This window comes from Anser anser, assembly GCF_964211835.1.
Source record: "Anser anser genome assembly, chromosome: 3".
NCBI lineage: Eukaryota > Metazoa > Chordata > Aves > Anseriformes > Anatidae > Anser > Anser anser.
The window spans coordinates 11119725-11191813 of record NC_139722.1 but is presented as its reverse complement, the minus strand read 5'-3'; the positions used below and the strand labels follow the sequence as shown (position 1 = coordinate 11191813).

Here is a 72089-nt window from a genome sequence, read left to right as displayed (position 1 = left end):
ATGGGACTCTGGGCAACCTGCTCTACGGGGTGGCATCCATGCCCATGGTGGCGGGGTGGGGGTGGGGGGTGGGGGGGTGGAACTAAATGATCTTTAAGGTCCCTTCCAACCCAAGCCATTCTGTGATTTATGATTCTATGATTCTATGATCTGATCTCAAATGTGAACTAGTATATAGTGTACAAAATGAAAGACTGGAAGAAGGACATAACATATAAAGGGCTTCTGCAAACAAAACGGGAATAATATACTCTTCCTTTCCAAGCTGGACAAAAAAAAAAAAAAGTATAATGCCACTAAAGCATGGAAGAGTCATGTCTGGCCTCAGGAAATCACATTCACACAAAAGCAGAATAACTGTATTAGTCCATTTAGTTTCTTTCACTGTAGTACACCACACTGCTCCATGTTGAAATCCATTTTGGGAGATAAGGACAGGGGTGAAATGATGGTCTAGATCTCATTCTTTTTTCACAGGAACTGAGCATTTTCAATGGCAGTAGGATACCTAACTGTTGTAGGCTATCTCTTATTGCATGTTCAACACTTTCTATATTAAGGCCCTGAGGCCCTGGATCTCTTTATTTCCTTACGTGGGGTGGGAAGCCTTAAGATATGTCTTAATTCAACAGTTCATCTTCTAAAGAAACACCTAGAAACAGTTCTGTTCTAAAGGAACACATAGACAGTGAGGAGGACTATTTCCAACCTTATGAAGCCCATAAATCAAATGCCATATTTTAGACCATATTTTTACAAATGCCATATTTTTACTAATGCCAAATGCCATATTTTTACAAAAACATTAAACTTCTAGTAGTTTACAGCAGAAAAGACAAATAGCTTCTTGTAATTTGGTTGATATAGTTACAGTTCACACACAATCTATCCAGACTTACACTGACTGGAAATAACATTTTAAAAAAATCACCTCCCACATCAACTGTATTTTCCCAACAATTTCTCCTGTAGACCTGATTTCAGCACACTGAGACTAAAAGCGCTGAGCAACCTGGGCTGAACTCAACTCCAGCGAAAATGTGTTTGTGCTAATTCAAGAGCTTATGAACTTGCACAGTCTCACTAAGCTTTTTAGTTCATCCATTTACATGTCTGAGTTTCAAAGAATTTTAACTTTCAGAAACCTCACACTACAAACTCAGAGCTTAACCAAATGCACAAGCTGAATATCATGTTTATGCATTTATTTATGTATGCTTTATTGATTTATTTATTGGTCCTAGAATAGAAGCAGTATGAAATCCTTTTCTTACTACTGGATTTTGTTAATAATCATCTGCCTGAGCCAGGCTAACTGAAAGAATTGCTGAGGTTCACAGTCTATCCAATGAACCTTCCTCTGTTCATTTCAGCAAAAGCCAATAGCCATTTATTTCTTTTCTCTGCTTTCTCTCCCCAGCCTTGTTACACTATGGTGAACTTAAAAGTGTCTCCCTCTGCCCATGATCTGTGCATGCTCATGAAGTTTTTTAGTTCTCAAATTCCTAAAGAAAATTCTGATTTGGCATAGCCTCAAGTTCTTTTAAACACAAACACTATCTCCCTTGCTTTGGCACTCTCCTTGTTTTTTCTGTCCGCCTTTTCCCCTCCCTTCTTCCTTGCTATGTCTACCTTCGTCTCTCCCTCGCTCAATTCCTCAGTGAAGAAAGCTAACACTCAAAAAAAGTCATGTTTATATGGTGATTATCTTAGCTTAGAGCAATGCTACTGGGCAACATCATAAATAAAACACTTTTCTAGGGCATTGTTAGATAAACTCTACCTTACAATTTCCAAAATTTTCATGTGCTTCACTCTTTTGGAAAATTCTTTTCCTTCATGTCAACAATACCATCTGTTCTAGTTTTGTAGGTTAGTAATAATGCTGCTGCTTAAGGCTTTGCCTCACTTTTGCATTGACTTTAGGAAAATTAGAACTTGAGCATGAGAGTTGTGATCTCCAGCATGTAGCAAGTACTTTGGAATGACCTAAATCTTTCTGCAGTAACTAGGTACTCAGAAGAAACATCTGTATCAACATCAGGTACACCACCACAGACAGACTATGAGCTCCTGAATGATACTTCAGGCAGCACCACTCCAAAATGAGATAAGGCTGTGAAATTTTTTATTACTGCTGAATATAGCTCTTGGATCTTCAAGCCTCCAGATGTAAGGGAGATGAAAAAATGATGTAAATGGATTTTGCCAACCTATTACACAAAGGTCATGACAGAAAGAGACTGTTTTGCTCTTTCCCAGTCTTTCTTATGTGTATATGGCCATGCATAATAACCTCTCATTTAGTGAAAAAAAGAGAATGTTGTAGTCCTTACAGAAGAGAATCTCTGCCTGATAAAAATAACTGGTTGAAATTGCTGCTTTGCTGATATCCATAGCAGTTTTGCCACTGACCTCAACAGCATGGGTGTTTTCCTCTTTGGTTATGATAAATGAGGCCAGCAGAAAGTTCTCTGAAGGTAACAGTTGTTTATGGACAAAAAAGAACTTGCAGAACATATTTGGTCTTTTCACTAATTTTTCTGATCTGCATATTCATTTACTAAATTAAGCTGCGTTAAAAACAAATCTGCACTTATGCATATTAACGTTAGTTTTTAATAGAGAATTTCCATATATTAAATTAAAAACTTCTCTCTCTTGATTTTTGTTTTTGTTTTCATTTTTCCATAGGGATTACATCAAAAATTTATTATGGTTTCTTTACAGTTTTCAGCATTTCATTTATGTTTGTGTTCAGTGATTTTCATAGGAGCAACTGACAGATACATTCATAATGATTTATGTGGAAAGGGAAGCATAGTCATATTAAGCATATAATGAGGGACCTGGAACATTAATTTACATTTTTCTGGCAGTCACAGTGGCTTTGGCAGTGGATTTTAGATTACCTTAGCATTCACGTCTAAAACATGTGATAACTAGCCTCAGCCTTCATCTTACTGTTGATCTTCTAAAACAGTGAACATAAGATAAAGATCTGTTGTGGTTCTCTTCTCAGCTCTCCGTAACATTTCATAAATAGGTCAGTTTTAGCATGTTTATATAAATTGATTCCCCTTCTGGGAATGCTGGGCTGTGATAAACAGTTCTTTCCAATTAGTTTGTTTTTATAAAAATAGTTGCGGATTACTCTTACAGCTAAAAATATTTCAAATATAAGTATTTTCTAAGTCAAGAAAATGTTTTCTGTCTGTTACTGACAGATGAACTGCAAATGCACACTCCTATTCCCTTCAAAATTAATATTGCAGTCTGTATGCATACAGACTTCTTTTTGACATTGCATAGCAACATGAAGATCTAGACCTGCAACATGGTGCCCACTATCACAAGTCACTGTAACCATAAATGAAGAATGGCTAAGGCCAATGAAACTCTCTTGGTTTGTAATCTCTGCACTTAACAAACATCTACATGATCAGACTCTGTTTTGTCATATTTGCTTTAGAAGTCATTCTGTTGGCTTGCAGATTTGTACATTCCTTTAGATGCCAGCTGTCCTTTTAATTCTCATTAATAATTCATTTTATTTGATTTTGTTATCAGGCCCTTTCCTAGAAACAATTTGTTTTTTAAGTCAGGTCAACCGGTGAATCAGTTGCCCTGTAAACTCCTTCAGCAATGAGTAGCATTGGATATATCAGAAAAAGATGTAAGAAATGATAAGAAACCATTACTTGGGACACACGGAACTTCTATTGTTTGACCATTACTACCCATCATGATGACCATATCTTTCTTCAGAATAGTTAACAGAATTGTGGTGATAAATTCTGTGCCTTGACCCCTCCTTTTTCATACCATTGCCCGCAGCTTTATGGGAGAGACTGAAGTTCTGAGTGGCCTAGCTCCCCTGCTCACTTTGTGGTAGGTTTGATCCAACAGCAGATGGAATTCCTGAGGCATGTCAATTTAATTTTAGGTTGTGCATGTAGTGCACATGTTGCCAATTACAGTGGTGTATGATGTCTTTCTAGGAAGGAGGTCTCTCTCTCACACTGGGTGAACATGCTAAGGATAAATTTTGCAAAAGTTATTAAATCTGGTCTCAGTCACGTCTTAACAGCCTGCATAAGGACAGGACCGTATTTCAATTATTTCTTACTGTCTAGAAATAAGAGATTCCTCTCCTGCTTCTCAGATACTCTCTTAGCAGTAATGCACTCAGATTCCTAGGGAATGGAATAAGATCTCTAGGTTTCAGATGGACTTCAGTGATGATGTTGTTATACAGCTCCATCCGAGCACAGAACTTTAGACTTCATTTGTTAGAGCCCTATGACCATGGTTCTGAGAAAATTAGGAAGCCCCAAAACAGGCTCTCAAAAAAGTATTCAGATGGATAGATATATAGCATCAGCTACCTAGAGTAGGGAAAAATACAGAGTAACTAGATAAGGAGCATTAGTGCACAAGTTAATCAAAAAACCCTGTTGAGTTCAGAACAGCTTCGGACAGCAAATTTGGGAAGAAGGAGAGGGCTAAGTTTTTCTAAACCAATTCTTCTAGCCATTAAGAGCAGTGGAAAGAACCTCTGCTTAACAGAGCAAGGCACAGTCTTTTCCACATAATCTGTTGTGTATTCTAACTGCTGGGCAAATTGGTCTTTCAGATAATTGTATACATTTCTTGTTATATATTTTATGTTCTAAAAAGACTTTCCCTGTTTTCCTCTATCCCAACAACTTTGGAAGTCTCCACTTCCCTGTACTTCATTGGCCTAGTCCCACAGCCTTGCCAGATCATTGGAGATGTGACTTCAAAACAAAACTGCCACCAGGCTTGCTTTTAGCATGAGGCTGAAAAGACAGTACGATTAACTTTCTGGGTAATATATTCAAGATACAACACCCATATATCCCAATTTAAAATAGTTTCCTACAGACATCACAAATGGTTGAAACAATTGCATACCTAACGCTGTCATTTCTTTATCAACATATGGGATAAGATCTTTATGGTATAAAAATAAGTTTTAATTGCTCAGTTTTAACTGTATATTCATAAATTCCAGTAGGTCTCATAGTTAGAGAGCAGTCCCTCGCCCACTTGAACTGCTGGCACAGATATAGCTTCAGAAGCATATTATCTAAAGATCTAATGGTTTATCACTCATGAGCAGTTCAAATGTTATGCTCAAACCATATATGATTCCCGCTGTCCTGGCCAATCCAAGACATTGAAGTTAGGCTCTTTGGAGTTCAAACTATAGCCTGAACTTTGCAGTAGGAAAAAGCAATAAATTCACATATGCAAAATGTAACCCGTAGTCCAGCCAGCTTACACAGAAATAGTAGCTACAGAACACTAACAAAAAGCAGAAAGGATTTTCATTTAGATATAATATGGGTGAACATATGAATATACATATATATAAATGTAAAAACTTATATTGAAAATTCCATCAACATTAATACATGTTATCTCTTCTTTTCAAACTGCTTTTTGGAACTACAGCTTTGATGTGGACATTGACTCAAAAACAAATTCTGAAACATCAGGCTTAACTGTAAACCCTTCAGCATAATCATGAATTTTGCTTCTGAATACATGTCTATTTATTTGACTCTTGCAAAACACTCACTGGCCTGTGTCTGGAAATAAAGAAAAATAATATGACAACTCTCTTCTGATTTGCTGACATGAGATGAGCAACCAAGTACCATATAGCAAGCATGTGAGTACGGTAAACTAAGCTTCACCACTGCAGCAAACTCTAACTCTAAAATCTACACTTTCTCCTGCCAAAAGACCCCTTTCCATAAATCCACAGTTTCACAAGAATAAGGGCAAGATACAAAATATGTTCAAGTCCAACTTGAACCTGACCCAGTTGGAATATGAGAAGAGAATAAACTGCCACCCACACACAGTTTGCAAGCAGGAAATAAGATCCAATTGTTTCATTTATGTATATTTATTTCTTTTTAAGTATCTGTATTGTCTATCACCAGAGAAAGGGTGTTTGTGTGTTACTCTGGGGAAAACGGTGCAATTAATTTTGAATACAAATATACTTTTGCTTTTTTCATTAATTAATCTTTGGGCCATGATTTCCATGAATTTTGCAGCACAATGTATTCAGAAACACCAGATTTGAAGGATGCATATGTGAGTATTTGTGAAACCCAGAACTGCAAAAATATTCATTGGAAGTACTACTCACACATCTAATCAAGAAAAAGGAATAGTGCCAGGCAGACAGTCCAACCAGTGATAGCTTGAAAAGCAAATATTGGCTGTCCACAAACTATTTACATAGCAAAGATCATCTAGATAATATAAACATTTTAATACTCTCAAACAGCATATTTCTTCATTAATTTGACTAATTTTGTATTATGTTTTAAACAAACATTCTGAATATATTCTTGATTTTATCAACTTTTGCCAAACTTTGGCTACAGATTGCTGTAGCTAAGTTACAGAAGTAAACATTGAGCCAAATAGTGTATGGCTGGATATGCTGTGAGCACATAAACATCAATAGTAAATGAAAACAGTGGACAACATAAATAAAAAGTTTTGATTCATTTTCTTATTCATCCTCAATCACAAGTGCTGTTGATTTTCATGTGTATCTTCAAGACACCGTATCTAGAACACTGTCTTCAAGTGGGAAGATATGTGACCATTAACACTGTGAGCTCTTTCCATGACACAGATATAGATTCACAGATTTCTCTAGGTTGGAAGAGACCTCAAGATCATCGAGTCCAACCTCCGACCTAACACTAAGTACTCCACTAAACCATATCCCTAAGCTCTACATCTAAACGTCTTTTAAAGACCTCCAGGGATGGTGACTCCACCACCTCCCTGGGCAGCCCGCTCCAATGCTTAATAACCCTTTCGGTAAAGAAGTACTTCCTAACATCCAACCTAAAACTCCCCTGTCGCAACTTTAGCCCATTCCCCCTCGTCCTGTCACTAGGCACGTGGGAGAATAGACCAACCCCCACCTCTCTACAGCCTCCTTTCAGGTAACTGTAGAGAGCGATGAGGTCGCCCCTGAGCCTCCTCTTCTCCAGGCTGAACAAGCCCAGCTCCCTCAGCCGCTCCTCGTAAGACTTGTTCTCCAGACCCCTCACCAGCTTGGTCGCCCTTCTCTGGACTCGCTCGAGCACGTCCATGTCCTTCCTGTAGCGAGGGGCCCAAAACTGAACACAGTACTCGAGGTGCGGCCTCACCAGAGCCGAGTACAGGGGCACAATCACTTCCCTCGACCTGCTGGCCACACTGCTTCTTATACAGGCCAGGATGCCGTTGGCCTTCTTGGCCACCTGAGCACACTGCTGGCTCATATTCAGCCGACTATCCACCAATACTCCCAGGTCCTTCTCGGCCAGGCAGCTTTCCAGCCACTCATCTCCCAGCCTGTAGCTCTGCTTGGGGTTGTTGCAGCCCAGGTGCAGGACCCGGCACTTGGCCTTGTTGAACTTCATGCAGTTGACCTCAGCCCATCGCTCCAGCCTATCCAGATCCTCCTGCAGAGCCTTCCTGCCCTCGAGCAGATCGACACACGCACTTAGCTTGGTGTCATCTGCAAACTTACTGAGGGTGCACTGGACGCCCTCATCCAGATCATCAATAAAGATATTAAAGAGGACCGGCCCCAGTACCGAGCCCTGGGGGACTCCACTAGTGACCGGCCTCCAACCAGATTTGACTCCATTCACCACAACTCTCTGGGCCCGGCCATCCAGCCAGTTTCTAACCCAGCGAAGCGTACGCCAGTCCAAGCCCCGAGCAGCCAGTTTCTTGAGGAGAATGTTGTGGGGAACGGTGTCAAAAGCCTTACTGAGGTCAAGGTAGACCACGTCCACAGCCTTTCCCTCATCCACCACGCGCGTCACTTGGTCATAGAAGGAGATCAGGTTCGTCAAGCAGGACCTGCCTTTCATAAACCCATGCTGACTGGGCCTGATCGCCTGCTTGCCCTGCAAGTGCCGCGTGATGACCCTCAAGATAATCTGCTCCATGAGCTTCCCCGGCACTGAGGTCAAACTGACAGGCCTATAGTTCCCCGGGTCTGCCCTCCGGCCCTTCTTATAGATGGGCGTCACATTGGCTAGCCGCCAGTCAACCGGGACCTCCCCCGATAGCCAGGACTGCCGATAAATGATGGAAAGCGGCTCGGCCAGCTCCTCCGCCAGTTCTCTCAGTACCCTTGGGTGGATCCCATCCGGCCCCATCGACTTGCGCACATCCAAGCTCCGTAGCAGGTCGCCAACCATTTCCTCATGGATAGCGAAGGCCACATCCTGCTCCCCATCCCCTTCCACCAGCTCAGGGCACTGGGTGTCCGGAGAACAATCGGTATTGCCGCTAAAGACTGAGGCAAAGGCGGCATTAAGCACCTCAGCCTTTTCCTCATCCTTAGTAACTAGGTTTCCCCTCGCATCCAGTAAAGGATGGAGATTCTCCCTAGTCCTCCGTTTCGCGTTGATGTATTTGTAAAAGGATTTTTTGTTGTCTTTAACGGCAGTGGCCAGATTGAGCTCCAGATGAGCTTTGGCCTTTCTAATTTTCTCCCTGCACAGCCTCGCTACATCCTTGTAGTCCTCCTCAGTGGCCCGCCCTTTTTTCCAAAGATTATAAACCCTCTTTTTTCTGCTAAGCTCCAGCCGCAACTCTCTGTTGAGCCAGGCCGGTCTTCTTCCACGCCGGCTCATCTTTGGGCACGTGGGGACGGACCGCTCCTGTGCCATCACGATTTCCTTCTTGAGGAGCGCCCAGCCTTCCTGGACTCCTCTGCCCTTCAGAACCGCCTCCCAAGGGACTCGGCCAACCAGCGTCCTGAGCAGCTCAAAGTCAGCCCTCCGGAAGTCCAAGACAGCAGTTTTACTGGTCCCCTTCCTGGCCTCGCCAAGAATAGAGAACTCTACCATTTCGTGGTCACTCTGCCCCAGACAGCTTCCGACCACCACATCTCCCACCAGTCCTTCTCTGTTTGTGAAGAGAAGGTCTAGCGGGGCACCACCCCTGGTAGGTTCACTGACCAGCTGCGTCAGGAAGCTATCTCCCACGCTCTCCAGAAACCTCCTAGACTGCTTTCTCTGTGCCGTGTTGTGTTTCCAGGATATGTCCAGGAAGTTGAAGTCCCCCACGAGGACAAGCGCCGACGATTTTGCAACTTCTGTCAGTTGCCTATAAAACTCCTCATCCGTCTCCTCATCCTGGTTCGGCGGTCTATAGCAGACCCCCACCAGGATGCTAGCCTTGCCGGCCTTCCCACGGATCCTAACCCACAGGGATTCAACCTTATCATTCCCAGCCTGGAGTTCCACAACATCAAAAGATTCTCTAATGTAGAGAGCCACGCCACCACCCCTTCTGTGCTGCCTGTCCCTCCTGAAGAGCCGATAGCCAGGCATTGCAGCACTCCAGTCGTGGGAGCGGTCCCACCACGTCTCCGTGATGGCAACCAAGTCGTAGCCTGCCTGCTGCACAATGGCTTCCAGCTCCTCCTGTTTGTTACCCATGCTGCGTGCATTAGTGTAGATGCACTTCAGCTGGGCCATCGCCTTCTTCCCCGGCCTAGCCATTGTTTCCCCCGGCACAGCTCCAACAAGCCTTGTTTGAGCCCCGTCCCCCTTCTTACCTAGTTTAAAGCTCTCTCTATGAGCCCCGCCAGCTCCTGGCCTAGGATCCGTTTTCCCCTTGGAGATAGAGACCCATCTGGGGCCATCAGGCCGGGTGCCGAGTAAAGCTCCCCATGGTGAAAAAACCCAAAATTTCTATGCTGGCACCAGCCTCTGAGCCACCTATTAACCACATGAGCTTTCCGTGTCCTCTCCGTGCCTCTCCCTTCCCCCGTAGGGATAGACGAAAACACCACCTGCACTCCCGCTCCCTCCACCAATCGTCCCAGTCCCCTATAGTCCTGTTTGATGGCCCTGAGGCTTCTCTTTTCAACATCATCGCTGCCAGCCTGGACTATCAAAAGTGGGTAATAGTCAGAGGGGCGAACCAGGTTTGGAAGCTTCCTGGTAACGTCTCTGACCCTGGCCCCAGGGAGGCAGCAGACTTCCCTATGTGTGGGGTCAGGCCGACAAATAGGGCCCTCCGTTCCCCTGAGGAGGGAGCCGCCCACAACAATCACCCTTCTTTCTTTCTTGGTGGAGGCAGTCCTGAGGCGTGGAGTCAACTTCCTCACCTCAGGCATCCTCCCGGGTAGGCTTCCTACCTCATCCTCACCCAGATATAAGAAACAAGAAAAGGTTTGCAATTTGAGATATTATGATATGACCCATACGATAAAGTAGTCCGACAAATCTGCAGTGCAATCAGCTCCCTATACTAGTTATTTTAAAGACAACTCACATTTTGCAGCAAATTCCCCTCCAACAAACCATTCCTCACTTCACATCAGCAGAAAAGGGGGAAGGGTTTAATCATAAATTACTTCCTTCAACTAGTCTGTCAGCATTTTGAAGGACTAATCCTTCCCAGGAATTCCACATAGGTCACAAAAAAAGATACATGAATGCAGCCAAGGAAATATGCATATACCTCTTCACATGTGCATATTCAGAAAGGAATTTCTGCCATCACCAATGCTGATTTCAAGGATGTCATGTATTCTCAACAGGACTTGGTAACTCTTGCTCCTGACAGCAGCAGTATAAAATAAAACAGAGATTGATGCATACAGTTTTGGAAAACAAAAGCCCCACTTAGCATGTCTTAACCACTTTTCTGTATGCTAACATGTTAACTCGTCAGACTACCTGACTTAAACCAAGCGAGAAAGAGTGATATGGCCAATAACTAGGTTCATTGTTAAGAGTCCCAAATTTTAATTAATTAATTAATTTAAAAAATTAAAGATTGCAATGAAATTCTAATTGATACTTTGCTTTTCCTTTTTCTTTAAAGAGAACCAATACTTCAGAAATCAATTAATTTAATCATTTATTAGAAATCCAATTGGGTGTCATTGTGCCATAGCCACATTGTTACACAGCTGTTTTCTTCTTTAATTATTTTCCTTGTATCTAAAAAACACATGCTTTCCTTCCAAGCTTGCAGAGTTCTGATAATCACAGCAGACCTGTCTTGTGCTCCCATAAAGACTAACATGATAATGCACAATGTTATGATTATCACCACCTGGTAAAGACAAAGAGTAAATAACAAGATTTAATGAGAAAAATTATTTATACTTTTTAATCAGGCACAGGTTATAAATTCAGGATATGTTGATTCATAAGTCTTTTGTATGTATGTAGGAAGAAATGCTACAGTATTTTACATACTATTCAAATCTCCAAATGTAGTGAATAATTTCACTATAAATAAATTTAAACTATATTTCTACATATACTACCCTTCAATTATGTGATGCCTTTGTTTCTATAAATATGCAAGTTTTTCATACAAGGGCATTTCAGACTTTGAACTTTATGCAAACTGTTCACTTTCAATCTGTTACATAAAATGTGTTACCTGTGTTCCAGTAAGTCATTCTGCAATGAGTTTTTGGCTATGATTCAGGAAAGCAACCTTTTTAAGGACCAAAATTAAGGCATTTGCAGCTATTTTAATTCAAATGGTTTTGATTTTGTGGCTTTCTGCTTTCATACCTAGATAACATACAAAAAAATAAATAATAATAATGTCCAGGAGAGGGGAGAATGTCCCCTGAAGATCCCCACTCACCACAAATGAGAAGTAAAATATTACTTATATTAAGTACTATTATTTTTGTTGGTCCACTGAGATTTTCAGTTACCAGTTCAAACAAATAATGAATAAGCTTTCTTTCCTCAAAGCAACCTTCCTCAAAGCAAGAGACCATATGTGAAGAAAACAGTATCTGTGATCTGAATTCTGCAACTGTTTTTATTTTTAATGATCTTCTTGGAGAGTACAACATAATATATCAGTATTGTAATGACTATAAAACTTTCCACATTTCAATCTAATCTCTGAATTTTATATTGGCATGAAAACCAAATACAGAAACCCAAAATGCAGTTGACATTACCTCTCTTACCCCTACTTGAAACTCAGGCTACTTGATCTTTTGTGATACTCCAGCTGTCTTTCTCTATAATTGTGTTTTCATTACAGCAGTTGTGTTACATTGACTCATAAGGCTGAATGTCTGAATTAGGATTAGAGCCAAATATAGAGCTGCTGTGCCACAGCTCCGTCAGCAGAGCAGTGAATGATGCTGACTGTATACTTTAATATTAGTGAATCTATGGCATTCATTTATTCATAACAAGACTGTGCTATTGACCTAGTTTGCTCATTAAATTAATGGAAGTTGGAGAACCTAAAAAGAAAATCCTAGAGAGGTTTCATTTCTGTGCCTACTTGGTTGGATCAGTAACTCCTTTTATTTTCATTTATTTTCTCCTGGCTCTATAACAGGATGAATTTGTTTTAGATTATTTTCCTATTAACTAAAATTTCCCAGAGGTTCCTGGTATTTGCATTCAGCTATTTCAGTAGCAGATATAACATTGTACTGAATACACCATCTACTGAAATGATGAAGTCGTAAGGAAATCAGACACATGTTCCTTACAGATGTTTGACCTAAGGCATACTGGAGTTGCCAAATCCACCTTTGGGTCACACTCTTCTCCATCTGGAGATCTACAAACATTGGGCCAAAGGAAAAGAGTGATTTATAAACTGGGTAGCCCTACTAAAGTCAACTAACAATCTTGAATTTAAATGCCAAAATCAGTGCTGTAAGTGCTAAGAACTTGCAGCCAACAAAGACTTCAGTTGGGACTTTCTGGCACTCTATCCCTGAAAACTGGGACACTGTGAGTTTGGTGCTTACATGTTAAGTTTAAAAGTGTGGTTTTGGAGTCCTGACTTCTAAATCCATATTCACACCTCCAGGTTTAGCCAGTCATCTTTTGATCTTTTGTCTTCCATATTCTCTTCATTGGCAGGAATAGGTCAGAGAAATATATGAGTGCTGCACAGACTTATAGCCAGTTTATCTGCTTGGCTGCTTGGTTATGGGATTGCATGCAAACAGGTATTCCTATCTGGGCTTTTTCTCTTGTTCATTGCTCAGTCTCTTCTGATGCGACTCACGACTCTCACAGGATTGCTACCAATAATGAGAGCTTTACCCTCATGATCAGCTCTATACATATTAATTTTACTTTATCAAGATCTCCACCCAAAGGAACCTATACACTGCATCCCAGGAGAAAAAAAAAAAAAAAAAAAAAAAAGCATGTGTCATTCACCTGTGTCTGAAAAGTCTGTCTCATTAAATTGGCAGACAACTCTATAATAGATGGTTCCCCTTTACGACCACACTCAGAAGCCACAAAATTCCTAATTTATGTAAGATTTCAGTAAAAAAGACAACATTCTTAAATTGTAATGTACCGGAGGAAAAATGCAGGAGACTTCAAAGGTCACAAGGGCTTTGAGTAAATGGTACCCAGCACCAAGTCCCCCCTGCTGACTGTTTTACAAAGGGTGTAAATCTTTGCAGAAAGTTAGTGTTGTTTTCATAATGTGATAATCAGGCTGATACCAGTTCAGTGGAAAGGTTGGGTTCAGGGATATAAAATTCTCTATCTAATTTCTCCTTCCATTTTCCTCAACTGATGCAGTTTATTTTATTAAGTTTTATAATTTATATATTTTATTAGGTACATTGGAAAGTTAAGGAAGCTCTGAGCCATTGATTTAAACATTTCCTTTACAGTGCAGGAAAAAGGGAGTTTGATGAAAACACTGTGTCACTGGATGTTCTTCCTTCCCCATTTCAAAAACCCAGTTTTCCTTTTTGCAGCACTTTGAAATAGGCTTATTAATCCACCGAGGGAAATAAACAGCTGGAAGTAAACATTTCCCAACTGCTGGAGAAACACTAACTGTTTCCTAAGCCATATCCAAGTGGTCACCAAATAAATGCATAAGGGAAAACCAGTTCTTGGCCTGGATCTATGCCTGTGATAATGAAGAAATAACAGTAGAGGGTTAGCTGAGTCATTCTTCTTTAGGAATCATCAAGTATCCAAATTCTTAATTATTTATTGGTTGCTAAGACCAGCAGCCAACACTGTGCTCAGTGCTGTACATGGCAGCCTTCACCACACAATCTAAATTTGACATACCAATGTTATCCAGCAACTCACTGAATGTTCAATAGACATCCAGAAATTCTCTTGGTGGGTGGCACAACCCAGAGCTCTTTTGTGAAGTGTTGAAGAAGATATTTTCCAAGATAAGTGCATTTTAAAGAAAAATCCAAAAAGGATAGGCACAATAGGCACCACAAAAATTAACCAGCAGTTCCAAGGAAGGTAATGAAGGGCATTCTTCAAGGTCTATGAATATGACGTTGCACACCCGTTCTGCTACAGATTATGTTATTTTTCATATGCTTTTCAACAATGCTCACATAAACCAACACAAACAGCTGTGTAAAGAAACAGATAAGAAGAACCTGTAAGCCCACAGCCAATATAGACTGAACATAAAAAAAAATTTTGCTCTAAGGGCAAATATGCATATATATATATTATTATGAGTGCAATAAGGAATTTCTGTAATATTCAAATCAAACAAATATGAAATAAAAATAAAAGTGTGTCCAGTTTAATTAGCTGTCCATGAAATGAAACCCAGCTCCCCCCCCCCCCCCAAAAAAAAAAAAAGTCCATCCTTCAGGCTTAATGACATTTTGGTCAGCCACATTAAACAATGAATACATCCCAGTCAGACCAGCTGAGTGTCAGACTGGACAAGTTACCAGCATAAGGCCACAGGTGATCTCTGTACACAGGTGAGACAACTAGCAGGGAAGAAAACCTGCAAGATAGAGCTGGCTGTGCCTTGACCTGAAACATTGAAGTGTCCTCAGCAGCCCAGGGAAGAAATGTGGGTGTATTATTTGTGAGGTCTGAGAATGAAATTAATAAGTGAGGGAAGTGTCTGGAAGAGACTTTTCCTGAGCAGAGAAAAAGTCCAATAGCCCTAGATAGTTAAGTATTGTTTACATCCTGGTTAGCTCTTTGAAATGTGGTACAGTCCTTCCTCTGGACATGTGCCTGACCAGCTTTGTGGCTGTGGTGGGTAAGGAAGGGCAGCAGGGTCATGAACACGCTGACCACCACTATGTACTTACTCCCTAAGAGTAGCATTTAGCACACAGACCTCTCCTACCTAGGATAACTGTATCTAAGATTTGCTTTTACCTATTTTAATGTTTACTTATTGGGAAGTTTTGTCCTATGTCCTCTGAAACTACACCTGAGACTTTTCTGTAGCCTGGTGCTGAACGCCTGGAGAATAAATAGATAAAGAAAAAAAAAAAAAAAGAATTTCTGAGACATATATAAACTGAAATGTCTTCACATATATTTGGAAGAAAGCCATGTTGTGTCTGGACAACTCTTGAATGGAAAAAAAAAAAGTTGTTACAAAAATTAATCATTCACCCAAAACATCTGATTTGAGCAGCCCCAGTTCAAATCCAAAAGGCCAGAAATGGAAAAGGTTTTGTTTTTCAGTAGCTATTCTGTCAGGAACAATAATGCTAGCATTTAAAATAATAAATAAATAAATAAAGTATATATTTGGTGCAATTATCACAGACTAGCAGACTATCACAGCCAAAAAATCCAGACAGGTTTTCTAAGCCATGAGCTTGACTGATAAAATGAAAGCATACTATCAATTAATATCTATCAGTTATATAATGCTTCTGTAATCAAGAAGCCTGTGAATAAGTGTTTATGTATATTTATATATTCACCTTTCAAATTCTAATACAATTCTTCAGACTCTATCAAGTCTTTCAGAGTATCCCTGTATATACCAACTGAACTAATTTCTGTGCACTTTCCAGTATTAACCCTGATTTCAAAACCACTGCAGAATAAAGCATTAGAAAGTTGTGGGGAATAATGAAAAAGAAAGAATGTACACAGATAAGTCCTCATGGAGATCATTTGAGTATGGATATGGAAAGATCTATCTGGGAAACAGGATACAATCTCTTAGTTTCATGACAGTAACCATGACTGAAATGCTTTAGTAACAGAAAATTTGTTTTCACATGGATTTTGTAAAACGGAAAAAAAGATCTCCACAAAAGTCTGCTCTGGTGCAACTGCAAATTCTATTTCGTTCAGAAGAGGAAAATCTAATGCCTCCCAATATACAAGAGGTCTTAAACAGCGTGTCTTGTCCAAAAGATAATGGATTTATATTTGAAAAGTGCCCAAAGGTCACCTACAGAAGAACTGGTCTTACCTCACTGAGTCATCTAAGGCTAAGGCTTAGGCAGAGAAATCTTCCTCCAGAGGAAGATTACCCAATACTAAAACCATGGCTACAGAGATCCTCTCATCTGTCTTGGTGGAGGAAGGAACACCCCTTTTGGTGATTACCATGGTCTCATCAGGTGTAACTGGCATTGGAATTACAGACCCAGAGAGCTGATACAGGGAGATGAGAGCTGGAAGTGGCAGAACTGTATGAGCATGATGTGGAATCTAGAATAACTATACCTAATGAAGAGCAGAGCCAAACAACGCCACCACAGCACCACGCTGAAGCCACTGTTCAGCTTGCAAGCCTCATGCCAATATTCCTGAAGAGTGCTGCCCTCTGTTGTGTAAAAATGTCTGCTAGGTACCCATGGCACAGCACTACATGTACCAGCATGGGCAAACACAGAATGCCATAGAAAACTAACAGTATTTTTTCAGTAGCTGAGGTTGATTGTATATACTGCTGGATGCTGAGTGTACTTCAGCTGATCCTTAAGTTTAAATAAGGTATACCTGAATGTACTAAACAGGTCAATGGTTTAGCTTGTATCTCCCAAACTCAGAAGTGTTTCTTTCTAAGACAAGGAAAGCTCCCCTCACTGCTGCAGGTCTCTGAGCAGTTAAATATGTATGGGGCCAAACTCAGTCCTCATAAAACCCAATTGACTTCATTCAAAAAGCTCCTATAAAGATGACTGATGTCATTGGAGTCCCACCAAGGATGAATTTGGCCCATGACATTCCTCCTGTTTAGTCATTGGATAGGAATGTAGGGAAGAAATGCATTCTGGGCTGTAGGACTCCATTTCTCAACAACACTGCCAGGGCTGAAAAGGAAATACATGTGAACATAAATTTGTCTTGCACGCTCTATTAGATCTCTCAGATCAGCCACTGCTTTCAGCTGTCCAGGTATAGGTTATACATGAATTGGAATAGCTCCTTTCACTACAGGAAGATTGAGCAGGAGTTTATACAAGAGTGTGCGAGGTCTCTCAGGAGCAAAAGTAGCAGCATTATCCCCATTTTACAGATGACAAAACCAAAACAGGGAGCTGATGTGATTTGCTTCAGCTCACAGGTGGTGACAGAGGTAGAAGAGGTATTGAAACTCAAGTACTTATGGCTCCTGGCCACTTAGGCCATGTATTCCTGTGATATACCTTCATAACTTCCCTCTTTCCTCATCTCCCTTCTCCCCTGTCCCCAGCCCCATCAGAATTATCTGTAGCCACACAACTAGGAAGTTGAGATTAATCCATCCCCAGAGAAACTGGGAGTAATATACAACTCATGCAGAACCTTTAAAAAAATATGATTTGCAGTCCCCTTTTCAGAGACATATGTAATCCAAAGCTGAAAAGTAAGCATTTGCTGTTCCAGTACATATTCTGAGAGATGCTTATGCTCTGTTTCATGAATGTGCACTGTGAAGACCCCATTTGACACAATTCCTTCCTGCATCCAGAAGAAAACCAGGCTGAGAAGGCTGTGCAGAATCAGGCTGTTGCAGAGTAGTAACAGTTTATGGGCAGAAAAAGAATGACTGGAATGCAAAAGAAAAGAGAGAGAGAGATGTGCCAAGACATCTCTACAATTTCTCCTGTAACTGGAAATGGTTAAAAAAAAAAAGACAAAAAAGTTTCCCTCGTAAATCTTGCAGGAATATACAACTCTAGAACTCTAGTCAGGTGCCCTGGTTTTTACTCTTGCAAACCATTCAGTGATATTTTTATGATGAAAAAGCAAAATTTAAAGCAACTGTGAAAACAGAATCAGCTCTCAGTTGGCAGACTGAGGCCTATGCAAGTTTTATTCACTGCATGAATGTCAAATTAAAACACATGCAAAGAAAGAAAAGAAAAAAAAAAGAAAAAAAAGAAAAAAAAAGAAAAAAGAAGAAAAGAAGAAGAAGGGGGAGGTAATTAATCATTTAAATTATTTGTGACCCTGATTCAAAAGGCACTTTTCCCGTATAATTCCCCTCATTTATTTTGGGGTTAGTACGACTTATCTCTTTTGACTGTCGTGATTTCATCTGTTCTTTGCTTTCCTTGGAATTACTGCACTGATACTGCCTAGCAAAATTCAAAACACTGGAAGGAATAGGCAAACTATTCACCAGTGAAGCTGAGAGCATGACCAGAGAGATAGCCTTTGTTTGCACAAGGAAGAAAAAAGCCTTCTGGGAAGAGGAAATGCTCACACATATACATTTAATATAAATGACATTAAGAGGCTGTGTGCATCCTGTGCTCGGTATGCCCATGTAATTTTAATACATCTGTACATCTGATTATGTCCATTCTTTTTTATTTATTTATTTTGTATTGCACATAAAAATGCGTGTCCAGGGAAAATCTTGGCAGGCAGATAAGCAGGCTTCAGCCATACAAATGAAACGCTTCTCATGCCCAGCTGGGAGGAGTGGTTTATCCACCTTCACGACCCCGCAGCTGTAATGGTTCCCATGAACCGATGACTGATGCGGTTTCTTACCTCTCTCCACGGGTGTTTCGCTATCCCGGTGTTAAGGAGGTGGTGGAGCGACCGTGGGAAAGCCTCAGTGTAGTGACCCTCCCTGCGTTCCTTCCTCCCTCCCTTTGGAGCCGACTCGGAGAGCTGCCTCGTAGTCACGACCCCTGAAAAACTATTGGCTCCAAACGACAGAGCCCTTCGTTTTCCCACTCTGGAAACTGCCACTGGACCCTGCGTGCATGCGGGTTCCTTTACTCCATGCCGTAAACGACGCGAGATTACAAAGCGGCCGTAGAAATTCATCGGAGACTTTCTCCGTGAATCTCCCTTAAGAAGAAGAGAGTGAGGAAAGGGGGAAGCGGGGGAGCGAACCACCCAGACCGTAGGCTGGCAGTTAACACCGTGCCAGCGCCCGGGGCTGCGTGTCCCTTCTCGGAGAGGCGCGGGGTGCGGTGCCTCTGACCCAGCAGCGCCGTACGCCGGCGGCAGCCGGGCTCGGCCCGGCGCGCTGCGCGGTGCGAGCGGACTTTCCCAAGCAAAGCTCTGCAGACAGGGACCTGCAGGGCGGTGAGACGGCCACTCCCGCTGGACTTGAGCGAAGCGATGCAGATAAACCTAAGGAGGGCTTCAGAGGCAGAGCAAATCTTCCCCCTCCCTCCCTCCTCCCCACCCCACCCCCCCACCCCCAAGAGACGCTGTCGATAAAACGCAGACCGATCCGGATCGACAACGGCCGGCCCGCGCAGCAACGGGTCCTCCTGTTCGACACCCAGCCCGCGGAGTGCCGCGCAGAGCACCGCGCTCCTCAACTCACTGTGGCATGTACACGCTGTCGAAACGCAGGCTTCCCGCAGGCTCGGGTGATTTCCCCTCAGCACTCTCCTTGCCTATTTCGTAAGGTTGGTTCTCAGATGCCTTTTAAGACAAAAACAAAAGCCTTTACGCGGAGCGGAAAGGGGGTGGCGGTGGGAAGCAAAGCAAAAGCAAGCTGGCTTCAAACTCGGACTGTTCCCACAGCCTCCGAAGCGGGATGAACACGGAGGCGTCATCTCGGTGCCCTGCGTTTCTCAAGGGCCTTCCTACAATGAAGGTGGACTCTGCAACCCGTCCAGCAAGTGCATTTACATTAATTACGGTGCGCTCGAAACGGTGTCCAATAAATAATAAAAAAAAAAGGGGGGGGGGGAGGTTTATTTCCCCTCTCCCCTCCTTGCATTAAGAGAAATACAACCGCAACTTTTTCCCTGTCGTTGATAGGATTCCTTGACCAAATAAAGAAATATTTTCTAAAGGCAGAACAGGGAACGGGGAAAGGAACCTCTTTGGACCGAGAGGCTTGCGGCATCAAGCATCCGATATTCGGAAACGCAAAAGCCGCCAGTGGGGGTCCGTTGTTACTTCGGACGTGTCACCGTGCTAATTTGCAGGAGGCTTTTCTTATCTCGGGGCACTGACTTGTGACAGGAGAAGAGGGTTTAGGGTTTGCCGAGAAGACTAGAAAGGACGGCAAGAGGCGCTTCAAAGGGTAAGGCGGATGCCCCCGCTCTGAGCTCTCTCCCCCGTCTCTATCCAAAGAGGTTTCGCAGTGGAATAAACATCTCTGATCTAAGACAGCTGCCGGGAATCAAAGGCCGCCCCAATAAGCGCTGTATCGGCCGAAGATGCGACTGAAAAATGCCCACTCCTGACAAGCTAAGAGAAGGCTGCTCTCCCTGCAGAGCCTTCAGGCTGTGAAAGAAGTAACAGTTTGCCCATTATTCATCTGATTTGTTTTATAACACTTCTGACACCTAATCTTATCAGCTAATACCCAAGATTTAGTTACCCAAGACGATTTTTTTTCCACACTGGAAGCAAAATTATTTGACTCCCTACAGTTCTGTTTACTTTTGTTAGCCTTTAAAAAAGGGGGGGGGGGGGGGCGGTGGAAAGGGAGGTAGAAAAAAGGAGGGGAGAAAGTTTATGCGTGAAGGAAAAATCCAGACTTTCCAAGACTGGTAGAAACAAGCACTGAGGAAATATCAAGCTCACTTGGAAAAAAAAAAAAAAAGTTCTGAATATTGGTAGAGAGGGTTTGGTAAGGAGGAGATCTGAAACCAAATGAACACATATGCAGTCCGTGCAGACTTGCCTGTAAAATAACGATTTATTTTAATACTTAAAAAACACACACAATCCAGTGATAAATGTCAATTACCAATAATCAGCATAAAGTGCCAAACAGCCATACAACTTTTTTTTTTTTAATAAACAAAACTTATTGGAATGTCTCTTAATTTGAATACACTGTTCAGAAAGCCAGCATTTAGAAAAATATGCTCTCAGGTTGAGATTTGTTCTGTCTCATTAAGATGCATGAAGACTTTAAAGTACCACTAAAACCACGTTGTGCATACCATCAGTTTGACATATTGCCATCTTTCTTTCCTTTGGGATTTTTTAAATAAGTCCACGAGTTACAAACCTCCTCACAGCACACTAGACCGCAAGGCAAAAATAAAGGTCTCCGTGTCCCAAGAACAATGATTTGTCCTGATACCAGTGACCTGGGGGTCTAAGATCTGGATTCATTTTCCATCACTTTATAGGACTCCTCACTTGAGAGTTTTAGGTCATTTCCAAACATTAATTTTCTTCTCCTTTTAAGAAAACAAAATAGCAAGTCGCCCTTCTCCTTGTCCTAATGGTGCTGTGATGAGAAACCATGGTTTCAGTTCTTAATCATCTTCTGGAATTCTCTGTATCTCCTGAAGTGTAAAAATAAGAAGCTTTATACAGTCAAAAAAAAAAGTATAAAATAAGAGGTTTTTTTTTTCTTTTTCTTTTTAAGTAATACTTTTGGAAGCTACGATTTCAGGTGGGGTGGAGGGTTGTTAGGATTTTCTGTGGGAGTATTTTTGTGGGTTTGTTGGTTTGTTTGGTTTTTTTTTTGTGTGGGTTTTTGTTTGGTTTTAAACAGATTCCTGTCCAACACGTGAGCACCACCTTTTGGCATAAAGTTTATGAAAACCACACAAATCACATAGCACTTTCTGCATCATTCGTGTATATTTTAAATGCCAAATATCCTTTTTACCCATGGCTGAAGAAGTGGGTTGCCAGGGGGGATTTTGCTCTTTTTAAAGTACAAACAAAAACAAAACACAAAGTTCTGTGCTCCCATCCTGACAGGGTTTGTTTGGTTTGTCTTTTTTCTTTTTTTTTTCTGGTTTTGGTGTAAAGTCTCAAGGGGAGGAGAAGTTCATAGAAGCTGGAAATTCAGCACTTAAGTTTGGCAGGTTTCAGTTCCTTTACTTGCGTGTGCAGTGTCTTGTGGACAGCTAGCGTTCTGGACTGGCAAAATCCTTTCCCACATTCTTGACACTTAAAAGGCTTTTCTTTAGAATGGATATATCTAGGAAGAGAAAAACAATCGAGATGTCAGAAACAACTGGCCTGAACTCAGCAGTGATCATACTTGATGGAAAACACGCTGGAGATTTTTACACCTACCACTGAGACCGAGAGCGCCAGAGTGCAACACTAGGGTAATCAACTGTTTGTGTGTGTGCAAGAAGAGAGGGCGATGTCAGAGGTGCACAAGGGTGCCTTTCTTAGGTGCAAAGCTTCCCTCTAACTTTAGGGTCACCAGGCTTCATGTCTTCATGACACTTCCGAATGATCACAAATGTAGAGGTTACAAGATGGTGCAAAATGAGGGTGAAAATGTCTGTGGAAGCTGAGGAGACTGTGAAAGTCATCTCTGCAGGGTGGGTGAGTACAACAGGCTTGTCTTACAAAGTGACTAGTCTGGGTTTCTCTACCAGCACTGAATAGAGAAAAACCTGGAAGGAACACTGCCGTGTGACTGGGGACATGACCTTTCTAACAAGCACCTTTATGACTGTAGGTGGGTAACCAAGAAAGTACAGATACACAGGGAAAAACAGCAAGGAGAATAGCTACCTGTGATCCCTCAGGTGATCCTGTCTTCTGAAGGCCTTGTGGCATATGTCACATGTGTAGGGTCGTTCATCGGTGTGTGTTCTTTCATGGATCAAAAGGTTGTAGGACTTGGTGAAGTGCCTGCCACAGAATTTACACACAAACTCCTTCTTGGTTTTGGACGGTAACCTTCCCCGTGTGGGTTTCTTCTCTGGAGAGAGTTTAGTCACCTCAAGTAAAGACCCCAGCCCTGGGGGGGAGCCCTGGCTGTCCACCTGTCCCAGTTTAGAGTGGTCCTCTTGTGTGGCAGCCACTGCTAAATTGGCAAAATCAAAACGGGGTTTGGCTTTGAGGGTCACGTTAGTGGCCTCTTGCTTGGGCTGGATGACGTGGGGAAAGAGTGGGAAGGTGGGCAGCTGGAAACGTGCATCCACTAGGCTCGACACGCTGGGCACCTTGGAGAAGGAGGAACGAGGCAGATGCATGGCTGGGTACCCCAAAGTCCACTGGTGCAGGTGTACGGCATGAAGGGCGCTGAAGCCGTAGAGGTTGGAGAGGTGATCAGAGGGCACAGCGGGCAGCCCATTGAATGCTTGCAAGAAGGAGTAGTTGGTGAGCTGGAGGGAAGGATGGATAGGCACTGGGGCCGGCAGAGTCTTACTTCCCATGGTGGCTGCTTGGGACGAGGATCTTGGGAATAGGGGAGGAAAAGATCTGGAAAATAAAGGTGGGGAAGAGAAGAGGAAGAGGTAGATTTATACAAAGAAAAGGGTATTTCTCACCTCATCCTTTATTAATACCCCTCTCCAAAGCCACAGGAAGAAGTTGCTTTGGACTTGGAAAGGCCTGACCGGTTCTTGGCTGTGAGTGTATCCCCATGGGTCTCCAGAGTCTCCTTTTCCCCATCCCTCACACACAGAGGGTATGCCCCATCTACAGTCATTCACTCCCTCAACAGCACTTGTGTGCCAGGTATGCCCCTGATGAACTTCTGCACTTGGACAGCAAGAAGTAACATTTTGGCCCACATACCTAGATGTTCTCCCACAAAACTAAAAATCCCTTACTAGGTGTCCCTCAGCCTTTCTAAAATGGTAGGATTTTGCCCACTTGGTCTGTCTCCCAAAACTGTCTATCCCTGACTGTTGAGTATATGTAGGGAGCGGGTGCATAGTTCACTGTTCTTGGTTGCTCATCTCCCCATGGTCTGCCCTCAGCCAGGCCTCTGCCTCTGGGGTGGTGGAGGCGGTTGGGTGCGCAGAACTGCACATCCTCCCTCATTCGAACAGAGAAAATACACCAAAATATTTTGGGAAAAAAAAAAAAAAAAAAGAAAGAAACAAACAACAGCTCTCCCTCTATATATTGCAAAAAGAAATGAGAAAATGCTGCTTCTGGGTGACAAATCTGAAGTGCCATTTGCTCTCCCCAGGGGGAAGTGCCTGGCTTTAAGCCCATGTCCTAGTCTAGGCAGTCACTTAATTAAAGCCCTTCACAAGGGAAAAAGACAACGGCTGGAGGGACCCTTCCTGCAGGAATACCCAGCCCACCAGCTGCAGGGCCGCAGGGCCACAGCCCTTCTCTTGGCTGGGTGCCACCGCTTTGCTCTATGTCTCAGGGACCTGCCAAGCCCCCAGCCTCTCCTCTGGGCCAGATCCCTACCCATTCCACCCCACAAGGCGGAGGGGAAAATGCTACCAGACAGCAGCATCAAGGCGCATCTGGCCCTGCCTGCAAACTGAGCCCTCAGCACAGCCCTGGCTGCTGTCATCCATTTGGCAGGAGATGCCTCCTTAGGGCTGGCAGAGGGGACAGAACCTACCCTTTCTGTGGTATGAGAGAGCACCCATGGGTTTTAGAGGCACCACATCCTTGCACCCCAGGGAGCCTCTTTATTCCACATCCCAGAGCTTATGCTTGTTTCCCCTAGTGATTTCTGGGATTTGCCCTCGGTGGGGCTCCTTTCCTATGGGATCCATATAGAGTCCTCAGAAGTGTGCCCATATCATTCTTCATAGGATCCCTGCGGGATCCACACAGGGTCCCGTAAAATCCCCTCCAGGGCTCCTGCTGAGTCCCTTTAGGATCCCTGCAAGATTACCACAGGGTCCCTGCAGGATCCCTGGGGCATTCAGCCTGGGGCGGTGCATCCCGACATGAAGAGTGAAGCCCCTTTGGAGAAAAGGAGGCAGCAAAGTGCTGCAGAGCAAAAATTGTCTCCTCGGGCTGGGGAGACGGGGGGAACAGGAGGGAGAAGCACTGGTGGCAGAAGAGGTCTAATGACCAGGGAAACAAATCTGATTTATATGTGGGCTGTAGCCTGGACCGAGGAGCTGTGACTGGGAGGGTGTGAGAGCAAGAAACTTACTCTGAGCAGCTCTGTACACCAGGTCCACCTTTCACACCGCTTTACATAAATCAGCAGCAGGAAGAGAGACCCAAACCTTAGAGGAATTCCATCGCAATGACCCAGAATAAGAGAGTGTGACATTTTGCTTTCTTTAATTTGATACAATTTAGATAGTAGCTGATCAAAAACCTAACACATTACATTCTCCTCCCTCTTGTCTTTATTTTATTTATTTTTTAACTGTTTAGGGCTGGTGAACCAACCAGTTTTGTTCTTCAACTGGGGAAATGCTTTTTATTTTGTTAGTGCTGCCCTTACATTAGGTGTGTCCACTTCGCAGCACAAATGCCTCGATCGATGACCCCAAGAGCAAAGTACATGGAAAACACTCTTGTCTGGGTACCTGAAATGTCTGTTTCTGTATGTCACAACGGCTCTGTGCCTGTTTTCCTGGCCAGGGACTCCTAGATCTCTCAAGCATGAAACATGCTATTGCAAAGTGAGTTAGTTTCTGGACTTATTCCTGTCTTTCTTTGGATCCACAGAAAGCATTTAATTTGGAATGTATAAGCAAAAATCTATTATGCGAATTAATACTAATTCTTGCCCGATAAAATTAAAAATAAAATAAAAATAAAAATCTGTTTCGATTTTCCAAATGAAGAAGGGGGTAGAAATCAAAGGGAAATGCAGTTGAGTGGTAATGGCATCCAGTGCCCTCCCTTTTTCTTTTTTTTTTTCTTTCCTTTGCTAAAACAGTTCTATTAAAAAAAAAAAAAAAAAAAGGAGAAGAGAAAAGCAAAATAAAGAACATAGGGAAAAAAAAAGTGTGTGGGGGGGAAGAGAAGAAATAGAAGGTGGGAGCAGAATGTTCACGTTACTACAAGTTTCTTGGCACTCTTCCAGAAATGTAAGCTACACTTTTGCTCTGTGCGACCGGGATAGTCAAAAAATATAGAAGCAGAGTATTTCACAGTATTTCATAAATAAGTCCCCTCTCTTCGGGACATCAAAGCGAGTGTGTTTCACAGCGCAGTAACTCTCCGCTTTCCCGCTTGCTCGCAGAGAGATCAATGTTTCTTTGATTTCGGTGTCACCTCCACCTTTAATTCAGTTTCATGTAAACAGATCGTTATCGGGGTTTCTTTTTTTTTTTTTTTTAATTTTATTTTTTTAAAGAAGACCCCACGAGTTCTCTGCTTCAGTTCGCCCATCACATTAAAACTGTGCGAGGTTTTATATTATAACACAAACTTGCTCGGTGAGTAATTAAGAACAAACCACTTGTGTTCTGACTGAAACAAAACCCACTCATGCCAAGATAAATTTATGCTGCAAAAATAGGATCATAAACTTGAAAGACTGCATCTGTCTCCAGCTTTTTTACCCTTTGTCCTGTCTGAAGATACGGTAATGCTATTGTCCAGTTGCCATTGTTTTAAGACCATTATAATCTTAACCTTCCAGACTACATTCTACCACCGTTATATGCCAAAAAAAAAAAAAAAAAAAAAAAAAATCCAGCCGGCTTTAGTTGGTAGCATAGCAAGAAGTGAAATTAAATGGATTTTTAGGTAACTTTGTGCTAGCCGGTATTTTTCCTTTCTACCTTGAATTATCAATTTCCGATGTGTCCTTTGAAAGGGATATTTGTTACATTAAATACCTGACTCATAAATAATGAGGTTTGCTAATTAGTTCCACATGGGAGAACGGAGGAGGTAAATTACCCTGAGAACGTTGCTTATTTTTACAAACATGATAAAGTAGCGGGCATAAAATGCTGCATTCCTGGGATAGCCTCAAACTAGAGCAATCAGGTTCATCTGTCAAGAAGAGTCCCCCTGTTTTGCCAGACTCCTTTAAAGTCTGGTAGCCCTGTCCCTTCGGCTGTGTCGCATCGCTGTGCAGCATTTTGCCGCCAGGTCGGCCACTTATTTTGTCCCCTCTGGGGACGAGATTTTCCCTTCCTATCAGTTTAAGCGATGAAATAGAGCTTACAATTTATCTGTGTTTGGGAAAGTAGCTAGAAAGGGAATGAAATTGCCCTTTCGCTCCGCATTGTTCGAGTGTGGTGCTCTTGAGGAATACAGTGCATTGTTCAGCACAGTTTTATTCAAAGTATTAATGAAGTGTGCAGAATCTATTAAAGCGGGTTTATTCGGGGCTAATTGAGCGTGAAAGAGTTAATTGCTAACATTAATGAGGACTGGAAGGACTCAGTCAGCATGTGCCTTGGATATCTCCGCTCAATCCTTATAAAATCATCATTCACATTTTATCACGAAATCAGTGTTGACAAGTTTCGCCAGACCACCATTGCGAATGCTGATGAATGCGGTGGATCTTAGCCTCGCAATAATAACAATAATAACCAGGGTCCGACTGCACCAGCGATCACCACACTGCCCGGGGCAGCCTTCATCCAAAACCAAACCAAATAATAATAATAATAACAACAATAATAATAAAAGCAAGCAGGGTCCCCATCCTCGCTGGCCAGTGGCTGCGAGGGCCACGGGCGGCAGCGCAGCTGGGTGGGTGCCGGCGGGGTGGCCGCAGCGACCAGGCTCCGCAGCCCGCTCTCTGCAGAAGTATTTTTAATTGGGTTGGGAGTTTTGTGTGTGTATTCTGTTCACCCACCCCCACGCACACCCCCCAGTACGGGATTCATTCTCGATTTCTCCCCAGAGAAAAGCCTGGTGCCTCCCCTACGCAAGAATAAAGTGTCCCTCCTCTTTCCCGGCAGCAAACTTGATTTCTTCCCTCTGCCTCCCCACGGCCACAGCACGCTCTGCCACGGGTGGCGGACAAAACCCTTGGCGGTGACACCTCGGCGGGGCACCGGGGCGCATCCCTAGGCCCTGCAGACCGAGGCGGAGCCGTCCCGGGCCACCCGGCGGCCGGGCTCCGGGAGGGGAGCTGCACGGCGCCGTCCTACCGCTTTCGGGTCCCGAGCCCACCGCTGGTTTAGGGGATGGCCCTTCTCCTCCTCTGACTTGGGTCGTGCTGAACTGGACCCACTGTGCACCTGTCCGGGACCCGGCTCTCAGCCTCCCGCCCTGCTTGCGTTTTATCGGACAATTACCGCGGCTTGACGGTATGACGCTCGATTTTTTATAGTTTCCCTCCCAAAAGCCAGGAATAACAACTGTGCCCTAATCCTCGGCTTTGCACTGACAGTTTATAGGCTCGGCCTCGGGAGAAGCCCAGTTTCTCCCTACATAGAACTTGTTTTGATCCATTCAGACAAATATAAACATTAGATCCATTTTTGTTATGGCCTTGGGAAGAAACAGGGAAGGCTTCTCAGACCCTAAAATACTAAAAGTTGAGTAGAAAGAAAGAAAGAAAGAAAGAAAGAAAGAAAGAAAGAAAGAAAGAAATCGAGGGAGAAGCTGAATGTTTAAGTCCATAAAGGACATTCAGACTTTCAGACTTCTGGTTTCAGACTTCTGGTTTGCAGCTCGTATGTGTCATTTTTAGCTCGGGTTAAAAACACAGCTCCTCCGCAAGGGGGGATAAACAACTTTGAGAGGGGAAGACAAATCTTTAAATAGCATCAAAATATCCGAGCCCCATGTGAAGGCTACCCCCAGCCCTCCGCCCGCCCCAAGGAGAACAGTCCTCCTCACGTGAACCAGAATCTCCCCACTTCTGCACCATCCGGAGGATGATGAGAGAGGATGGGGGGAAAGAAAGAAAGGAGGGATAGAAAAGGAGGTGTTTGGATCGATATCCCCAACCCCCGAGGCTTGGCAAAACAAAAACCAAACAAAACGAGTTGTTCTTTTTATTTACCTAATCCCGATCTGTGCTCCACCGCTGGCAGCAGTTAAAAGATCCTGGGCTAAATTGGAGCTGGTAAAATAAAATGATAATAAAAAAAAAAAAAAGGAAAAAAAAAAAGTTTGTCTAGGTCAGTGTCTCTGCTGGCCCTGGGGGGCACAGCTCTCTCCCCACCCCACCCCACTGCTCCTCCAACGGGTACAGGCAGATCCGAGCGAGCAGCGGGGCCAGGTGTCCAGGTGCTCTGGCTGATGGAGACGGAGTTGCTCTCCCTCCTCCCGCTCCCGGCGCCGTGAGCGTGTGCCGGAGTGCAAACGCGCCCGGGAGTAGCCGAGCTCAGACTGAACCGATCCCTTCCCTCCAGCCTCCTCCTTATTTCAACCCCCCCCCCCCCCTCCCAGCTCCCCCCTCAACCTCCCACCAGACTCCGGGCATGCGCACGCAGGGAGAAAGTTTCTGGCTGGGAAGAACCAACTTTTCAACCCCGCTTCTCCTGCAGGCGCTCGGGGCTCGCAGCCCGCAAACGTGTGATCTCTTCCCCCCCGCCCCGGCCCCGCTCCCGCAGCACCCCCCCGGGGCTTCTCCCGGGGGTCCGCTACTCTCGGGACCCCTCCGCGGAGCGGATAAACCCGGGAACCCCGGAGGGGCTCCGCGTAGCACCGCGGAGGCTCTGGGATGCGCTCCCCGGAGGCGCTGCGCGGCCGCGCTGCTTGCGCCGGGGCTGCGCGCGTCTCCGCGCCGCTCCGCACCCGGATCGCTGCGCCCCCTCCCCGCCGCCCGGCTGGATCTGCGAGCGGCCGGGATCTGCGCAGAGAGGAAAAAAAAAAAAAAAAAAAAAAAAAAAAAAAAAAAAAATGGAAAGAAAAAAATAAATAAAAGGGGGAAAAAAAAAGTGGGGTAGAAGGAGGGAGGGATCTGCTCCCTCTGGGAGGATTCAGGGGTCGCAAGTTGTTGTCCCTCTCTGGAGCCGTCCGCAGGAGGATCCCGGGAGGCACTTACCTGTGAGGAGTCCACCCCCGGGCTGGAAGCGCTTCCCTCCGCCCCAGCCTCCTTCCCGGTCCCCCTTTTCCCCACCGGCACCCCTGACCTCGGTGCCTTCCTCCCGTCCCTCCTCCCGCGGCCCGGGACCATCTCTACCCGCACCCAGGCGCGGATCCGCGGTGCGCGGAGTCCCGCGGAGCCCTCGCTGTAGAGCCCTGATAGATCCGCGGGGATCTCACTTCCAGGGAGAAGCAGGCAAAGCAAAACAGCCCTCGAAATAAAAAAAGGTTAAACGTGCTTTATAATTAATCCTGAGGCCATAATCTCCTTGCTTATTTGTTTTACTGTTCATCCATCCATTCACACTCCTTTAGACCCGTGAAGGGGGAAAAATTGCTTGGGTGTATTACATTGTCCCGAGGAACCAGGGTAATATAATACGTTAGCGAAGACAGATCCGTCAGGATAACATGGTACCGTGCTCAGGGACTCGCGCGTGTTTTTTTATTGTTCATGTCACTGCTGTTGTTACACTGATTTTTGCCCATCTGAGAAGGAAAAGCAAACAAACAAATAAATTAAAAAAATAAAAAGCGGCAACAAGAAAGCAACTGTCCGTCACGTTATCATCCTGGAGAATAAGTGTTCATAAACACGACGGCAGAGTGTGTGCAATAAGCCCTTGCACTGCAATTTCATCTCCAAAACATCCCAGTTTCAGGGAAGAGTCTGGGGTCCAACACTGCTCACTGCTCTGGGCAGGCGAGGAGATTTTCGTTCCCTTCTTTTGTAAACGAGTGGCATTTTTATGAGGCAGAGGCAAAGCAAAGACGTTCCCCCATCTCAGCTTCTTCAGTTCTTTCTCATTCCGTGCTGTTCTTTCCTTTCTTTCTTTGTTTTTCTTCTTCTTTTTTTTTTTCTAATTTCCTTTATTGTTTCTTGTCCCCCCACCTCCACCCCTCCCCAAAGCTAGCACTTTTATTTCTATTCTGGGGATCGAAATGTCGAAAGTGTGATCCTGTGGCCGAAGTTGTAAGCCGATGCCTTCGAATAAGTTTGCTATTTCAAAAACAGTTTTCAAGTCCTGTTGTCAGAACACGAATGTAGGATCCACAAGTGTCCCTAAGGCAAGAGTCAGACAGGAGATACACCCTTCTAGCTGGACATTTCTATTTTCCCGGAGGAAGACTCTCTCTCTTTGTATAGCTGGGGGTGGGCGCTTGTATTAACTAGAAAAAAAAAACATGTAATTCTCTTTATAAAAGTAGCAGACAAGTTGAGAAGGTAAACACAACAACAGCAATGATACCTGCACGTGCTGCCTGCAAGGGAACCAAAAAAATGCACTTCCAGTTACAGAAACCATCACTCCGGAATAAATACTTAAACAGAGAAATAAAGGGCAGTAAAAGATCTCGGCGTATAGGGGGGGAGGGAGACGCAGAAAATTATTCCCACGCGAAAATATTTTAAAATCAAAGCGGATCGTTAGGATATTATTCCGCCCCAGAGTATAACTGGAAGCTGTAGCTGAAGGCTGCCTGGATAACGTATAGCCTGATATATAGGTATTTGTTAAAAAATAAAAATATTTGGACTTGTCAACCCACTGGCGATTGAACTGAAGTTTCAGGTTAACTGTCTTGTTAAGTGCATTTGGTTTAAATATCTGGTGTTTAAGTTATGAAGGGTATGCTGTTCCAAAACCTTTATTCTCGGATGGATTTTTATGATGTCCCTTGCTAATTTGCATTATGTCAACTTGTAACGGTGGGGGAACCTAATACCGGGAACGGGATACAAAACCACTATTAGCACTGACACGCAGGGAATACGTTGCGCTTTTCCACAGCGAAGATCTGCTGTCGATTAGGAATGTTACAACTTCAAGAGACTCGTAAAAAGTGAAGGCATCTGCTCCCAAATCCAGCCACGTTTGTAGGATTTAGACGTGACAGCGAAACCCAATTCGTTTCAAGAGAGATCTGCGAGGTGATTGGGGAGACCGCAGCCCCCAACCCTTTTTCCACCTCCATCCCCTTCCCAAACCCATCCCCGCCTCCGTCCCCATCCTGCCCCACGTTGTCTTCCAGGTGAAGTCCCCCCGGCTGAGGGCTGTGCCCCGTTTTTGCGGGGAGCACCGTCCCGGCCGGTGCCGGGGCTCCCTCCCCGCTCCGCTCCCGCAGCGCCGGGGCCAGCGCGGAGCTGGTGCCGGTGCCGGTACCGGGGGTGCAGCTTCGAGCCCCACCTGCGGAGCAGACGTGGGGCACGGGGAGCGCGTCCGAGGGCATTTCTCCTTCCCTCCCGCACGGAGCCGGCTGCGCTCGTCACCTCGTCTCCAACGAGTTTGGGGTCCGAGGGCTAATCCTGCGCAGCGCAGGTACCGGGGGTCGCTCCTCCTCTGGGTTCAGCTCTCGTGAATGCCGGGCATTCCCGGATTCGCCCTACACGCGTGCTGCGAGGGGGCTGAGCAGCCCCACTGATGCTCCTCTTCCCTCCCTCAGCCGGGGCACCCGTCTTCACCTTCGGGACCCGCTTGACCTTTGGAAAAATAACGATTCTCGGCCCCATCCCGTAGCCATGTGCGGGATAAAACTCCCTTTTGCTTCTCCGGGCTTTTCTACCCACCAGGGAACGGCGCTTGCCCCTCGGAAAAGCTTTTATTGAGCAGAAACAACCATGCCACTCGCGAAGCATCAGCCGCAGGCGCCTCGCTAGGCTCGCAAGGAGGAGCGGGTCCGGCGGGGCAGGGTGGGGACATTTTGGTTGCTCGGAGGGTTTCAGGGGCTGCTTCGCCTCCCCGAGCCCAGCAAACATCTCGCCCCCCGCAACGCGGCGGTGGGTGGGGGATGGCCGGTCAAAGCTGCCTCCGGTCGGCAGCCCTGCAGTTCCCAAACCTCCCGGGGGAAGGGAGCGGGGAGCAGGGCAGAAGCAGCCGCTTGGGCTCGGCGACGGCTCCAAAACCTCCCCGCTCCCGGAGCTGCCCGGAGAGGGATGGAGCCAGCCCCGGAGGCAAAGAGGAGGCACAAGTGCACCGCAGCGTCCCCCCGCCTTGTCCTCATGCCTCCCCGGGCAAGCGTCCCCAGGAGACAAGACCTCTTTTTCTCAGTGCCACCTGGGGCACATATATATATATACACATATTTCTACTCTGCTTCGTCTTGCCGGATTTTTCCCCACTTCCTGCGGTTTTGCTGTTGACCGCGGTGAAAGATTAAGTGTGCGGGCTCTGACCGCCCCCCCGGAGAAACCGGGCTCCGATTTTCCGTCGGAGAAGGGAGAGGCAGAAAGGGCCAGGAAGGGAAAGGAGCCCGTCGGGGCTGAGCCCGCGGCGCCGGAGCGAGGGGGCAGCGGAGCCCGGGGGCTCCGGTACCCCCCTGCCGAAACCGACCCCCCCTCTCCCCGACCCCCGGTTGGCCGCTCAGGTCCCACGTAGCCTTATTATTTTAACCGCTAATGACAAGACACGGAGGAATAGCAGCAAACAACGCGGGTGGAAGCTGCTCCCGCGGTGCAGAGTACATACCCTTGTGATAGCAACCCCCGCCCTCCCAAACCCAAATCGGCACAGACGAGGATAAAGAGTTCTTCTGCCAACTTTCACCATTTTTTTAAAAAAAACTCCTACTTCTAGGGCTCTGTGAAAATCAAAGGCGAACTTTGGAGCATCTCCATTTTGTTAGCGAGGAGGAATTGTTGTTCGCTTGATTTTTAGTGCGGTGCTGAGATGTGACCCAGCGCGTTAATATATTGCTGCCCTTCGCTAGCGAGCTACTGCAGACGGGGAGCGATCCGCCAGCGCTTAAGCAGCAGCCCTGTGAAAGTCTAAAGGGGAGTCTGTGCAAGGAGTTATGGCACGGCATGGCCCCGTGCCCCCTTGCACATCGGGGGCTGGTCACCCAGCGAGGGCAGAGCTCTGCCAGCAGCTTTTGCAGACTGGGAAAGAAAAGCCAGAGCACGGAATGGAGCTATAGGGGATTTATCCTATTTAAGAATCACAATGGACTTCACAATCAACTAATTAACTGCAAAATCTCCCCCCACCCCCACCCCTTGTTTGCAAAGTGGTGTGAGGCGGTTGTGTAAATGATTCCACTTTAACTTCCAGCCCCTTTAGATCACTAATAGTGCCGTGGTGGTTCTGCTCACACTGCTGCAGTGAGAGTCAGCATTTCCATTATAATTTCCTATTTTCAGGAGTTTTTACAGTGGTCATAAAAATTCAATCCAGGCTCAAACTTGGCATCCTAGGGCTCCTCCCAGGAGTCATTTCTTTTTGTTGTATTTGAAAGAGGAAACCATTTATCTGTTTTTACATTACAAGAGAGCAACAAAAGGAAGCGAAAGCAGAGTTTGGAGTTTTTTTTTTTTTTGGTATTTTATATTGCTTGCTTTTGCTAAGCTTTACAATATCTGCCATAGATGTTAAAGGAGTACAGTAAACAATAATCAATAACACGTGAAAAAGCATCAGGTTATAGAGAAGCCTGAGTCCACAATCAGTACTGGTCATAAAATAAGTTTATCATTCTAAAATTCTTTGCTTTTCTAAACTGATAATTTGCTAGCAATATATCCAAAATGTAATTTGATGCTGGGGGTCACTTTGATTTAAAATGAACTTCTCTTTTTGGAAAACTGAGAAAGTTTATGTACATGCTCATATTTAAGAAGAATTTCCTAAAGGTACAGATGTTTTCACTGCCGATTTTAGGGGTCTATCCTCCAGCCCCCTCAGTGCAAGTATATGTATAACAGTCAAATAATCTTTGGATTTAGGTGTCCCTAAGTATTCATTTATATGATGGATTGTAATGGCTATATGGTTCCCTTGAAACCATTATATTCTATCAGGTCAAAACCAGCTTCTTAAAAAAGTTCATTTAATGCAAGGGTGGCTGGAATGATTTGTGTACACTGCATTTGCTTGCATGTAATTCCCATATCTGCTGGAAAATGAGTAGGGATTTAATGACCCCACAGGAACCAAAGGTTTTGGTGACATGAGCTAAGAATGGGCCTATGAGAAAAAGACCAGTGTGAATTGGGACACTCAAGTGGAATGCCAGCAAAGCCTGGACATCACATCATTTTGCTCTGGATTATGCCTATGCCACATGTTTTACAGAAAAGACCTTTCTCTACTGCTGTGATATATACATTTCTGCTACCCTGGAAACTTGGTAGGGGTATCCTCCCACTCATCAACTCCAGGCTGGTCTATGGAAAAGGATCAAAAAGAATGATAACTCACAGAGGTGAAAGAATTTTTTCTAGGTGGTAAAATAATGGAATGCATGGAATTGCATACCTAGTTACACACACAAATACACATGTAGAAAAGGAAATTGCCTTTGTATGCAAACAGAGACAAAGATAAAGACAGACAGCTTTACAGTATACCTGATAGAATTAGGGGTACATGTATATTGATTCAGGGAATGTCAGCCACTTTTACCTTGTGATTTATTATTATTATTATTTTTAATATCATGTGATATGATATATTTAACAATTAAAGGAAGACTCCATAATATGGGGGGGAATGAAGACAACATTTGCTTTTCATGGTCTGCTAAACCCATGACTGAAATGAGGATTCCACAAACTTTTTCTTTCCTTTAGAGATTTCATCAGAGTGACATAGGGCTAGCAACCTACAACAGATCCAACACTTCCTGAAGGTAAAAAAAACTCATTCTGTGACCTCTCTGATACCTGTATATCAGTCTAGAAGTGCTGCTTTTCCAATAACACTGATGCTCCTATTTTAGGAGTATGAGCTCCCAGAGTCTTCAGAGGGTGGAAGTAATTACTAATTCCAGCCTACCTCAAGGTCTGATCTGATTCCCACTCTGCGAAGACATTATTTATTTATTTGTTTATTTATTTATTTATTTATGATTGACTATACACAGGCATGTACCCAGAGACAACGGTACCTATTTTAGGCATCTCAGCTCATTACCTGAAGGTAAATGGGGCATATATATATATATATATTTTTTTTTTCTCTATTACTGTTCTCATATCAGGCTTTGTCTTCAGTAGTTAATAAAGTACATACCTGTGGTAGTTGATAGATGATACAACAACGTGCCAAGAATCTTGTTACCAGTAAAAAATGAAACTTTTTCTGTGCAAGAAACATTTGGAGAACTTTTCCTAGAACTTACCACAGCAACACTTCTAATGGCAGCAGCTCAGCATCTGTGCATCTCCTTTGGGCTTAACAGGACTGGAGACAGCAATACAAACAGGACTCCAAGTTTTATAACCTAATCATTTGAGATCTCATTCTGGCTTTGCTCACTGCATAGATCCTGGGATAAGCTGTGAAACAGGGCTCTATTTTCAGTCAGCTGTCAGTACTTATATCTCCTCACCTGCATAGTCTGGGTGTCAGAGCCCAAAGACAATGGGACATTCAGTACACATGCAGTAGAAGGAGGGGAGATTACACCAATTTTTGTACCACAGAACTCTGACCCTGTTCCCAGTGCTGTGAGCATTTTATTTCCATGTCTTTGATGCACCAGCTGCAATGCCTGTTCAGTTCAGTGAAGAAATGTGCAGTGCTGAAGACTATGAAGATTTTGTGCAAATCTGTTCTGCAGCCTTGGTCTGGCTCTTGGGAAAGCTCCACTGGCTCAGATCTGTTGACCCACAGGCTACTGCTCAGAAAGTGGGTGACATTTTAAATATCCTGTGCCCACATCTTGAAAAGTCTTCAGGGGAGGACAGAACTTAGTCATCTGTGGGGTTCAAATTTAAAACTTTAAAAACAAGTGTGGGACATTGACTACCTCAGTGAACATTTGGGACCACCACAATTTCACCTTCTTTATAGTAAAAGAGGAATCCTTTGCAGGATTAAAAGATGCATGGTCTGGGGTCATCTCACCTGCTACGCAAAAATATGTAGTCAATGGCTGGTGATCAGCTCCAGACCCTATCACTGCTTTCCATTCAATAGCTGCAGCTCTGCAGCTAACCTGGCAGAGGCAACGACCAACCACTTGTAACGAGGACCTTGTTAATCCAGAGGAATCTGTTCCCAGTCCTCTAAACCACATCTATGCCCCCTATATTTTCTGTAACACAGTTACTACCAGAGGCCTGTTATCTCCAGACATACACGCTGCTGAAATGACCTCATGACTTTGCAGCAGTTGTGGGGTTCCAGTTTTCCTCCATACAAATCTATATGTTTTTATGATTGACTACAGTGACAGTAATATCTAACTGTATCACTGTGTCACCATAGATTCAATCTCTTGTCTTGTACTCAGTGGAAAGGCATTATTTTAGCATAAAATATTGTTGTGACTAATACAGAACTATTGTCTGACTAAAGGATATATAAATAATGACCCAGAAAGAATTTTGTTATTTAGAACAACCTTAAATTGGGGTTTATTGGTAATAATATAAGAAATCTGAATTTTAGTTATATAATCACTCATAATATCTTTTCTGTTTGTAGCAATTTCTAAATATATAACAGCACCATAGAAAAATCATATACATTTTTTGTTTTGGTTTGGTTTTAGATTTAGCTTTTTGATAGGATACAAATTCCTACTGAAACTACGGGGAAATAAGGCCGAGGGATCAGGTAAAAGTCACAAAAATAAAATAAGTTAAGAGTCAAATCAGAAAGACCAGTTTCTATCATACCCAGCTATGCTTAAGTGTTAGAGATAGAGGTCATCTAACAGGGAGGAGGGAAGGGAGCTTGTGCCGTCAGGTGATCCTAAATACCAAATATGCTGTAATACCGCTGCCCAAGGGGAAGGTAAAGTCCTGACAGAGTTTCAGCCCTAACCAAGAACTTCCTGCTATTTGTGGTTTAAGGTCAGGTCTTTAAGGTTATTTTCAGATAGCCCTTTGTATGCAGAAATTGTAGGAATATTACCGTTAGGGCACTGCGCAGGAACATAAAATCCTCTCCTAAGAGCAATTTTGAAGAAAACTCGCCACCTGCTGGACAAAAAGCTCATAGTTCTGAGCTTTTCTAAACAATATTTGCTAAAGTAATTATTTATCAGTTTACAGCAGCTGAAATCATTCAGGGTTCACTCTCTCCAGTTAAACCGCTGATTTTGGGAGCTTCTGCTTTTAAAGAAAAATACTTTTCATTTGAAAATCTCTGTGACACTGTTTTTTGCTGGTGTTTAAATATAATGTTAATCAAACATTTCTGTATGAATAGTAGTCTCTAAAGGTTTAAATGTTTTCATAAGTGTGAGTTTTGTTAACTGCTATTCTAATATGTATATATCCTCTTTCTTTCCCTTATGATTGCATCAGGAATCTTTGTGGTTTCCTTTGTGATGTTTGTGTTGCTACGGAGTCTTTTATTTGCTGTTACTGCTTTTATTTACTGTTACTAAATAGTAACTGGAGATTCTGACATCTCATTAGAAATATTTCTCATTCCTGTAGTGGAAAAGGGTACACCTCTCAATGCTAGATCTCACCATCTTATGACTTACCCTTTTCCATATACTTTTTGGTAAGCAAAACTAGACTATCTAGTAGAGATAACAGATTTTGAGTGTGCGTGTCTCAGTTATGTAAGTTATGTAAATAATGTTACTTTTTTAACTTTTTTTTTTTTTTAGTGTCTGATCTACAATCAGCTAAGCCAAATGAAAGTTCCCAGTGATTTCAATCAGATCTGAGTACGTTACCTAATAACCCACAACACAATGAATGCATTAGTCAGAGCTAATATTGGGTTCACAATTTATTGGTGAGGATTGTGAATGCACAAGCCACAGAAACAAGTTTCACACTCAGAAAGTTCTGAACTCAGAAATAGGGAAGGTGCGAAGGATTCTTCCAGACTTGGTGGCCAAGCATGCTGTGAAAAGGAACAGCACTCAGTCCAGCATGTAGCAGGGTACAGGAATTAATCTGCCAATAGAGCCAACAAAGCAGAGAAGGAGAAAAAAATATGGACAGGTCTCCAAAATGGAAGCGAATGATAGAGAAACCCAAGAGACTATTTAAAATATATATATATATATTCCAATTTACATTACATTTTGTTTCAATTCAATAGTTTGCACCACAAAACTGACAAAGGTACCAAAGCTCAAAAAGAAAATTTGTAGGAAGCAGAAATAGTGGAAGAATTATCATAAAATGTGAGCATATTATTGAGAAGCTAAAATAGAAATATTGTCTAGAAGAGCTAAAGGAGTTAAAAGATATTCTTGTAAGTTCATTTAGAGAATGAAAAAGTAGTCTAATAAAAAGATGAAGTGAGAGAACTCCAAAATATTAATTTCTGTTCATTTTGCTGTAATAAGAATGATCGGAGAACAGACTAGACTAGACTAGACTAGGCTAGAATCGTTCAGTCGGAAGGGACGGAAGAAGATCATTGAGTCCAACTGCCTGAACACTTGAGGGCTGAAAGAAAGCTAGAGCATGTTATAGAGGGCATTGTCCAAATGACTCTTGAACACTGAAGGGCATGGAGCATCAGACACATCACTAGGAAGCCTGTTCCAGTGTTTGACCACACTCACAGCAAAGAAATTTTTTACTTCCAGTCTGAAGCTTCCCTGTTGCTTTGCTACATTCCCATGTGTCCCTGTCACCAGTGACCAGGGAGCAGAGACCAGCATCTCCAGCTCCACTTTCCCTCCTCTGGAAGCTGCAGAGAGCACTGAGGTCACCTCTCAACCTTCTTTTCTCCAGAATGGACAACCCAAGTGTCTTTGGCCTCTCCTCACAGGACATGCCTTCCAGCCCTTTTACCAGCTTTATTGTCCTCCTCTGGATGCTTTCAAAGACATTAGCATTCATTTTATATTGTTCAACAGGAACTGCATGCAGTATTCAAGGTGAAGTCACACCAATATTAAATGTAGTGGGAGAATATTAGCAGAATACAAAAATGCAGTTGAAGCAACTAACTGGTGTAAGGTGAATGTGTGCTTCTCTGACCAAGAAAAAAAGGGGGCTATAAATCAATAAGCTTGAGATTAGGTCAACATCTTCTACCAAATTTATCTGTTTGAATAATTTAATAAATTCTCTGTTCTGGTATATCCATCTGTAAAAGCTAAGTAAAAACACACACATAATTTCCAGGGATTATGTGAAGAAAAATATTAGGTATCATATTTAACAAAGGGGAAAATAACTGCTAACAGTCTGTATTTTCTTTGTCTTGGCCTTTGTCTGAGCTACTGGTGTATTCAGTCCTGAGTTAGGCACAATGCAATTTTTAAGAAATTTGTGGAACATTTGTCTGGAACTGTTCGTGTTTTCACAACACCTTGCTGACACATACTAACGATAAGCTGTTAAACTTCTGGCATCTCTTTTGAGGAAGATTTAAGGCAGGACCAGAGATGTGGATTTCTTACTTCAAGTGTAACTGAAAGAGGTAAAAAAAGCAGAGGAAAAAGCAGAGGTCTCATGCCAAACTGAATATAGGAACCTGCCTTTTAGTGAGGTGACAGTGGTGCCCAGAGAACAGGGGTCGTTGGAAGTGCTAACTAGCTGTGATTTTAGTGTCCTTGAGCATTGGACCAAACTCCATCAGAGTCCTGAGTTAAAGTATATCAGGGTTTGAATGAGACGATAGGTCACAGAAATCAATTACTGTTCAGCAACTGATCAGTTATTCTGTGGCAATTACATGCGTGCTTTAACATGTTGTATAGAGGAACTTTAGCTTTAATTTCTACCTTTCATGCTTTTACTTGCAGTATACCCATATATGTCACAAAACACAAGGAGACCAATATGGCAAAGCAGAGCTGTAAAACAGATGTTGTAAGCTCATATCCTGGAGGTAATTTATCCATATCTTTGTCCTGTCTACATCCAAATGTTAGAGAAAGAAATCCAATACAAAACAATAACATAGATGCTAGGAACATTTGTGGACTGCCAAGAAAACTTGAAAAAAATTCTGCAGAATGAGACCTAAGACCTGAGTAAGAGCATCTTGTATCCCAGATGAGTATATCCAAAATTAAGCTAATGACTATCCTGAATAGCTTTCTCTACTCTGACTCTGATGGAAAACAACTATTAACTTAGGCAGCTGAAGATATTGTATACCTCTTTGAGCTAAGAGTAGAGCCTCAAAATTGAGCTTTACCTCTTCACTCAGTCAGACATTATGACTTTTTCCAAAGTCTTACAACCTTCTTATCGTTATCATCACCTGCCAGAGAACAGGGACAAAGCTGGATTCAGGTGCTCCTGCTTTCCTCAATTGTGGATAGCTGTCCAAGAAAGAGGTCTACGCTTATATTCTTGATTTTCTCTGGAAACAGCAGAAGCCTTGAAGAGGCTGTCATTTAAATCATGACTTTTAGCACAGTCCTTAGGAAAGGAAAAAACTAAAAGATGAAACTGAGCCCTGTAGTTATGAGAATAATGTACGGCTAGAAACGGGACTTGAATGGTTCTTCAGAGGCAAGGCAATTTGGTCCTCTGCTCTCTGGGAAGACATTTTTTATATTGTTTTCTCAACTTCTCATGCATCATTGTAAGGCCGCTGAGAAACGTTCTGGGGGTTTGTTTGTTTATCCCTATTAGAAAGCCACTGCAGACTCTAACATCCCACATCTTACATCTCATGGTCAATTTCATATACCCATGTGTTCTTGTGTTAACTTAAACTCTTTCTTCTGTGGTATTCCTTCCTTTTTCTTGACTTTTGTATCCTAAGATAAACAAGCCCTGTTCAGAGAGAGGGATGCTTTGAATCCAACTCCCTTTTGATGGACCTCCTCTGCATCTGTTTTATTTTGAATTTTTACGTAGGCAAATACTGTAAGTGCCAATAGTACTTAGTTCCCAAGACACGGTTTCATTCAACGTTTGCACGTGCAGTCTCATTCATTCATATAAACAGGGTTTATTAAAATACGCCATCTCAAATATTGTGACCTTTGGAGAAAGACTGTGCTATTTACAAAGCAGTGAATACAGTTGTACAATTTAACCTTTTTTTTTTTTCTCCTTTTTGATTGACCTAAACAATGTAGTTGGTTACAAATCTGCTTTCTGAATAGATGCATCCTGTCATTCATTGCACACCTCAGTACTTGAAGCCTTTCAAAGTACAGACTGCCTGAGTCTCTTTCCTTGTAACAGAGATCTTCTTGAGACTCTCTCTGTTTGGCTCAAGGGAGAGGGCCTACTGGGGAAAGAGAGAATGGAAAGGTTTATGATCTTCAAAGACAAAATCCTTATTGTGTCTGACAATACCTGAGCTCCATTTCTTCCAATGAAATCCAGACAAGGACCATGGGAATCTCCTACCTACTCATTTGGGACTGGTCACGTTTCCATCTGGGAGCCATTAGCCTCTTCCAGTAACATTCACCTTGAACAGTGTAAGGCTAGTTTTAACGAAGAGGACAACTGCACCTGCTTCCTCTCAGCCAACAGGGCAGCTGAGCATCCAGATGTTTGTAACTGTGGTTAGTTTAGATGTTTTCCATCTACTTCTCACAGGAACTAACAGTATTGCATTCCAGTGACCATACAATCCTGGCTTCCTGTCTTACAGGACTACAGTATCCTTTTCACCTTTTTTGTCACTGTCAAAGACCTTCACATTAGATTTCTCCTCTGCAGCAGAGTCTTTTTCCTTTTTTCTTTCTTTCTTTCTTTCTTTCTTTCTTTCTTTCTTTCTTTCTTTCTTTCTTTCTTTCTTTCTAAAAAAATTAGGCAGTTTTTTATTTTTTTTTTGTTTGTGTATTTACTTCCACAATTTAGATTTTTAAATCCAGTGTTTAAGTCACCTGTAGCTAGAATTAACGGAATTACCATATTGCTAAATGCAAAGGGGGTGCTGAGGAATAATTTACTGAGTTTAACTTTTACTTTTTAACTTTTCAGATCATATGAGACTGTCATATATCGCACATCGTGGCATTTTATTTGCTAATACTGAATAGGAGCTCTTCTTGTTTTTGTTTTATTTTAAATTATTTGATACACATTATTTATTATTATTATTATTATTTTTGGCTGGTAATGGATTGCTCGCAAACTATTTGCAATGGAGACTGCTTTTTGTTTTCACACATTTATTAATTTTTTTATCATACATAATTGTTCTACTTTGACTTAATACATTCTGTTAGAGAGTTCAGCATGGGCATGTAATCTTCAGACATTTTACAGTACCCCTACATGTCCTAGATTTCTGTGCAAACAAATTTCACTCTCCAAAATATTCTTTCAGAATAAAATGAAGAAAGGTTCAAAGTGATTAAAATCTTTAGATGAATTCTTATCAGATTTTATTTTTGCATTATTTGGACTGTCTGACTTTGACTGTCAGTCTGAAGGTTCACTTCAAAACAATTTTCTGAAAAGGAGTTTTTCCTCGGTCTTTCTGACTCTACCATGGTAATTAACAATGAATTCTGTTGAACTTAAGTTCTGTGTCCAATGAACTCTGCACAGTGAGTTTTACCACTGATACATGCACAGTGTGTAGTATTGTTCAAATAAAACAGACACAAAAGAGGAATTAGCCAGAAGATATATTTTTTTAAGTTTGTTTTAAACTTGAGTTACCAATAGAGTGATTAATGGTAATAACTAACAATTATGACTGAATTCAGTTTTCTGAAGAGGAAGTGTGAAAACAAACAAACAAACAAAACAAAACAAAACAAAGGGGGGAAAAAAAAAAGAAGGAAGAGCACCATCTTACTCAGTTTTAGAAATCTACAGTGTGAAAGTTTGTCTCTTAAGTAGGCTGTTTTGGAGCCATTGAGAAGAAACAGGCAATTCCAGAGTGCTATTCATCTAACCTATATTAGACCCTATTTCTTTAGCATCTGCTGCACACAAATACACTCCTGCTATATTTGGCACAGAACCACTTTCACAAATTGCTTGTGGCCTTCAGGCTTCAGACCTTCAGGATGCAGGGTGGTAAAAAAGATAGCCCCATCCTATCCTCATTTAGTCTATGGTTTCTCTGTTGATGCTTCCAGCAAGCTTTGCCAAGTAATACCAGTGGGTGGGGTGTAGCCTTTACAGTGCACAATCCTGTCTGGTAAGACTTGGCCCGAACCCACCAAATCTGTTGATTTCATGTTTAGTTAAGTGAAGGTGACGTTACAACTTGGTGACTTCTGTTAACCATATTTTTCCAAATAACATATGAACATGCTTGAGCCTTTTAAGTTTTATTAAAGAATAATCATTTGAAGGGGTTTTCTTTTTGGCAAGGATCACAACCACCATTCACTCATCATGAAAACAGAATTAATCGGTATAAGGACAGAACGTGCAGAATTCATTATTGAAAGGGGTATGTGTTGGAGCTGGGAGGATGGGTGGCTCTGGCTAACCTTTTTTACTAGCTTTCATAGCCAAGAAAAGAAGTCCAAGTCATATTTCCTTCCTGTGCCATCTGTTCATTGATTATGCATTTTCCATTTAAGCAGGTACAGATTTCCTGGGAGGATAGAGTTGAAGAGGAGATATTAAACCTTATCTCCAATTCCTTTCTGTAGCATTGGGCTTCTGTCACTTTCCCAAAGCAGTAAGAACAGAAGTTTTGCCATCATAACATCACAGGAGAGGAAACAAGGTGTCAGAAGGAGGGGGAGTCTTGCTGTAGTCATGGTAATTAGGAGCAGCCTCATTGGATAGACTGGTTATAGTCACGGCTGAGGTTAGGATCTTGAGCCATGGGCTATGTTGTTTTCACAAGCCCTGCACTGGTTGTACATATGTCACCATCCTGGTCCGATGCCACTGACTTAGGGGCTATATTTAGTCCCATTTAATGTTACAGAATAGCACTTCTTAAAGGTGTTAGAAACAAGGATCAAAAGGAGGGATTTCCATAGTTCTCAGGGAACAGTTCTAATACATGATTTCTTGATGAAGCACCATTTGTGGCTACACAAAGATAACACATCTTTCCTTCTTTCTTTGCCAGTTTAATACTTTGGGTACTTTCCCACAGGGTGGGAACAGAAGGTTTAAATTCCTTCAGGCTGAGGTGTGTCTGAACCAATGTTCCAGCTAGAAGTAGCACACACAGACAAAACAAAACCAAAACCAAAAACTAACAAACAAACAAAAAACCACTTCCCTAGTTCCCATCTATGTTTTTAAAGTGGCTGTCTGCTGCATATAATAGGTCAGGCTATCTCCCCATTCAGGTCTTACAGGTCCTAGATCTTTTGTCCATATGTCAACAGCTTTTAGGCTGGACTCAACACTCAGTTGTCCTATTTAAGGTACTAACTATGTCTTGGTTACCTACAGAAGCACTCCAAAGTCAAAAGATTGATTTTACTTGCTTCCAGAGAGCTGGAATTACTCTCTGAATCTCTGAATGTTTAGTTGGAACTTAATCAGACACAGTCAGTTTGAGTCTCACTCTTATTTGCTGCAGGAATAAGAGGGAAAAGGTTTTCTTTCCTCAATTCTAGGGCTATTATAGACTTCTGTTAGTTTTATTCTTTGTTCCCCTCCTTTTGTTCTTTGCAATATCATGCTCAGTGTCCCACAGTAGGTATTCTGTTTTACACTGTTTGCCTTCAGTGGGCTATCTTTGGCAGACTGTTTCTGCTAAGGCAATGAAGAAACTGTGGACATGCTGAGGAAGCTGCCTGTGATGGGAGCAGAGTCAAAGACAATTAAAGAGAGAGTTTGTGCAGAGATTTTGTAGCCAAGTTTGGTTAATGAAAGTGTTTACAACATGAATTCTCTCCACCAGTCAGGGGAGCAGCTCCCTAACAACCATGTATGTGGTAGACAGTAAGAGACAGATTTGTGTTTGTTTTAGGCTGTTTGCACAGAATTTAGTACATCCAACAGGTTTGATGGTGTATAGGGGTAAACTGTCATCCTTTTCTTTAGTAGACTGGGTGGACTGTACTTGGGATAGAGGCTGGCCCATACACATATGTGCTAGGGAGTATGGCTAGGGAATGTATAAATACAGCAGAAACAAAATTTGAGATCTAAGAGGACAGATTATACGAAAAGCTCTTCACTTGGCAGCATTATAGTTTATAAGCTTGTTTTTATTGGGTCATTGGCTTTTTTAAGACCTGAAATACTATAGAATGAGTATTCTTTAACATACTTCCATCTGCTAGGGATATGCTTATTTGTAACATAGATTTTCCAGTAAGAGTGGAAATTCAAAGAGAAACTGGGAGGAAAAAAAGTGATGAATAATCCAGAAAAACATTCAGGTGTCTAACTGCCGCTTTTAGACACCTAAATGCAGCTGTAACTCCAAGGTGCCTGATTCAGTGAATCCTGAAGACATCCAGGTTTTTGTCAGTAAAGTGTATCTATGCTTGCATATCTCTTTGCACACATGCACAGCTCCCAGACATTCTTTAATAAATATTTATTGGAGGAGGGTCTGGAGCCCAGCTTTTTCAAGTTAATACACAGGCTATGTCCCAAACTAGAATGTTTTATCAAGCAAGCTAGAGAGAGAACTTCAGCCCACATTCACCTACAGAGCAAAGATGCCTCCTCCCTGGAGTGATATACTCTGATTCAGATTCCTGTTATAAATTAGGAAGAGAAGGATACAATGCTTTCATACCCAAAAGAGTGGTCTAATTCCTGCCCTGATGGTCATACTACCAGTAGGTTATTTCTTGTGAAAAAGACAGTTTGGGCTACACACATAATTTCAGGTGAGTATTCACAGCTGTAAATCCAGACTTTAACTACAAATGGGGTAGGCAGCCATATAGGGAAACAGCTGAAGGCTGGAAGCAAATAAGAAAGCAATGGTCATTCTACCTTCTTTATGTCTGAGCCCAGCCATCAGGGCTTTTCTCTTCCCTCTCTTTGTTTCCAATTTCCTTTTTTCCCTTCCTCAACAGACGAACCCATTCTCATCTTTGGAATGACATGTCTCATTTGGAGTAAGCTTCTGAGAAACCTCAAATTGGTTCTGTGGTATGGAGGGAGGGTATAACTCCCTGATGTGGTGGAAGGAGAAGCCAACTTCTTTGCAGGACTTTTTCCCCCTTCCATTAGCCAAGGCAACTATGCGCAGAGGACAGTGTTTTCTTAGTTACGTGCATAGTATCATTACATTTTTTTCTCAGGCTAAGGGTTCCACAGAAAGGCAAATTACTTATGATGAATATGATGCAGTGCTCAATATCCATCTTTAACCAGAAGAAATACTGCTCAGGAAATATATATATAAAAAAAAAAAGTCATAACAAAATCCATCAGTATCCGAGACACAGGACCCATGGAGGATCAGTGCACTTACTTGTATCATGTATCCTTTATTATCTTAGATCAGCAGTTGGGGAGAACATTTAAAAGCTGTAAGAAATCCCAAGCAGGAGGAATCTGAAGTATCAAACTTCTATATGTAAGGCACTAAATCAATGTCAATCTGTATTAGTAAATGAAAAAATCCCAAGGAATGCCCACTCTTCTCTTTCCCCTCTCCCTTTCCCCACACGTCCCACAGCTTTGTACATAGACTGTGGGCAGTCCACTGTTTCTGGCCCTCTCATCTGGCCTGTATACTGAGATAGTAAACTCACACATCCTATACCTGCAGCATGCTCAGTGCTGAGTCATGGCATCAGTCCGCTGTTTTCCCTAGCTTACTCCTGCTCCAGGGACCTAGATTTCCCTGGTGCTATGTCCCTCTTCTGTTAATGTAAATGAGGTTTCCTGCCTTTCTTTGTTGAAACAAGTCCTTCTAGGTTTTGAGGCTCTGCACGTTCATAAAATGGTTTTGTTAAGCAGGGAGATAGTTAGATAGCTTTGATTAAAATCAGTAGGAAAAACAAAAACAAAAACATATATTTACATATTCACAGATTCACAGATTCACAGATTCACAGATTTCTCTAGGTTGGAAGAGACCTCAAGATCATCTAGTCCAACCTCCGACCTAACACTAAGTACTCCACTAAACCATATCCCTAAGCTCTACATCTAAACGTCTTTTAAAGACCTCCAGGGATGGTGACTCCACCACCTCCCTGGGCAGCCCGTTCCAATGCTTAATAACCCTTTCGGTAAAGAAGTACTTCCTAACATCCAACCTAAAACTCCCCTGTCGCAACTTTAGCCCATTCCCCCTCGTCCTGTCACCAGGCACGTGGGAGAATAGACCAACCCCCACCTCTCTACAGCCTCCTTTCAGGTAACTGTAGAGAGCGATGAGGTCGCCCCTGAGCCTCCTCTTCTCCAGGCTGAACAAGCCCAGCTCCCTCAGCCGCTCCTCGTAAGACTTGTTCTCCAGACCCCTCACCAGCTTGGTCGCCCTTCTCTGGACTCGCTCGAGCACGTCCATGTCCTTCCTGTAGCGAGGGGCCCAAAACTGAACACAGTACTCGAGGTGCGGCCTCACCAGAGCCGAGTACAGGGGCACAATCACTTCCCTCGACCTGCTGGCCACACTGCTTCTTATACAGGCCAGGATGCCGTTGGCCTTCTTGGCCACCTGAGCACACTGCTGGCTCATATTTAGCCGACTATCCACCAATACTCCCAGGTCCTTCTCGGCCAGGCAGCTTTCCAGCCACTCATCTCCCAGCCTGTAGCTCTGCTTGGGGTTGTTGCAGCCCAGGTGCAGGACCCGGCACTTGGCCTTGTTGAACTTCATGCAGTTGACCTCAGCCCATCGCTCCAGCCTATCCAGATCCTCCTGCAGAGCCTTCCTGCCCTCGAGCAGATCGACACACGCACTTAGCTTGGTGTCATCTGCAAACTTACTGAGGGTGCACTGGACGCCCTCATCCAGATCATCAATAAAGATATTAAAGAGGACCGGCCCCAGTACCGAGCCCTGGGGGACTCCACTAGTGACCGGCCTCCAACCAGATTTGACTCCATTCACCACAACTCTCTGGGCCCGGCCATCCAGCCAGTTTCTAACCCAGCGAAGCGTACGCCAGTCCAAGCCCCGAGCAGCCAGTTTCTTGAGGAGAATGTTGTGGGGAACGGTGTCAAAAGCCTTAAATTTGATATTTTATAAAGCTTCATTCTTGTTTTTCTTGCTGCAGGCTCCTCATCCTCTTTGAAATAGAAGTTCGTCCTCAAAATGCTCAAACAGCAAGCCACATTTTCTGTTGACTTCATTTGTGACATTTTTGGCTTTAAACTTTCTGTCTCTTAATTTTCTCTGCTATAAAACAAATTAATAAAGATTTTGTTTTTGTTTTCTCTAAAATTATATTGAGTCCTGTAGTAATTCACAGAACAATTCTAGTTCCCCTGAGCTACAAATATATTGGCTAAAGAAGATGTGTGATTTTCAGAGGTGCTTGCCTAACAGTTTCTACATCTTGGCCTCCTGTGAGGTGTGTTGTGTTAAGCACCACAACATGGACAAACAATGACATGCAAAATGCCATCTTTGCTATATGTTTAATAGGAAAATACATCTGAATCAATAAAACGTAGCAATCTTCTGTATAATGAGGTCTGATACTGAAGATATATTTTTAATTGACAAAGTTTCCACAAAACATATGGATCCTTACATACAGTAAGCATTACATCCATCCCTTCAGAAAGCAGAAGTTACACATACCGATAATTGTAATCCAGCAAAGCTCTCATCAGTAAGATATCACTTGAACTGAATACACCCTGTGAGGGACAAATCTCCTTCAATAAGTGAAGACTGAGAGTTGCCTGTACAAAAAATGGTTAAAAGAGGCAGAAGGGCTGTAAGACAGAATCAGAGAAAGCACATAATCCCAGCTTGATGCAATTACTCTAACATGAATTTAAAATAAAATTAAAGTTAACAGTTTAAACTGATGTTTGAGGGGTTTTAAAAAGATTTAGTTTCCCTTGGAACCACTATGTTATTTGAGCCACTGTAATCTCAGAGCACAGTGCTCATAACCTCTCTCAAGCACTGTTACTACTAGATTATGCCCACAGGTTAAGTTACAAATGTCTAAAAACCCTGAAATTATTAAACCTAGATTAAAGTGTTCAGAGAATATGGTGTTATTTTAGTCTCCTGCCATATCCTACATTTACTATAAAACTGTTATATTGGCATTCTAATAAAATGTCATAAAGCAAGTATGTAAGGAGGTGTTTTGGGTTTGTTGCAGTCTGATGGAAGCCAAGTTAACATGGCAACCAAAATGTGTAACAGAAACACTTAAAAGTTTTTCATATACTGCAAACCTCGTAAGAGCCCAAAAGTACGTTGACTACTGGGCAGTGCATTACTGAAGATTACTGTCATATATTCTTGATGTTTCACTTAGATAATTTCTACAAAACTCAGAACTTAATTATCTGAAGTAAATATCCTACTTTCTTTCAGTCACTCTTACTTACCTGAACTCACAGGTGTCCCATGAACTCCAGCAGCCATATGTAAAGAGGAAGGAATGGTTTGTTACTTAAACATTGGGAGCTAAGCTATCACACTGACCAGCAGATTTAGGAAATGTAGACTCGAAGGTACCTATGAGATCCTCTGGGTTGATCTGGTTTTCTTAAAATGCCTCACACCTTGAAGAACATGTTATCATAAATGATATGCAATGTTAACAGAGTCTATAATGTCTGTAATGCCTTATCTGCAGAATATGTGCTTATTATATTTCCTATCTGTAATGCACTTGTTCTTTGCTCTGGTACACAGATGTTTAAAAGTTCTTTATTTAACCTAAATAAGTAAGTAAATAAATAAATAAAGTCTCATTATTAGGTCTCAGTTGTTGTTCACAAAAATAGAAGGGTCCAATGAAGTCTGCACTATAGAATCCTGGAGATTTACAAGCAGAATAGAGACAGTCCACCTCGACTAACAGGTCATCTCAAATTTCAGGTCTGATACACCTAAATCAGCACTCTATTCCTGCTATCAAGGAATAAACAAGTTTAATCAGGCTCAGTTCTGAGAGGAAGAAAATGACTTGGTGAAGTTCTTTTCACTTAATGAACTCCAGATGAATGCTTTAAAAATGCTTAGTGCAGTTACCTGCAATGAGGTTATTTTTTTCTCAGTGGTGAATTTCCCAGGAGCTTATAGAAACTTCCATTGAGAGTATGAGTAGGCAAATCAATGTATCCACATACAGCACAGAAAGCTATAATAAGAAACTATATGGAATTATAAAAGAGGAGTAGGGCAGGAAGAATGCTTTGTGAAAGAAAAATTCTAATACTCTCTGTGGGGTTACATTCTTAAGTAATGGGAAAGAAAAGATGCAAGATGTTACTCTACTGCAAGAGGCTGTGTGGTAATTTAAAGACTGATCAGAAGTATGCATAATAATAATAATAATAATAATAATAATAATAATAATAATAATAAAGCAAGCATCTGACCACACCATCAGGCAATACACTTTGCATTGGCCTGCAAGGTTTGGGCAATCTGGAGAAAAACAGCTCATTGTGAACCACTGAGATCCAACGAGAAAAGATCTTGAGGAATAGAAGGAGGTCTAGTAATCCAAAATAAATAAATGAGAATAGTTAAAATATTTGAGATATACAGCTCAGAACTGATTAATATTTTCACTGAACTGAATTTGATTTTAATAAAATCATTTCTGCTGAAAGAGCATTCCATAAACATTCAAAAATATTTAAGATTTTTCTTATTGTATATTCACACACAGACACACACAAAAAAAGTACTACTAAGCTTCTCAATTCCTGACAATATTTAGAATTAGAGAAACTTTATTGTTTTATTTCAGAGTACAGTTCTTCCACAGATAACATTAAAAGTATCTTTGGTTTGAACAAGATGGTGAATAATCAGTTATTCATTGTGGCTATTTTTTTTTTTTGACAAGAAGAAAAAACAAAACCTGAAAAGCAATAGTTGATACAATCTAAGTTGCAGCTACAGGCCTCAGCAGCACAAAAAAAAAAAAAAAAAAAAAAAAAAAAGAGGTGAGTATAGGCAAATGACTTCAAACTGCCATTAATCACTACCTAAAGTGAGCAGATTTGTTCTCACTATGGGCATACATCTCCTGCTCCCTTACTCCCTGCCTGTCTGATGATAGATAAACTTTGTCTGCGTTAAGAAACCTTACATGATACGTAACAAGAAAAGTGCAATCTTTGTGTAAATCCAAAGACAAGACTGAAGTTAAGGGACATATTTTATGCAAAGCCTTTAAAATCCAAACAAATTCAATTACATTCCAATTGTTCATAAAACAAAGAAAAGAAAAAAGAAAAGAGCATCTGCAAGCCAATCACATCACTAAAATAGAAGTCGTAAAAATACTGCTGGATGAAACACACAAAGGCTAGGGAGAGCCTTCTTCCTGTTAAATCTACTGTATTCATTTCCATACAAAGAGTAGAGAGAATCATTTGTAGTTCCATCCATGCCTCACATAGTCTCATGGAAATTATCAGTGAATGTGAAGCGTGGCATGGAAGTACGTAAACATTTAACAGAGGTCTGGCTTTCTAGCACTGATGGGCTTGGTATATCTTCTGAATCATTAATGGTTAAAGTGCATTGCATTTGAATGTTCATTTGGCTAGCTCACAGATATCACTGTTTCTGTTGGTACAGCTGGCAGAACATGTAATTCCCCTTATTATCAAAATGTCTCCATTTCATGAACTATAAGCCTCTGCTGATATAACTGGTAGAACACACCATGAGATAATGAATTATGGTCTGTGATGCTTGAAAGGTCTTTCAGCACAAGTCCTCATCACTACCAATACAGAAATGGGTCAAAGTAATTCCAACTCTTTGTTAGCTCAGATGACAGATAATGTAAGTTCCACGGTGGGAAACAACTATGGTTCATGACATGTTGAACATCATAGTCAGGAACATTTACAAATTCTGGTAGCATGGATATTGGAGGCAGATGAGAAAAGGACTTTGAACATGCAACAGTTAAAGGTGTTCCTGTCAGAGTTTGCAGTCTTTATAATAATAAATAAATAAATACACAAATGTTATTAAAAGTTGATTAAAAAGAAAACAAGTACTGAGTTTTATAAACCTGACCAAAAAAATGCTGGTTTGTTTGGCATAGAACTGGAAAGGAAATGACACTATCAAAGAAGACATACTTGTGTAATTATGAGAATTTTCCCCCAGTTTCTAGTAGACTAAAATTTACTAAGTAAATGGGGTGGAACATGGATTTCCCCATACCCATCAGGCTCTTCATGAAAGGGTTATTTACTTCAGTTGAATAGCTAGGATCATAAGGAAAAGAAATTTCTTGACATGAAAAAAAATGTCAAATAATTATTCTTGAAAATGACTATGTCATTGAACAAAAGCTCTAATTTTGATCAATCATCATTTTCTAGAAGATTAAAATTAGCAAGGAGGAAAGAATCTTAGTCTGCTCTCATATGGATGCTTTTGATCCTTGATATCAACCAAGTGTAAGAGATATTGTCATAAAGGTGGGGTCCTGGAAGTAAACTGAAGGAGATTTCAGAAGAGTATAGTGAGTTTTCTTTATGGAGTGAAGTTGTGAAACACACTGGTATTATCTATTGGTTTTAATGAGCATAGTATTAGGTACTGTCTTTGGAAAAGTTTAACTGGAGCAAGGGATTCTGAGTAAAGCTCACTAATTCCATAATCTACTTAACTCACTCACAAAATCTGTTTTCTCTGCAAAATAACTCTGCTATTCTTGGACTTGAAGACTGACAATGTATATCAGTCTTCACAGAATCATAGAATGGTTTGGCTTAGAAGGGACCTTAAAGATCATCTAGTTCCAACGCCCCCTGCCATGGGCAGGGACACCTTCCAGTAGACTGAGTGTGCAAAAAACTTCTGGTGCAATAAAGTGGCTTCAGTCATGTTTTGAAGTAACAGAAATGTACTTCAGCAGAATGTAGTTAGTGAATCATACAGATCAAAGACATTTCAGACAGACATCTAATGCATACATCTGACCAGAACAGGTTCATCTATATGTGTGGTACTCTCTAAGCTCTCCATCACTGGAGAATTTCACAACCTTCTCTGGGAAAGAAACACCAAGACAGCCAATATTTCTGATTTACTGATGTAAGACTGTAAACATTGTCATGTTTGTTTTTTAATGTTTGAAAAGGCAGATGCATCCTATTCTTTTGTGACCTTTATGTTATTGGAAGGATCAACATGGATCATGTTCCAAGTCTGGAACTTAGGATGTAAAATTGTATTTGCTGGCTCAGACCCCCTTTTCAGTATGACTTTGGGTAACTTTCTTTATCTCTGCAGTGTTTTTTTTCCTCATAATTATAATAAAGTCATACCTCCCTGTCCTTCCTAGAAGTTATGAGACATACTTCTCCAGGAAGCCCTCTCCTTCTTCTCCAGGACCTAAAATCCCATTTTGTCAAGAAACCTTTAACCATTAGCCATCTTTCCTTAGAGTTAATCTTCCGTGTTTTGCCTTGTGTTTGGTTTTGGACTTTGTAACTTGCCCAGAAGGTTGAGTCAATCTGAGGGAACAAAAGAAAGGAAATTTGAAAAGTAAGCTTCTGCTGGAGTTGTTCAGGAAAAAATGCCATTTCAGTTTAATAGAAATGCTTCAAGGAGATTTACTCATTGTTGCCAAATTTCCAATAAAATCCTAAGACTTCTCCTGTAAACTCAATCTTCCCGTTGTTCATCAGGCCAGGACAGTGCCAGGAATACCAACGTTTGAGATTATTTGTTGTACAGGAGCCTGGCTTTTTGGTCATACAGGAGGCTGTCTTGGGCCAATGACTTAAAGATTTCCAGGATATTTCCATGCTAGTAAACTAAACTCAGGCATAAACTCAAATGCTTGAAATCAAGCATTTTACCATGACCATACACACAGCTTAATGGCTGGCATGCTCCCTGGCATGGTTCTGGCCCACACTCAGAAGTATTCTCCCACACAGTGCCCACATGCATTATAAGGGGGTTTCATCAGACAGGAGCTGCTCTCAACTGCATGTATGAAACCACTCAATTTGGGAAATTCAGATTTATGGATGCAAATTTTACCAGGACAATTAAATGCTGGAGAATGGGCACTGCATTGTTTCATTTACAAGTAGAGATGTAGTCACAGATCTGAAGGCCAGGAGTAATCCAGCTTGACTCTGAGACAGGGACACCACCTGTGAAATTGTGAAATTAACCAAGAAAAATGTCTGGGTTTTTGTAGCATGCTACTTCTTCAAGGCAATTTTTCAGGTTCTGTATGATCCTACATATTCAGTTTAGAGAGGGATGCTTCATAAGGGGGTGCTGAACTGCCATGCCAAATTGGAGCTGTAGTTGGGTTAGCAGCTGTTAACATCAAGTTTAATTTAGATTACCAGATTATATTTCTAAGGTTCAGCAATACAAATAGCAACTGTAGCTAGATAAGGAAAAAAATCAGAGCATAACAATAGGCCTCTGTACAAGTGTTTCTAGCCTTGGTTCAGACCAGACTGGCATTCTAATTTCTAATTATTCCATGAATTGTGGAAGAGACATTTCACAATAGATAAATTTATAATGCACATGCACTGTGGAGGGCCTTCCACATAAAAGTCCTGTCAGGTCCCATATTATACCTGAGAGTTCCAATTCAGATTCCTCCCCTCATATCAACTTTTAAAGCACTAGTTCGTGGGGAAAGAAAGTTAGTCTCTCAGGTAACCAACTCCCAAACCGCTTAGGTCTTTACAGGTTAAAACAACACCTTGAATATAGCCCAGAAATTTATTGGCAGCTATTGCAGATTTTGGAAACTGGGGTGGGTTTTTTGTTTTGTTTTGTTTTGTTTTAAATGTCCTCTCTGCATGATGCTCCACTTAATAAACAGGTGGTTGAATTGTGTACACTAGATTCAGATGCCAAATGGACTCAAGATGTAGCCTCACACGGAGTGCATTAGAGTAATGTAACCTTGTGGTAAGAAAAGTATGGATAACTTGAGCAGAGACCACATGTGACAGGAAAGGTTGTGCTCTTCTTGCCAAACACAGATGGAAAAGGAAAAAAAAAAAAAAAAAAGAAACCACCTCTTGGCTGACTGTATCTGCTACCACAGCATCGACAAGTTGCCCGAGGTCTTAGGACCTGAATGTTCAATGGGAAGCTGGACCTAAGTTCTGAAATAAAGTGCTTGGATTCTCTAGTGTTCTGGAGCAGGGGAATGGAAATTTTGTGACACATTCACTTAAATTGAATAATGGAAGATTTCAAGACAATATAAAATGAATGATGTAGTTTGTAATACAGCCTTTGTGTTATTTATTCTGATACTAAATTTAGTGTTATTCTGTTTCTATGTTTTCCATGTGGAATGTGCTCACTATTTTCAATTCATAAGAGAACAAGTTCATCACTGAAGTGGGAACATGAGGTTTGGGAGAACACGTGGGCTGCTGAGGATCAGGGAATTGTGGTGTGAAGTGTGGCATTGCTGTACTAGCAGGTCACTGCTGCTAAATGAGTCAGCAATGAAAAAGTTGCAACTGTAGACATCTTAACTGTCAACTGTATCCTTCAGAAAAGACTAAGACAGGGGATTATAGTAGGATCATTGCATTGGTACATTTCTTCCACATTTTGTCCAAAGTTCTGAAAGATGAAACAAAAGAACAAAGACCTGGGGTGGTGGCAGAAATTCAGATTCTTCAGGAAAAAATCTAGCTAAAGTATCATGAGATGTCTAAACCTCAGATAATCAAAAAGATGTGAATTTGTTGATCATCAGCATTAAAGAAGAGTAAAATTGTGGAATCAATAGTCATCATTTCACCTTGCCCAGCTCTTTGTTAGCTTCTTGCAAATTGCACCTAATCTCATTTTTGTGTTTATGTCAGTTTCTAATAGTATCTTCCTATGGATTTTATCCCTCTTGAATGCATAAAGACATAAAAACAGATTTCCACCAAACACAAATTTAAACTGTCTCAAAAACTCTGGTATCATTGTAACATATGTAGCCTTTGCCATTTTTTTTCAGATTCTTCTCAGGGATATAAACGGTCATTCAAAAATTATGAATAATAATTAAAAAAAAAAAACCTTCCATATTCAAAAATAAGGGAAATATTTGCTAAATTATATAAGCAATGTAAGAATATACTTTTCATTTGCCTATGTGTTGCAGGTATCTTGATGTCTATATCCTGTTGTCTTTACTATTGTTTTGTATACTGTATACTCTAGAAAATATATATGTAAAATATAGTCTCTATTTTACTCAAAGTACACTGACACTGAAGGCTATTTTAAAAACAATCACATAAAGTTTTATTAAATTACTGGTACTGTCAGTTAACTGATTTTAGCCACAAGGAAAATGAAGAGTGGCAGATGCAGAGGTCTCTGCTTGCCCAAGAAATAATTTATCCATGGAACTGCTGTGTAGGTGCATTTCCTACACTCCTCATGAGAAAGCTCCTCCTTTGAAAGAAAGCTATTTTTGTCTGGTGAAGGATTGTTCAACTTCAGTACCCGGTCTCGGTGTGGATGGGGGCTGACATTGCCATCAAGGGGGCTAACTGCAGGGTGCTTTGATAAACTCAGTTTACTCTTTTATTGCTTTAAGTATTGTAGTGAAAACAGGATTTGCATGTCATTTTTATTATAATTTGGTTTCCTGTTCAAGCTAAAATAGCTTTTGAAACTGCAGTTTATCCACTCGTGAACTAGAACAACGTCTTGTAAAACTGTGCTGGGTTTACACTAGTTTCCCTTATTTGAAACACATGCAGAAACTTATGGTTGTGATCTATGATTAACACTGTATAGGCTGGGTTAAATCTAGTTGGAACTGCTGGGTGTGACCGTCACTCTTCATTTAAGATAGTAGAAACAGTCTCATTTATGATGTGATAGCAGTATTCTGACTAAAACAAAGGCACACCCAAGGCCACTAAGGAATTCGAACTATCTTGGAGGAAGGCTTCACTGAATACTTTTTAGAAGAGTATGTATGTACATATATATGTATGTCAGAGAGAGAGAAATAATCAAAGTGCAGAGAGCTCATCATATGAAGTCTTTCACGGCAAAGATAGGGTAAAATATCCCTTTCTATTTCTCTCCTCTCCTATCTGCTTGCTGCCCTCCACGCACAACCTCACCTCCCCTGGACTTGATTAACTATTCACTTTTCCTATTGAAGTGATTTATGTGGCTGCATTCTCAGGCATATTTGTAAATCTGACTGAGAATGAGGAACAAGACAAGACAGTGACAAGAGGAACATCACTTGTCACGGATCTCCACTTGGACATTAAGCCATTGACCACAACTCTTTGAGTGCAACCATCCAGCCAATTCCTTACCCACCGAGTGGGTGGATCCTTCTTTACCCACCACTGCTGTCATATCTGTGGAGCAGTTCACAGGAGAAATTATCTTCTTATACTCTGGGCAAAACCATTACCTCAAATTAAAAATTAACATGTTAATGTCATTACCAGATTTGGAGGGGAGTGGAAATGGCCAGGCTTTGCCTGACCGCTACCTCCAGGAGACCTCCTGAACTCAATAAAGAGAGGTGAGCCCTTGTTTTCAATCCATCTTTTCTCTGCTAAGATGCTATTGACAAGTTGTCCAACCTATCTGATGTAATCCGGTGCCTGGAAGTGGAATCTTTCCTCAAATCTCACCTCTATAGTAGGAACCGAGCAGCTCCACAGAGACCAGCAGAGAGTGTGCCAATGACAGTCTGGGGAGGAGGCAGGTGTCTCCCAAAATTATGAGTGCCTGCAGCAGGGACAGCAGGTGCAGCAGCATATTTTTCCCTCTGATGTTACCAGATATAATACTGAATATCGAATGGGACAGGCTAGTTTAAGCCAACCAGTCATACATAAGAGCATCTAAGTGACTGAAAGGCCACAGGCACATAAAACAACAACAACAAAAACCAGCTGTGGCAACAAGTGCTTCCTGTAGCATCATTGCCTTCTATTTTTCCTTAGGGTTGTGTTTGACATGTTCCTTCAGGGAAATTAAAAGCTGAATGCTTTTTCCTCATCCCACTGAAGCTCTACGAAAATAATTCTAATATTAAAAGTATGGAAGGGACCCAGAGATGGCAGAGGACTGACAGATAGGATCAAGGGCTGCAGCCTGAGAACAGTGGCTGCTGAGCAATCTCCCATTTTGCAAGTGATTCCTTGTTCATAGTTCCATATGTCTCCTTAACCAGTGCTTCACTTAACTGAGCGGTATTCTGAATCTACAACATATATGTTTCTCAACCAAAGTAAAAGAAAATGCCAAGTCAGACACCCTAGAGAATTAGAGAATCATAGCACGGCTGAGGTTGGTAGGGTCCCTTGGAGGTCATGTTGTCCAACACTACTGTTCAGCAGTTTGTGCAGGGGCCCAGCAGTTTGCACAGCAGTTCACATCATAGGGGACACAGGGAGGGCGCTGAAGCTCTGCAAGCTCAACCAGGGAGACATGGTATCCACCTGGCAGAAGGCCACAGCCTCTGAGCTCTGCACCCACCACAACCAATGCAGCTTCCCAGACAGAGCTCTGGGGGGAACACAGAGGTACCTAAGTGTCAAGTTGCAAGGTGTGCCCAAATCTGACATCAGCACAAGGTATCAGTCATGAGCACACCACTGGGAAGTATGCACAGAGGAACTCCTCTGCTTACTGACAGAGCTCTGGGAAGAGGTGAGCAGGTTGAGGAGTAACAGGGAGTGTGAGAGGGAGACAGAATACTGGAATCTCTCCCTACCTTCCCTGAGATAGATCCAACAGGATTCAGGATATAGAGGATTCCCTATCCTCTCTCTACCAGGCAAAACACACTGACTCAAATGATAAGGGGCAATGATGACAAGTTGCTGCCCCGTGCAGCAGGCATGTCTCCTCAATGACTACCCCACCTTCCCAAGAGCCCTTTCATAATAGGTATAAGGCTCTGCAAGTGGAACCTAACAGTAATGAGAATGAGAGTACATCTGCATTGGAGGTGTTGTCAAGGTTAAGTCGGCCTACACCCTTCATCAAAATTGCTTCCACAAAGAAAAAAAGACAGGTCATTGTCATAGGAAATTCTCTTGTGAAGGGAACATATGCTGACAATGTGTGCTTGCAGCCCAGAAAGCCAACCACATTCTGGGCTGCAACAAAACAAGTGTGGCCAGCAGGTCAAGAGAGGTGATTCCCCCCCTCTGCTCTCATGAGACCCCACCTGGAGCACTGTGTTCAGCTCTGGCGACCACAGCACAAGAAGGACATGGAGCTATTACAGTGAGTACAGAGGAGGGCCATGAGGATGAACAAAGGGCTGAAACACCTCTCTTATGAAGACAGGCTGAGAGACCTGGAGTTGTGTAGCCTGGAGAAGAGAAAGCTCTGGGGGAACCTCATTGCAACTTTTCAATACTTAAAGGGGGCTTAGAAAAAAGATGGAGATGGACTCTTTGTCAGGGAGTGTAGTAATAGGACAAGGAATAATGTTTTTAAACTAAAAAATGGTAGATTTAGCTTAGCTATTAGGAAGAAATTCCTTACTTTGAGAGCGGTGAGGTTGAAACAGGTTGCCCAGAGAATTAGTGGACGCACTGTCCTTGGGAATGTTTAAGACCAGGCTGGTTGGATTTTGAGTAACCTGGTCTGTTGGAGGGTGTTCTTGTCCATGGAACGTGGGTTGGAACTAGATGATCTTTAAGGTCCCTTCCAAAGCAATGGCGAACAGAAGGCCCATTATGTAGATTGGATCCACTTAAGTCTGCTGAGATATGAAGAGAAAGCCTCCTACCCTGGTGAGACCCTAAGTTTATTATCCTCTTTTTTTTTTTTTTTTCTTATTTTTTTTCCAGGTAGGCAGCAACGATGTTCCAACAAGAAGTTCAAAGACAATCAAGAGAGACTTCTGGGCCTTGGGACAATTGGTTAAGAGATCAGAAGCACAAGTAGCGTTATCCTCTATCCTTCCAGTTGCAAGGAACAATTAAGGGAAAAACAGGAAGAACCAGCACATAAATATCTGGTTCTGAGCCTGGTGTCACCAGCAGATTTTTTTTTTTTTTTAATCATGGGTAATTTTACACAACACGAGGTCTGCTGGGAACAGATGGGGTACACCTGTCTCAAAGTAGGAGAAAGATTTTTGCACAGGAGTTAGCAGGGCTCATTGAAAGAGGTATAAACTAGATTTGAAGAAGGAAAAGGATAAAACCAAGCTCACTAGAGATAAGCTTGGGGGTGGCACGCTAATGTTTATGTGATGGTGTGCTAGCAAGCTCTTTAATAATCCCAGTGGAGGTAAGGGATGGAGAGCCATGCAACAGCAGAGACACAAGGGATATTGATGATACAAGGTTTCTATTGATTAGAAACCATGGAGGTGCCTGAGAAGGGCCACACTGGAATTAGGGTTTCTCCCCTGAAAAAGGCAACAGGATCACTAGCCCAAATGAATTGCATCTACACCAATGCACACAGCGTGGGCAACAAACAGGAGCTGGAAGCCATTGTGCAGCAGGAAAACTATGATATAGTTGCCATCATGGAAATATGGTGGGATGACTCACACTACTGGAGTGATGGATGCAATGGATGGCTATAAACTCTTCAGAAAGGATAGGCTAGGAAAGAGAGTCTGTGGGGTAGCCCTTTATGTTAAGTAGTGTTTCGATTGTCTTGAGTTTAATAATAGTAATGAAAAGGTTCAGTGTTTATGGGTAAGATTCAGGAGGAAAGCCAATGAGGCAGATGTCATACTGTGAGTCTGTTATAGACCTCACAACCAGGCTGGTAAGGCATATCAAATATTCTATAAGCAGCTGGGAGAAGCTTCACAATTGCTATCCCTTGTTATCACAGGGGAATTCAATTTACCAGATGTCTGCTGGAAATTCAATACAGCAGAGAGGAAACAGTCTAGGAGGTTCTTGGAGTGTGTGGAAGATAACTTCCTGACACAGCTCATGAGTGAGTCAACTAGGGAAGGTGCCCCACTGGACCTTTTGTTTATGAACAGAGAAGAACTTGTGGGTGATGTGAAGGTAGGAGGCTGTCTTGGGCATAGTCAATTTTGGTGGGTAATAAATTTGTCTGGGATTTCTCTATGTCTGGTAACCCTAACTAGCTGGACACCTCAAATTCAGTTGCTGTGCAACCAGAAATACATGTGGGGTGGAATAGCTAACTATGCCTTCATATATATGAAGAATGAGGCTTAATGGCTCCATAGTCACTTTAAAACAACACAGTAAATACAATGCCTCCAGGAAGTATCTGTCCTTCCTAAGCATCCTGAGAACACACTGTCCTGAAATACCAAAGTGAGAACTATGAAAGTGAGAATTATGAAAGGCAATTTTTGATTGTAACAAAGTATCTTCAACCCAGTAATTGCTTTTGATAGTAGGGAATGTCTAGAGAACAGAGAAAGTACAGAGCAACATGAAGTGCTCTTTCCCCAGTAAGCCTCCTCCAGTTCCAGCCACTGAAGCATTAGGAACTTCCCAGAATAAAAGTAATATCTTTGTGCTAATAGTCCTTGTGGCAATTATCTTCAATGGATGACCCTCATCAGTTTTTGGTGTGTCTAGCATCCTGTGGCTATGAGTTCCACTGCTACATTTTAAGTTGCATGAAAAAAATGTTTCATTATATCTTGAATGTCCTACCTGATAGTTCAAAATCTGATACCCCTATCTCTTGTAACCTGAAATATCATGAAAAATCATTCCTTTTCTACAGCACTCATCATTTTATACCCCTACATTTTACACAGACCATGATTTTATGTCCTCTCTCACTGATTTTTTTCTAGGTTAAACTTATCATCGTAAGATTGCTATTCCATATCTCTGATCACTTCTGCTGTTTGTGTTCTACTTAGTTTTCCCATGACTTCGGGGGGATGCAAGACCAGACATAAATACAATTCAAGATGGGAAGGCACTATGCATTTATTCAGTGTCATAGTGAAGTTCAGTAGTGAAGTTCCATTACTTTTATCCTGAGTGTCACAAGTTCATTTTTAATAAACTGCAAGTTGATCACCTCTCCCTTTAGCTCTTGACTTGATGTTCTCCTCAATCAGCTGAAGAGCACAATCTCTCCATTTCCTGCTTTCCTCCTATACATACAATTCTCTTTGTCCTTGCCAAAGGCAGCTTTGATAACATCAGTGCTGAGACTAGCACTACACGCACTGTCTGGATCTGGTTGACACTAAGTGGTCATGCACATCAGTATTCCTTTCTAGGAGGAGGGTAGATGCTCAGGCTGATCCTGGAGAGAAGTAATGCAAATCCAGCAGACCTTTTCCTTCTGGATTCTGTTTCACACCTCTTTGTAATGGGATTCCTTTCACTCAAGAGGAGCCACTACCCAAGAAGCATGATTCTGTATAGTTGCTCTGATGCGGCTGTTGCCAAAATATAGCAGTAAGCTTTGCATTCAGGTTTTGAAACATTTTACATTAATTCTCACCTTAGTGATTTTGGCTTATCCGTCATCAAGACCACCACAGAGAAATAGTGATTGGTAATTGAAATATGTGCCTGGAAAGCCTTGCATTATTAACCTCATGTGTTCTGGGCAAATTCCAGGTCAGATAATTACATTCTACCCACCATAAATTCTCCCTGTGATTCCATGTGGGTATGTGTTAAGGGCCAAAATCAGGCTGCTGGTTAAGGTGATTATTTTTTAAAAATCTTAACCAAATGGAAGAACCAGACTGGGTAAAGGGTTTTGTAGATTATTCAAAACTTCCATTACTTGGTATGAGGTTATACATATCCTATTCAATTCAGATCAAATACACTTTAAAAAATCATATAATTGGAGAGAGATCATTCTGGTTACTACTAACTGGCAGGACAGTTTCATTCATTCTTCAAGAGATTGTGTTTCCTCCTCCTTTTCATATATATGTGTGTGTGTGTGTGTACATATATATATAATTTTTTTTTTCCCTGCAGAAAAATACCTCAAACTAGCTTTGTCAGCAACAATTTATCCAGTAACACACAGTGGGTTTCCAGTTCTCAGAGGGCTGTGCTGACTCCCAAGTGGTATTTAATGCAATTATCATTTATTCTATTTGGATTTTAGTATTAAAGAGGTGCATTTTTTTCATAACAGCTTTGCATATGTTCCACATTAACATTCCAGTGCTACCCAGTAAAAATAGTTGGCCATCTGCCCACTTTTTAAAGTAAATTTTTGGTTTACTATTTTTTAAATTTGGATTTCTAATTATAGTTAGCTTTTCATAAATAGTTTAGCAGAGCTGGAGAGAGTGTTAAGTGCTGTGTTTCTGAACCTTTTCTGCCTAATAAGTAACGGTAACCTGGCTCTGACACACCTCAGCTATCCAAATTCCTCCAAAATCCAATATATTTTTGTAATTTCCCCTTCTTTGTTCTGGAGTCTTATGTTTTCTCCCTGAACTTTCTCAGAGGAAACATCCCTCTTACCCTTGATCCTGGCAGCAAAGCTTCATCCTTTCTCTCTGCTTGCCTCCCACCAAATCAGCTAGTGTCTTCAGCTGGACCTGTGGGCTGTCAGCTGGAGAGCTGCAGGTACTATGTCATCAGAGAGCTATTCTTTGATGATGTGGTCAGCCTTGCTATGGTTTCTAGTAAACCCGTCTTGGCAGGTTCATCTTGCCAATGCGCCAGCTCATACAGCTGTAATTATAATTGAATCCACAAAGTTAGATTTAGTCTTCCAAGTCCATATATCAGCCTTAGTTACTGCAGTTTTCTGCTACTTAAGCATATTTAATTTACAAACTACTGTGCATATTATATTTCCAGTGGCTTTTGAAATGTGTGGAAGGGTGTGCATTCAAATCAGAGGTATTAAAACATAAGCAACCACACACAGAAAAAAAAATAAAATAAATGTATTAGAGCATTAATGATATAGGAGGATATATTACAACTTTGTGCTGTAATATTTTGAATGTACACCACCACTCACAAGGGCATAGCAAAAACTGGGTGACACTCCTTGGAAGTGCCAACCTGGATACCTTTGCATAATTCCAGCTTGTTTGCCAGGATAAATACTGATGTTCCTAGGAAGCAGTGTGAAAGCACAATAGTGTGTGGTGGTGAATCATACCTTGAAGCTTTTCTTTGGGGCACAAATGCTTTTCTGTGACCAGCAGGAAACTTGAAAAGCCCTCAGTGGTCCAGAAATTTTCTTTTGCCAGTAGAACTCTTTTCAAGGCTTACACTGAAATGCCTACTGAACCTCCTCACTTATAGCCTTCAACAGGTCATGAAGGAGCAAGCTTTACTGTTGGTCTGTAACCTTTTCTTGCAAGTCAGCTACATGATTGCTCACCATTTGCTTTTATGATCACCGTTCATTAGACATACAGAACCCAAATTTTCCATCTACGGGACTTTTTTTTCCATTAACCAAAAATCAGCTAATCAGTATCAGTTAATATATATTCATTCTTAAGCTTTTAAAAGCACTACACAGATTGGGCACACATATATATAGATATATTTGTATTTAACTTTTGAAATTGCCTGTTCCTGCCATTTCCTCAAAATTTTCCTTCTATTATGATGTGTGAGTTCCCCAGAGGATTTCAGAATAATTTATTTCTGATATTTTGATATGTTCTTTCATTTCAGCTGATGTTCTTCAATTCTCAATTCACTTTAATATATATTGATATTCAATTCTATATACCGAACACTCAGTCTGGATACTGTTTCCTATGATGTCTTATTCCTGAGGATTCTGGTAAGACACTTCATTATAGATCTTAATGAAAAACATAAATTAACTATGGATTAACTAAAGGCAATCACATGAGTGTTCTGAAATCCCTTTTCTTTTTTTCATCGTTTGCGATTTCCCATTTAAAATGTTTTCTGACTAACCCAACTGCTAATAGTAACAGCAATAGAAATATTCAAAAATTTTCATAAGGAATCAAGTGAATTGAAGGATGAGGAGGATATGATCACAAATTAATAGCTGCTCTTCCAATTTTAGAACTCACAATGGAAAACAAGCACAACTAATATCTATGATTAACAAAGAATGGGAAAAAAAATCAGAAATGCTATTGGAAGGTCTACTTCACTGCCATCTGGAATACTGGTAATGTATTTCAGAAATTATATCTTTTCTTTTAACGAAGGCAACAAACCATGGAGATCTTTATTACCTCCAACTCCTCTACTCCAGTGGGACAGGATAGCTAGCAAGCTACATGTGGGAAAACTAAAATGACAAAAGTTTTTTTTTTCTTTTTTTTTCTTTTTCCTATTATAACAGGATGGGTAAACAGCTATAGTATGGTACCTGTCACTGGAGTCTGAATTAGTAATTTCACAAGGAGTTAGAGTGAATCTCTAACTAGTGTATACTAATTAACAGAGAAGAAATAACCCACAATGTTCTGTTTAAAGGTATCTGTATAGTAATTTCCTGATAACATAGCTGCCTGGTTTAGACAGAGATTTGTAAGCACACTAAACTTGATCCAAGCTGGGGAGAAGATAAAGAAAGAAAAACAAAACACACTGAGCTTCTTTTCTTTCCTAATTCCTAATTTGAAATCTTAAAGAAAGTTCTGAGAGAGTCTGTGGAGATGGTTGTTAAATCAGTATGGCACTAATGTGCAAATTTACAATTCTAGTAAAAGGCATAGAAGAAAAAAATATTGTTAGGTTCAGCTACTGGGGCACACAGAGGGATGGAGCCTCTGTCCATACATCTGAGAAGAATAACATGGAGACATGAAGCTTTGGGGATTTCCTGTCACACTTTGCTCTCCCATTCTTAATCTCCTGAACCATTCACATTTTGACATAAGCCTGATTCTAGCCTGTTCTTTCAATGAACAAACCCGTAAGGACCATAATACTACCAAAAATTTTCATACAGTAACTTCAAGCACATTTTCCTCTCACATCACTCCCTGCATTTTACACTGCTTCTTGGCATACACTTCACACTGCAAAATTCATGAGTGCCCATGAAGGAAAGCCCCACTGCGGCTGGAGGTCTCCTCCAGTCTGGACTGAAGGAAAATGTCCTGTTGATCACTTTGGCGTTTGTTACCCACTGAAAATAAGTTGGGCTGGAAGTGAGGATCTTGGCCTAAATATTTTGCTTAATTTTGCTCAGAAACCATAGGACAGATCTCCAGCCATATGTTTGTAGCCACTCTGTCAACTATGAGAAAAAGACCATCTTATTCTATGTTCTAGCAACAGCTTATGAGTATCTCTGTTGATTAAGGCATTTTTAATAAGTTTTCATTAACCTTTTTTTGTGTACAATATGATTTTCCATTTCTTCAATTTTGTCCAGTCTATATAATTCTGAAGCTGTACAACTGCTAGTAATTTTGCAGTTTTAGAACAAATAAAGAAACATTTCAAATTCTAAAAGGTTTTCATTTTTTCCTGCTTTAAACTCTCATTCAACTGTGTCAGATATTAAGCTGTTGTTTTGAAGATTTTTCTTTAACATGTGTATGACTTACTCTCGTTTTGTAACAGATGAAGTGCACTTAAAAACCTCAATACCTGTGCAACTGTAATGTCTGAGCAATTTCTTAATGAAATTCATATGGAATTTAGCAACTCAAGCCAGATTTGTGTCACAATCTTTAACATGTTCCAGTTGCATGAAATACTAATTAAAGGCACTCATTGTTAACTGATATAAATAGTCCCCACTTAGCCCATTATAGGTATGGGTTGTAAAACAAACAATTATGTGACAGATGATACATGTTAACACAGAGAAATTCTGTAATGACATTTCTGTAGCACTGTAACCTCTTCAACCACCATGTGTTCCACATTACAGGCTAAAGGGGGTGCTGATTGCAAAGGTGACGTACTTTCCAGTTTGTGACTTTTCTTCTAAGAATAGAAATGCCTTAGAGCACCTCTGAATGATTTACATTACAAATTTAGCTCAGGCAATGAAATCATTAATGCAAGCTTGATTTTAGCAGTTACATGTGTTTGCTATTCCATGCACTAGTGCCAAACAGTTGAATATGCCTACCTACCAAACAGTACCCTACCTAGAAACTGGCTAATCCAAGCAAATGCTTGTCACCTATTTACCTTTTCTTTCACCCAATACCCATTTTCCCATCACTCTGCACTAAGAATATAATGATTTGGACCAAACAGGAAACTGATTTTGGAATGCATACATATATTTAAAAAATATGTAATCAAAACTTCCACCTAATCACAGGATAGGAGCAATCTTCTGGCATTTGGATAAGATACACAGATTATTCATTTAGTCAAAAATGGTGTCTGCCTTTCCACTAGCCAACATATCCCTGTAACATTAGAAGCAGGTGGCCTCCTTACTAAAAGCTCAAACATGCAGAAGTTGCCTAGTGCATTTGTACTGCCAAAAATATGTATTTTCACATCTGTGTATGATACTATGTTTAACCCTTGCAGCTACTGAGTTTTAAAGCAACAGAAGAAGAAATGACCAAGGTATATGTGTTTTCAGAGGATAGTGAATGAAGAAGGTGACCAAGATCTACAGACAGTATTATGAAAATAACATATCTGTTATTTTCAGTCATGACTTTCAAAAGGGAATGTTAAAGACGGGCTCTGGGAAACTAAGCTTTTTAAAAAAATCAAGACACTCATATAAATGCTTGTTTGGGACTCAGAAAACTTTACTTTTGACACCTAATTTAAAAAAAACTTGGCCTTTGTGAACAAGACAAAACTACCTCTTATCAGATACCTGTCTCCAAAATGCTCTCTCGGAGATATATGACCAAGCCCAGACAAGCTATAACATGTACAAGGCAAAACAAAAATTTTGCTAGTGTTATAGCAATTGATTTTCTGCAGAAAGTGAAAAATAAAAGCAAGAGAGAATGGATGATGCAAAACTTATACGTTAAGGGAAATATCCTTGTCTTGCATCACAGCTAGTAACTGGCCCAGATGGAAAGCATTGAGCTCATCACACTTGTCCTTGGAGGAACTTTTTATCTAGATTTGGATCCAAACTTTTTGGCTTAGAGCTACCTTTTGATAAAATTGTGGAAAGTCCTTTGTGAGACCTCACCCGCACAGTTGATTGCGAGCTTTCCAAGTCTGCCGGCCTATCCTCTCTGACAGTACAGACTCCACCTATTCAATTCTAGCAGAGACCAAAAAACAGCATTTGAGTTTGTGTCTTACAACTGAGAAGTAAGATAAATTTAGGCTAAGTCCGTGAAAGAACAGAAATATCAGAATGTAAAGTCAATACATAAAGAGGTTGCTATTTGGAGCTGTCTAAGCACTCTGGAAAGACTGTGAATAACACTAATATCTCCATGGCTAATTTAAGGAGAAGAAAAAAAAAAAAAGTAACACTCTTAATTCTATTTTAACCCCTGCTTAATCTTGTTAACCTCAAGCAGACCCACCTGAAATTTTACCTAGCAGTCAGCAGTCTAATCCCAGAATGCACATTTGTTTCTGGAACATTTGAAGCCATTTGGATAGGACATTTGGATGATATTATTGTCCAAAAATGGGGATGTTCTCACTCATTGGACATTTTCCTAACCCTTTTTTTGGTTTTTAGAACACAAAAATGATTTACCCTAGAAATGTCAAACTTGATTCAATGCTTGCTTGGCAAAGAGACATGCTTTTGGAGCCTGTTAGAGGGCTTAGGTGGGTAATTGTAAAGTTATTGTTAGTTTTTTCCACACTCATGGCATACAGTACATGGCCAGCTTGTGTTAATAAATACCTGTTGGGTAGATGTGTGGTTTATAAAGGCTTGATCCAAAGCCCACAGAAGTCAATGAAAAGACTTTTCTGGCTATGAACAGGCTTGGAGTCAGGCTATAAATGTAAATGACAGGATGGAAGAGAATCTGTCATGGGAAAAACAGAGTGGGAGAATCATGTCTCCTGCAATGCTTGTAGTGTTCATGGGCAAACAGAGAGCAGAGAAAATGGGAAGACACCCGTTGTCTGTAGACATCATGTATTAAAGGGTCCAATGAATGAAAAAGACAAATGGAGTCTTGAGTAGGGGGAAATCCTAGGGACACAATGAGATTAAAATGTGGTTTGAACAGTAACAGCTAATGCTGATTAAACATTTCTGACCTTCTGCACCAATGATGAAAAAAATTTAAAAACTAGATAATCTACATAAAGTCTTATTCTTGTATGACTAACATATAGATGTTCAATTCCTCTTGAGCAATATATATGCATTTCCCATCCTGGACCTGTTTCATGTGAGTGTGCATGTTGATGTGGGGACTGTCATAATTGTAATACCCAGCTGTGGAAGGAAATGAGCCACAGCAGTAGGTCACCCTCAAATCCAGCTGCATGCCCAGCCTCATCCTGCAATAGAGTGCTGGAGCCCCTGGGAGCCTCTGTCATCACCTGCCTGAGAGCTGTTCCCATGGCCACCTTTCTTCAGCTCTCCAAGGCATTCCTGTGCATCTTGTGGATCCTGGCAGTATGAAGATTTTCGTAGGCAGCTGGGAGGGTCAGAAAGGTTGCATACCCACTACTGAAAGCACACGTTTGCTCTAGTTTGAGAAACTAGGCAGACATCTGCAGAATCAGGCTGTGAAAAATCTCCACAGCAGGGTAAAGATCCCTCCCATCCCCTCTGTCTTTGTGTAAAGTCCTTTTTGCACAGGTCCTATGTATATGTATGTATACCTATGTATCTTTGTATATCTATGAAAAAGTACACATCTCTACCCACTACTTAAGACTTACAAATGGTCTGCAATTTGTCCCAGTAAGTTATATATATATGTGTATATATATGTATAATATTTCTCTGTATTTGAATAGCTCTTTTAAGCAGGCAAGACACAAAGGTTTTCCTGAGCAAATTTTTGTTTTGCTGTGGGTGTGTGAAAGCCGAGCAGTAGCTGTTTGGTAGTTTGCCATTCAGAGTTGAAAGTTCAACAGCCACCTGTGTCACTTCTCTCCTTTTTTTTTTTTTTGGATTGAAAGGTTGTTATAGGAAAGCGTGTTTGCTTTTTCTTTTTTGGTAGGACTAAAAATGGATGGGAGCGTTGTCTGTGAGAAACTTATTTCCTAGTGTAGCAAAGTAGCCAGTGGGCAGCCAGATGGCATCGAGCCATCTAGAGGTTGAAGGCCATTGGACAACTGTATGGGATTTGTTTCTCACTTGATGTGTTTGGTTTTAAAATTATTTATTTCTGGAGTAAGTCATAGATATGGAAAGGGTTTTACCTAGGGGACAGTTGTTTCCCCATCCAGTTCAAACCACAAACAGACAGAAAGCTGGTCACTGGCCAAAGTGAAAGGCCAAAGGCAAATTGTCCCATATTTATCCTTTACTGGGTCAAAACTCAAAAGCTGGATGGTGATGGCAGTTCATAAATATTTCACTGCTCCAATGAACAAATGAGATGGAAGGACATTGCATGTCAAGAAACTTGTTGACTCTTGCAGAGCAAATATCCAGCTGGCATGAACACCATTATTGCCCTGTCTCAGAGCTGAAAGGCCAGAGACAAATGGTGCCAGATTTGTTCCTGGTTTAGCTAAAATAACACAGGAATCATGTTTATGTTTTGATTTTGCTGTGGTGTTGCCTGTGATCCTCCACTGGCCATGTGATCTTGACCTATTAGTAAGAGGAGACTCTAAACTCTCCAGAGAGAAATGCTGCCTGAAGGTTTACAATTCCTCTTTCATTCAGGCTTCCCATTCATCTCATATATTTTATCCTCTCTTGTGTTTGCAAGTGCTTGGGGAATCACCAAGAGATTCTTTTAACATAGTGTATGGGATCTGATCCCATACTCACAGCTTTGGAGAACTGTGGGTCAGGTTCTGTGTAAGTATAGATGGACAAAATACTACTGAGATCAGTGAAGACAAACCCTTGTGTGTCACGTAGGTAAGGATTGCATCCTGACCAATGAAGTTTCCATCCTTAGACAGGAGCTGTGGGCCAACCTGCTTGTTTTGCAATAGTCAATAAATGCCTATGGCACCTCCTTGTAAATATCTGGAAGGGTTAACTCTTCAAATGACTGCCCCTTGCTTGGGATGAGAGATAAACAGCCAAAAAAGAATCAGCTATATGCTTTCCATAGAACATGCCAATAGACAACCATCTGGCTCCTGGTCCTCAAGATGGCTCACTGCCCAGCATCCCTAGTGATCCAGAAACACAATGTTTTCACAATACCTGAAGCAATACAGTTAAATTTAGATTCTGATCAGCCTGGCAGGCTGCCCTCATTAAAGCAAAGGGTTACAAGCATGCCAGCTGGTCTCCTGTGACCAGCTCTGGCTTCTAGAAGGCAGAA

General features: G+C 41.7%; 1 protein-coding gene across 1 annotated transcript; it reads right to left on the bottom strand.

Moving 5' to 3' along the window:
- Positions 1-20900: 20900 nt before the first annotated feature.
- Positions 20901-29204, bottom strand: OSR1 (odd-skipped related transcription factor 1). The gene is made up of 3 exons (XM_083832414.1): positions 28849-29204; positions 22719-23411; positions 20901-22167 (listed from the first exon to the last, which is right to left on the bottom strand). Exons 2-3 carry the CDS (start codon positions 23363-23365, stop codon positions 22032-22034), a joined length of 783 nt encoding a protein of 260 aa, XP_083688540.1. The 5' UTR covers positions 23366-23411; positions 28849-29204; the 3' UTR covers positions 20901-22031.
- Positions 29205-72089: the final 42885 nt, after the last annotated feature.

Coding starts and splice junctions, on each gene's coding strand:
- OSR1 (XM_083832414.1), bottom strand. CDS start 23,365: ATGGGAAGTAAGACTCTGCCGGCCCCAGTGCCTATCCATCCTTCCCTC. Junction 22,168..22,718: donor GATCACCTGAGGGATCACAG/GTAGCTATTCTC, acceptor TTCTCTTCCTAG/ATATATCCATTCTAAAGAAA.